Below are 72,089 nucleotides of genomic sequence, written 5' to 3'. Positions count from 1 at the left end.
GGAAACCCTCCGTGCGCGCTCGAATCGCTCTAATTTTACATTCGCGTTCTCCTCTGGAGGTATAAGTAGGGGGAAGCAATATATTCGATACCTCATCCAGAAACGCACCCTCTCGAAACCTGGACAGCAAGCTACACCGCGATGCAGAGCGCCTCTCTTACAAAGTCTGCCACTTGAGTTTGCTAAACATCTCCGTAACGCTATCACGCTTACCAAATAACCCTGTGACGAAACGCACCGCTCTTCTTTGGATCTTCTCTATCTCCTCTGTCAACCCGACCTGGTACGGATCCCACGCTAATGAGCAATACTCAAGTATAGGCCGAACGAGTGTTTTGTAAGCCACTTCCTTTGTTGTTGGACTACATTTTCTAAGGACTCTCCCAATGAATCTCAACCTGGCACCCGCCTTACCAACAATTAATTTTATATGATCATTCCACTTTATATCGTTCCGCACGCGTACTCCCAGATATTTTACAGAAGTAACTGCTAGCAGGGTTTGTTCCGCTATCATATAATCAAACAATAAAGGATCCTTGTTTCTATGTATTCGCAATACATTACATTTGTCTATGTTAAGGGTCAGTTGCCACTCCCTGCACCAAGAGACCACTGCATGTTGATTGCAAGGGTGAAGGCGTGGCGCAAGCGACTCAGGGAAGACGGATGTCGTTTTCCCGATGCTGCACATTCGCTAACACAACTGTCCATTACCGATGGCACTTCCCAGTAGGTGGAAACCGTCGTTACTCATGATGGTAGCAGCCACTGCCGCAGAGGTCAGATTGAGCGCAGGAAGTATTCACGCAGTCATTATGGTAAGGTCACATGGAAATATCGGAAATTGTGAGACTAATGGGTGCCTCTGGGTCTTCAGCCAGCACGAGATGCACGTCTAACGGTCTCTCTATGCCGAGGGAGCGGGAAAAAGTTCCTGTCACGAGTGGTCGCTTGGTACGAGACGTGCTGTCATCATTTCGAAACTGAGTCAAAACAGCAAAATCTCTAGCGGAAGCATGCAGTGTCGGTGCCACCCTAAAATATCCCAGACCGTCTACACAAATCAAGTGCGTCCTGTCGACCTCCAGCAGCATGGAACAACACGAATGCGCAGCGATACTCACAAACATTGATCACCTTTCCCAAAGCGATCAGATGAAGTCCACCGCAGCTCACCCGCAGGGTCATTCTGCTCCAAGACAGTTCCCCGCACAGCAAACACATTCAAAGAGCTCTTGTGGACATTCAAGTAGGAGGTCCTCAGTCACCATCCATACAATACGCACTCTTCCCCCTCTGATTCCCATTTTGTGAGCTAATGAGATCTCTGCTGTGTGAGAGCAGCAGTAACAGTGTGAAGTGTCGGCCAGGAGAGCTTAGTGACTTCTAACGTGGACTAGTCATTGGATGCCACTTGAGAAACGAACTCATCAGGGACGTTTCAACACTTCTAAGGTTGCATAAGTCGTCTGTTGGTGATTTGATTAAAACTCGAAGAACATTTACATGTAAACCAAGACCAGGCAGAGCTGTTGCACTGACGGATAGTGAGCGTCGAACATTGCGGAGTGTGGTTGTAAAAGCCGCATAAGATAAGCGGAGGGAATCAGCCGTGCGTTTCATTGTACTACTGGCAGTCCAAGCCACACGCTTCTGTAGTATTAAGTGAGGCCTGAGGTGGTGTACAGAGCGAACCCTCTGGACAGTAGATAACTGGAAACGAATAATTTGGAGTGCTGGATCACGCTATAGTCTGTGGCAATCTGATGTGAGGGTTTTGAGTTGGAGAATGCCGGGAGAACTTCACCTGACACGATGTGTAGCGTCAGCAGTTCAAAGTACGAAGGAGGTGCTTTTACGGTATGGGGATTTTTCTTTTGTAATCACTGTGCGATCCCCCTACTACGTTCAAGAAAACTCTAAATTCGGAATGATATGCACACAATTTTCGGTATTATTTACTGCGTACAGTACAGGAAGAGTTCGGAGTTTATATATCAGCAAGACCATATATCCTGTCATAAGCCATCGTCTGTGAGGCAATAGTTTCTGGACATTAGCACTCCTGAAATTGACTGGCGTGCCCAGAGACCCGACCTGAAGCCCGTGGAATACCTTTGGGACGAGTTAGAACGTCGACTTCACTGCAGACCCCAGCGTCCGCATCACTACCTTCTCTGGTTTCGGCTCTTGAGGAAGAATTGGTTGCCATTCCTCCACAGACACTTACGAAACATTTAAAGTGTCCTTAGCAGAGTTGCAACCGTCGTAAAGATTACGGGCGGACACTTTCGTTGTGATTTTGTGTAAAACAATTTTCTGCCGTTATATCAGAACTCTGTGACTTTTTCGACGCATAATTATAGGTGCTCCACAATTTGAGTGTTCTATTACAGATCCTCTTTCGGAAACGTTATCGTGAAGTGGAAGGGTCACGGAAGCAATGAACACAATCGTCGCTCTGCTAGTATGAAATAAACCGATAGTTCCTGTAAAATGTTGATTATCTTGTACCCAGGTCTACTTATCTACTCGATATGCTATCCAGTTTGTTGAGACAACTAAAATAAAAGCTACTTTAACTAGCCTGTTCTACAAAAATAAAATTTCAAATGTGTGTGAAATCTTATGGGACTTAACTGCTAATGTCATCAGTCGCTAAGCTTACACATTACTTAACCTAAATTATCCTAAGGACAAACACACACACCCATGCCCGAGGGAGGACTCGAACCTCCGCCGGGACCAGCGGCACAGTCCATGACCGCAGCGCCTCAGACCGCTCGGCTAATCCCGCGCGGCGCCTGTTCTTCGATAAGATGAATCGAATGGAACAGTATATTAGCAATTGTCAGAAACGGCGTTGTCACCCACTAAATAGAGTTTCTGCAAATATGCTGGATTCACTTCCAACCTGTCAGAGGTAATACTAACTTGCACGCACGCATATTCAACAGACACGATCTCAATCACATTACACAATGAGGTGTTCGAGTCTCACGCCACAGTTTTAAAGTCACAGGCCAACAGTAAGCAAGTAACATGAAATAGTGACGCTTGCTTATGCTTGTATAATGACTCGTAATAGCAGACAGCTGCGAGAGGTAATAGTGTCTGACATTCAGTGTCTGGCACATCAGAAATATCTGATAAACGTCATTTGTTTTATGTCGTGTTTAAACTCTTCGTGGAAAATAGCAGATGATATTGCAATGCTACAGTTTCAGTGGTTTATGGAATGCTATCGCCCAGTTGTCCATAAAATATTTCACTCTCCGCAGAAGTTGATTGTTTTGATTAAGTAACCATGTACAGCTGATAAGTTTTCTATGTTTAATTACAAGTGAGTGGTTTCTCTGAAGTGACAACATTTTTAGCGTATTAATTCTGACTCTGCTGTACTGCTTACGAAGTTCATAATCATGAATAAGTATTGTTGACAAGGTTCTCCATGTCTGGAAAGTCTTTTCTTGGGACCTCTCAGTTCCGTCAAAAATAAGAGTTACCTCGGAGTAAAAAAAACTTACCTTGGGATGACATAGTCTCGCTGATACTGCGATCTGCGACCGCCCTTACACGAAGACAAAATGGACAATGTTGGTAATATCAGATTAAATTTTAGGGTGTTGAAGTTCTGTGACATGCTTAAAGTCTCAACAGACACTCACGGGTGGTAGTACTGGAACTTCACCTCTAGCTAGTGCAAATCACGGTTAACACAGTCAACTGTACACGCCCGTTCCAAATTTGTCAGACAGTGCACATTTGTTTTATTCTGCACACACAACACTTAAAATTCACGAGTATCCTACACAATCGATAGCTTCTGTTTGTTTAAACTTCATTCTGTTGTACTAGTCGTACAAAGTCAGTTACCTAAAAACTTTCTCTCTCTTTAATACAGGCCTAAAGCAATTCTCAGTTCGATACACTTCACTGTCTAATTAACCAAGTTAACGTTTCTTATTAAACTTTCGTCTCCCACACAATTCAAATCCACATGCCGAATTTTTTAATAGTCTTTGGACTTAATTCAGCACAGCAGTAACCTCTGTTTTCTTGTTAATGCAGTGTGCAAAATTGCTATTCCACAACCCCCCCCCCCTTATCGTCTTTACTTAGCGAAATACAACAAAAGAGTCTCTGCGGCACCACTTGCGAAATTCCTCACAGCCCAATCTCAAATCCCTAATCAAAAGTCTCACAAACAAATTAAAATGTCCACACAGCGCCGCTGCTACACTTGCCGCGTTCACATCCCGACACAGCCACACATTCTCTTATTTCAAGAACAAAATCTCCTCAGTCTCGTTAGCAACATTCTACATAGAATATAAACGTAACTGGGTCATCGCATAATCATACACATACATACAATATTATTTTCAGATCATACTATAATAGCAGCCTATATTAAACATTTGAAAAGCAGAAAGTAATTGTACCTTTTGTCACGAGGCATTCGTTAACAACGAAATTGGAAAATTAAAAAAAATGAGAGTACGTACTGATCGATGCGTACGCGATAGTAAAATACAAATATTTGGTTTCATCTGCTGGGGCCTCCTTGTACAGAGTTAGAAATCCCTTTCTGCTGTCAAGGACTCCCGCCGCAGTTCAGATACACCCGTCAATCAGAAAATGATATAAGAAGAGGCACTAGGACACACTCTCCATGACCTTGCCGTTGTCGAGAAGCGTAATGGAAACACCTCAATGAAAAGAAAACAATGTCTGTAGCTTATATCAATCTTTATTTTCGCTGGTTTTTATCCCGCCTATTACATCGTGTGCTTTTTTCAGAATTTGGCAAACGTGATTAAATTTCGTTTCCGGATGCTCCTCCTAACGGACAATCCTCAAAGTAATCCAAGGGAGGGAAGTCTTGTGCTCCATCTATCTGTGAATCGCTTAAAATTTGTTCTTTGTGTTATCGTATTTTAACTGTCTGTGTATTCTCTGAGGTGAAATTTGAGAGCCAGCTATTCCTAAGCCGAGCGACCTACGACAAAATAGATGTAACTGCCATTCGTAAATATTCACAACCCTCTGAGGCCCACAGTAGATCTGCCGTCCTTCCGGATGTCCGACCACTGCAGGTAATCTTTAGATCGCCGGATGACTGTTGAACAACTTAAGTGTAACAACTTAAGTGTGATCCAGGAATCCTCATGCCCAGGGACCATCCTCTCACCAAGTTCTAGACGTTTGAGGTATTTTGAAAAAGTGTTTCACTGTTCGACTCTATTTCCTTCTCAATCCGCAGTGTATAAATCGGTTTCTGAACCTCAGTTAGTTGGTGAAATGTAATGCCCATCTGTTTTGTCGAGGACCAAACATTTCACCTCTCCGCACTTACACGTCGTATCTACGGCAAAGGAATGTCACTACAAGAAACATCTGTACCTTTCGGCCAGTATTAAGATTTTTGCTAACGGGACAGGCATATTTTATGTCCTCATAGCAGAGAGCTAGGAAAGCTTTTCTTGCTGTCGGAAGCTGCATACACTATCCTAATCCTTTCCGCATCCAAGCAAAGATTTGTCAAATTAAACCCGTGTCACAGTTGAAATCTCTGCGAAACCTGTGAGGAAAATGTTCTTGTTGAAGGAACATATCCCAGTATTCGCCTGACGAGATCAGTTCTTTTAAATAAATCTCTTCAGCGTCTAAATGTCAGACTACTCTTAAATGTGGTATTTTTAATAGACTCTGTTATTATTACTCTTTAGTGTAAAGACGTGTTCGCTGATACTGTGCAAAAATTGGTGCGCGCGTGGAATTAGATCGTGCGTCAATTACATTCATATTTCAGTATCTGCGAAGCTGTATTGTTTCCTGTTGACCGCAACATTCCTTATGAGTGTCGTGCTGTCCAAGATTATGACATAGTATGATATGCATTTTAATACCAAACCCAACCACAATTGATTCTCTCTTTTAATTAAACTACAAATATACTTACTTGCTTCAGTGAAGTAACTATTTTGATAGTTTTTTCCGTTCTTCTTTCTTCTTCACTTCCTATGCACCTTGATCTAGTCTTTTTAACGAGGAGACATATGGTTAAATTCAAGCAAATACGTTGTTTAAGCTTGTGGGATCCTAGTCGTAATCCTTTCCTTTCTAAATCTTAGCCTCATTGATTCCTTCTGACTTTATTAATGTCTTTTCATGATCGACATAAAGCTGACGTTTACCAACATCTTAAATTTTGTAGTGAAGTTTTTAGATAGAAACATACTACGAATACGTATTTAATGAAGCGTATTCGACCAGTGGTTTCCTTAAATCACTTAAAGCAAATGTCGGACTGGTTTCTTTGTAAAGGACACGGTCGATTTCTTTCCCCACATTTACACAATCTGGGCTTGTGCTCTGTCTCTAATTACTTCCTCTTTCGATCAGACCAGAGTCGGTAATGACATCATCGGTATATATTATTCATTGTCAGAAGGGAGCAAGCAATTCTTAGTAAAAAAAAAAAAAAAAGTTACCAATATGTAGTGATTGTTACAGAAGCGCTGGTTTCGACGTTTTAAGTTATGTAATAGTTTTGATAGATATGAGACCTGACTATCGGCCAGTAGGCCACTTACCTGAAGAGTATCATCTGGTTTCAGAATGATCGGAATAAAACTATACAAGGTATCTTCGAGTCAGTTTAACAATTGAATTCAGAGGTGTCAAAACTGACTACATTAATTGTACGTTGGAGAAAATCGGCACTGGTGATAGCTACATTGAGCATAGAGAATAAGGTAAGCAGGCACGAAACATAACAACCACTTAGAAGACACAGAGGCGCTCTAGTGTCACGCGCAAATCTGTCACACCTGTATTCCTCTGTAACCGTATAGTGGTGTCTCACGCCAGGCTTACTTAGGAACAATCTTACATTAACAACTGATAGTGTGTAAAATATCGTGAATTTGCTCTATAGTAAAATTCTTGGTGGAGGAAGATTCAGTTTCAGTATGCCATCAGGAATATGTGTCGTGATGAACGTGTATATCAGAACTTCTTTTTGAGCCGGAAATGTGCCTGAAACTATTTGCTCATTGAGTAACAATTGGTAGTAATTTCAACAACTTCTTAAAAGAGAGTAGATTATTTCGGCGCCCTTACTTCATACCAACGGCTCATCCAGAGAAAGTAGATCTGTCGCGGTACCGTTTGAACAGAATAACGCCGTGCATAACTCTTGGTTAAAGTAGTTTCGAAGAAATCATTACCAGACCCAAGTGATTACTGCAGCATTCGAGACGCTGGAAGAGGGTGGAGGTACGTTGCCCACTCTTGATTTCTCCGTTGAAGTACATATTTTTGTCTCGTGTAAGTAATCTGTAGTGAAATACACCAGCTATCGTTGGGCACTCACGTCGGCCTTATGGCGTAACAGCAGCAACTCCTGGAGCCTCACCAGTGCTCGCTCACAGCACTCTTGAACCCGTCGATCATCAATATCAAAGTATGTGTTGTCACACCAATCTGCCTGAGAGACTCTAATTTCCAACAGCTGGAGCTGGAAAAGAGATAGGTGTCAGTTAATGAGCAATCTTAACACTAAGAATAACTTATTTACAAAGATGATTTGCACTGTGCGAAGATTCCTGGTTACAGAATCTTTTTGGAAGGTTTAACGACTTTTTTACATTTCAGCAGTTGATTTACTACTGAGGGCTTCATACTTACTCTCCCTTCTATTGACCATTGATCGTTCTTTAAGCATCACTGAGTCTCTTGGGACTTACAAATCAGCTAAGGATACATCCACTTTTTCAGTAAGTTCGGTTTGTAATAAGCAGTTCAGTGCGATTTTTTTCTGCTTTGAAGTTCATTTGGCGCGGTTGCAGTGCTTCTTTACAGCTTGAGCTTCCACATTACTGTAATATTTTGTTTATTGACTCTCTCTCTCTCTCTCTCTCTCTCTCTCTCTCTGTGTGTGTGTGTGTGTGTGTGTGTGTGTGTGTGTGTGTGTGTGTGTGTGTGCGCGTGTGTGTGTTTTCTTACGCGTATTCCATACCCTATAAATTAAAGAAGAGAATTAATCGTCAAGTTTTAATTATTACCTCGAAAAATTCAAGCTGCGACCATAAAACTTAATGATGGTGTTAATCCTTCTCTATCTACTTACCCTCAACTGCGACACATTTTTCCCATCGGTGGATGACTTGGCGAAGACTGGTTGTCACAGTCATTATGGAAATGCCTGCCCTACGATGTTTTCTTCTTCATCCGATGAAAGCTGGGCGGCATGTCAAGAGAATACTGGTGAGAGGGGGGAGGGGGGCGGGGCAGAAGAGGCAAAACTTTAATTGGTATCGAAAAGAAGCTGCATGTCTGGCTGTGTCCTGTGGAGAATAAGCTAGGCCGCTGTCTTGTCTTGGCAGCCTCCAATAATTTCTTCAGTAGATTACGTTAGTAAACTCATATAAGGGTTTGCCCCCTTGACAGCGTAACCTATTAGCACCAATCTATGGCAGTTCCAAAAAACACTCAGCATCACTTTGCCTGACGATGACTGGGCGGCTATGAATCCACATGTTTCCACTTCTTTATGTGCTTCTTTGTCTCGTGTTCGCAGTGATACACCCAGCACTTGTTCCTGGTGTTCGTGGTTCCAAGATCAAGGACGCTAAAGAAGTCAACTGGACTGGCCTGACACAGTTTCAACATTCCCGCTGCTACTTCAGTTAGGCGGACTGAGCAGTCACTCAGCCCAGTGGGCTGTTCAAAACGTCGTGCAGTACAAAAACTGATTCATGAACGATTTCCATTTTTTCCATTATTGCCTCGATTGTGATATTCCTGTATTTGAGAGCCAGAGTTTCCACTTCAGCTGAGATACCCGGTTCTTCACACAGAGAGATGGTCTGTCACTTCGTTGTTTGTCACTCACTTTTCTGACCATCCTGGAAGCGTCTGGGCCACCTAGCCAGTGTGTAATATGATGGTGCATATTTTGCTGAACGTTTGCACCGACTCATGATGGACTGTTGCAGTGTTCTTCCCTTCAAACGAATTACCACACCGTCCTCCACCTTACCGTGATATCCACAACTGCTCATCGCGGCTGACTGCCATGCTGGTGAGCTGGGTTCGATTCACGGTATTGATAGGTTTTTTTTTCTTTTTTTTTTTAAGCTAAATGAATAGCGGTTCCAAGATCAAGAACCCCGACAACGACCGCGAGAGCGGTGTGTCGATCACACGCCTTCCACACCGCATCCGATGACTTACACGATTATGTGAGCGGCGTCTATTCTCTCGTACATGTCCAACGGAACACACATCGCTCATGTATATAGTTCTATAGGGACGGCGGTTTTTTGAAAAAGTTTCACTGCGCATGTACAACCAACGCCCGAACTCCTACGGGAATCAGAAATCTGTGGTTAATGGGCGGGGGTCATCGCGACCCTGCGAGCCGGAAGATGGGGATTAGAGTTTTTCAAGTTCCAAATTAAAACTATATGGCTACCCCTTGTAAGAATATTTGCTTTAGTGTTGGGAGTACTGAAATGCGGTTTTGCTTTTTGGATAGCACTTTTAAAAATACTGGTTTAATCTCTCTGCAAAACTAAAAACATGTGACAAGTTACGTACTCGTACATTCCACCCTCATATCAAACCTCATTCCAAAAGAGGAGCAGCGCGATAAGGTACCTTTTTAACCGGCAGCACGTTAGTTTCGTAGCAAAATACCTCGGATAAATTATGTGCAGTCCATACTTGGCCAAAGGGGCATTACTAAAGAATTAATGGAACCTTGATGGAGGGTCTAAATTAAATCTTATGTTTACACTACTTATTGGCGAAAAACACTAATGAGCAATCGTTTTGTTACATTAACCTGCAAGCGATGTTGTTTCAGTATATGTTACCAGATGTGAGTGGAGGTGTTGTAGTGTGCTTTCTATACGCTAATTCTGTGTAACGTTCAATTAAAGCGTTCTTGTTTCAGGAGATGTTATCTGATGTGACTTGTCATCGTTGAGAAATTCCAGAACCCTATACACGGTCCACACCTTTCTGCGTACGATTTCGAGATGTTTGGTGGTCGCTCATAAGCTTCCAATGAGGAGATATTAGAGCCTAGCACAGGAATCCTCATTTATCTGACACTACCAGACCAAGTATTAGCTAATAACCGCGATTGTGCTTTTCCGTGTGCTAAGTCTTCTTTTGTACCGGTAACCTATAAGAAAAAATATATTGTTTTATGGCCCAAATAAAAAACATATTGAGTCACTTTCTTCATTCTTGTGGTTCCACCTTGCATGAGAAATTCCATATTAATTACATTTTCAATATTCTGTGGGATGTTAATCCGTTTTTGTATATACAAATGTATCACTCATTGGCTTTCGTATTTACTATTACTGCATTAGTGACCAGTGTATGTGTGTTAGGGATAAAGATAACGAATAGTACAATGAATCGTACAATATGGAACAGAACAGCAGAGCAAAGTACGTGGAAGATCGAGTTAAGCATTTCACAAGGATATCGACTGCTGTTTCCATATGATGATTTTTCATTGATATTTTGTCTCCATCTTCATCACTGTTGCGCGGATCATATCGTGTAGGAGTTTCTAAATGAATGAACAAGCGAATCGTAGAGTGGTTTTTGAACTGCCGTCCAGTATTTTGCGGCATCCTTTGGATTGTGCACTGTTATATCACGACCTCATGAGGATGGAAACAACTCAGCCTGCCGAAATACTGCAAAATCTGAACGATGATGTGTGGCAGAATAAAACGTGAAAACCTAAATTCACCAAATAGCATGTGTTCTTAACATCAACTATGTTATGTGGAATGACTTTGCACATTTTAAAATCTCAACTTGGAGTAAATACAAAGAGAAGATTAAAATAAAAGCTTTGATTATGTTGATGATTTTCTCCTGCCAGCCATCTCCAAGCTGAGGACATTGATGGAATATACTAGGTCTATGTTATAACGTGAAGTGCGAAATGGCTAAGCAGACATGGCCAGAGGACAAATGTAAGGATGTAGAGGCTTATCTCACTAGGAGTAAGATAGATACTGCCTACAGGAAAATTAAAGAGACCTTTGGAGAAAAGAGAGCCACTTGCATGAATATCAAGAGCTCAGACGGAAACCCAGTTCTTAGCAAAGAAGGGAAAGCAGAAAGGTGGAAGGAGTATATAGAGAGTCTATACAGCGGCGATGTTCTAGAGGACAATATTACGGAAATGGAAGAGGAGGTAGATGAAGATGAAATGGGAGACATGATACTGCGTGAACAGTTTGACAGAGCACTGAAAGACCTAAGTCGAAACAAGGCCACGGGAGTAGACAACATTCCATTAGAACTACTGACAGCCTTGGGGGAGCCAGTCCTAACAAAACTCTACCATCTGGTGAGCAAGATGTATGAGACAGGCGAAATACCCTCAGGATTCAAGAAGAATATAACAATTCCAATCCCAAAGAAAGCAGGGGTTGACAGATGTGAAAATTACCGAACAATCAGTTTAATAAGTCACAGCTGCAAAATACTAACGCGAATTCTTTACAGACGAATGGAAAAACTGGTAGAAGCTGACCTCGGGGAAGATCAGTTTGGATTCCGTAGAAATGTTGGAACACGTGAGGCAATACTGACCCTACGACTTATCTTAGAAGAAAGATTAAGGAAAGGCAAACCTACATTTCTAGCATTTGTAGACTTAGAGAAAGCTTTTGACAATGTTGACTGGAATACTCTCTTTAAAATTCTAAACGTGGCAGGGGTAAAATACAGGGAGCGAAAAGCTATTTACAATTTGTACAGAAAGCAGATGGCAGTTATAAGAGTCGAGGGGTATGAAAGGGAAGCAGTGGTTGGGAAGGGAGTGAGACAGGGTTGTAGGCTCTCCCTGGTGTTATTCAATCTGTATATTGAGCAAGCAGTAAAAGGAACAAAAGAAAAATTCAGAGCAGGTATTACAACCCACGGAGAAGTAATAAAAACGTTGAGGTTCGCCGATGACATTGTAATTTTGTCAGAGACAGCAAAGGACTTGGAAGAGCAGTTGAACGGAATGGACAGTGTCTTGAAAGGAGGATATAAGATGAACATCAACAAAAGCAAAACGAGGATCAATGTAGTCTAATTAAGTCGGGTGATGCTGAGGGAATTAGATTAGGAAATGAGGCACTTAAAGTAGTAAAGGAGTTTTGCTATTTGGGGAGCAAAATAACTGATGATGGTCGAAGTAGAGAGGATATAAAATGTAGACTGGCAATGGCAAGGAAATCGTTTCTGAAGAAGAGAAATTTGTTGACATCGAGTATAGATTTAAGTGTCAGGAAGTCGTTTCTGAAAGTATTTGTATGGAGTGTAGCCATGTATGGAAGTGAAACATGGACAATAAATAGTTTAGACAAGAAGAGAATAGAAGCTTTTGAAATGTGGTGCTACAGAAGAATGTTGAAGATTAGGTGGGTAGATCACGTAACTAATGAGGAGGTATTGAATAGGATTGGGGAGAAGAGACGTTTGTGGCACAACTTGACTAGAAGAAGGGATCGGTTGGTAGGACATGTCCTGAGGCATCAAGGGATCACAAATTTAGCATTGGAGGACAGTGTGGAGGGTAAAGATCGTAGAGGGAGACCAAGAGATGAATACACTAAGCAGATTCAGAAGGATGTAGGTTGTAGTAGGTACTGGGAGATGAAGGAACTCGCACAGGATAGATTATCATGGAGAGCTGCATCAAACCAGTCTCAGGACTGAAGACCACGAGAACAACATGTTATAACGTACTGTCAGTCTGCAGTCTGTCACAGGATTGCGCAGATGCATTTTTCTGCCTATTAAACTCTGTACAGATAAATAAATTCTGAGAATCCAAAGATAGATTTCTCGATATCAAGAGCATTAACTGGGTACCTTTACAGTGTGAATTCTAGACCCTCCTGCATTGTTCAAAGAATTGGATAGACAACGTCAACTTTTGAGTGTACCTAATCCGTAATGATTTCCTTGTATGTGAATGATGTATCTCTCCACTTCACAAAAAGCCTAGGAATATACATGACCTGCATATAGAGCTTCACTTACTTGGTTTAAAAAGTTATGTTTAACATATTGTCAGCAATCATAATGTGTTTATCCACTAATAAACAGCAGTTCTATAGACTATTGTATATCAGTTCCACTGATGAATTTCTTACTAGAACTATTAACTGATGTGTATTAATTAATTGTAATATCACATAATGTTCATTGTATGTAACAGGAAATCATAAATGCATTAACTGGATAATTAAAATAAAACATACTAATTTTGTTTCATTTGAATACGCTTCAGCGTATTGCACTACTGAATATTATGTGTATTTCAGTGGGCATACACTTAAATGTTGGTGATAACTATTGTATTCATTTGCAAATGAAAATATTTTTTATTTTATTTTTCAATCAGGATCTGTATTTCTATATTTTCTATATCTGCATTCCATATTGTACCTGTTTGGCTTGTTACGTTTTTACAAGGTTGTCCTCACTGTTGGCCTGTGGAGAAAGAATGTCACTAATCTACTTTTAATGTCATGTAATCTGGAATATAGTATATTGGCAGGTAAAGGCTATTCTCTGTGCCACTTGTTTGAAAAAGAAACAAAATATTTTCTGTAACTAACTGGTCTCCATCCATGCTGTAAAGAACGTAAAATGTAATTAACTTATGTCCAAATACATGAGAAATTGAACATATAGAACGTTTCAGTGATAACAGAGAAGTATGAAAATTTATTCCAATTATATACAAAAATTATTTAAAATTGCTCTTTGCAGTTATTATTTCATGAACAATTTATCATCTTTTCCATGCTTTCCCTAACAATGCTTTTCTTACTGATGCAAGTTTCTGACATTCATGTCAACCACAAAAAGCATTATTCTAAATTCAGATGTCAGATACTGGTTTATTCAATGTAGTGTGTGTGTGTGTGTGTGTGTGTGTGTGTGTGTGTGTGTGTGTGTGTGTGTGTGTGTGTGTACAATTATTTGAAACAGGAGAAGGAGACAAGTTATTGGTATTAAAGCACTTGAAACTACTTCAGTGCAAAGAAACTGAATGTACAAAACATACATTGAGCTTAAATCCAAAAATTAGTACTCGTACTCAATTAGTCTATAGAAAACAGATTATGCTTTGCGAATCGTGGGTAGCTCTTATAAACCACAAGTTACTGATTTTTTAATTGCCTATCCTAAATCTTAAGCAACAAATACATTCCTTCCAGAATTTTTTCTAGGATATCACACAGCCTAGAGGGAAAGATGATATTACTGATGGTGGAGCAGCATTTAAAATGATCTTGGGATGATATGGTTTTGCAAGCACAATTCGCCTTTACACTGCACTCACATTTCAGGGAACATGCAGCCACTGTAGTTCCACATTAAAGAAAGAGCGTTTTCAGTCCATCACCACACAAAAATATTTAGTAAAAGAAACACACAATTTTACTGTTAAGCTATAAAGGAAAATAAAGTTCAGATGTTTTGTCGGCTGACAATTAGGTAACGGTCTGACACCACATACAGTGTCTGGCGTGTGCTTATCGACCTTTATGCTGACTCAACAGCTGCAGGATTGTTACTTCAAGCCCAGAAAGGCGTGCATGAGATCTGTGGAATGGGATCTTCAAGTACCGAGCGAATCTGGTGCTAGGAAAGCTTTTTCAACAACAACATTCTTTGTTAATCATTGCTTCCCGTCGGGAGGTCGACGACTGCATCTAGAACTTACCTTGGCTTAGCAGATGGCGAATGTGTGTGCTGGGTCAACAGAGTGCTGCCACACCAAAATAGCGCGCAAGGCCTTGGTAACACAAGATTGCAGTCAGCCTAGCAGCCAGTGAGCTTACGGCTGGGTACGGGCAGGGGCATGTAGATGCTTGTGAATTGGATCCAGGACTCTGGAGACTGGCTGGACTATGAGATGATGCCACCCACTGCCTGGACTCCCCTTGGCGGTAACAGTTTGAAGCATGGAACCATCCAAGCTAGCTGACGACTCATAGACCAGCGTCTTCGCCCAGTTGATGATTCTGCTAGACACGGCTGCTGCTGCGTAGCCAAACGACCAATCACTGGCGTGGAGGTCATGGTGTGGGTGGAAGTTGAAAGTCCACGTGCTGCTAATAGCTGAGGAGGTCGTATTTATACTTCCTCCTTTTGGGTTCATTGTGATGGAAAAATCTGCTTCTGTCATATATGCATCCGTGGAACTTCCATATTGTGCTAAAACATGTAATAATCGATCCCACCACTGATGGTAGATGCCACACTGCAGAGCGCTATGCCAGCAAAATTTTATTGCCCATCAGCAGAAATAAATTGTTTCCCCAGTCTACACACCCCTCAATTGGTTGTGATGGCTTGCCTGAGGCCAACGCCACAACATTTCTTCCCCTCGTGAGAGAAATCAGTCCTCTGAATTTCAGGCTGCTGCTGAAGATGTGAGCTAGTAAAACAACAAGGTACTACTGTATCTACATTTTTCCCTTGCACCTACAGTGCATTCCGTCTCGCACCATCATTTACACTCTCTACATCGTCCGTCCCCTCTTCCCTAAAAATTGCATCACATGGTGTATGGCGACTGGTACATTCACGATGTCCAGCCACTTCGATCAAACCTTGTGCCGATACATTGGGTTGATAGGAAATTGACTGGGAGTTAAGTTGGGAAGATGACTCTCTGCCGTTGATGAACATATCCCACAGAAGCGACAACTGGGATTAGAAAAGTTCCTGAGGACGAAATTCCCATTACCATGACCTGTTGCTGGTACATTCTGCGGTGTTGTTGAATATTCTGGAACATCTGCTCCGCCCTAACACGCCCATTCTGTGAAACTATTTGCTTGTCAAGGGTACTAAGTATGGTGATATCAGGAATATTATTCAGGTAGATTAGGTTCTCTGTTGACAGTGTTTCGAAAGATGTTTAAGGTAGATATAGCAGAGGATACGTTAGATTCAGAGCTATAGTGTTTGTTATTGCCGCTGGAAGCCGAAAATTCAATCCCGTTTGTGACAAGGAGTCCCGTTGATCAGTATCCAACTGTTTTGTAATTCCAGTCGTTGCTTCTAGCAGATGATCGCAGCTACGAGTAAGTCATATATGGAGTATACCAAGTGCACCCACTGACGACCTACTTTCAAATGGCTCTGAGCACTATGCGACTTAACTTCTGAGGTCATCAGTCGCCTAGAACTTAGAACTAATTAAACCTAACTAACCTAAGGACATCACACACATCCATGCCCGAGGCAGGATTCGAACCTGCGACCGTAGCTGTCCCGCGGTTCCGGACTGAGCGCCTAGAACCGCTAGACCACCGCGGCCGGCGACGACCTACTTTCCAAAAATATTAGTGGTTTCTAAGGATATCCCATGAGAAGTCTCTCGCCCCTGTTCCCTCAATAAATAGTTGGTCAAAAATGGCTCTGAGCACTATGGGACTTAACATCGATGGTCATCAGTCCCCTAGAACTTAGAACTACTTAAACCTAACTAACCGAAGGACATCACACAACACCCAGCCATCACGAGGCAGAGAAAATCCCTGACCCCGCCGGGAATCGAACCCGGGAACCAATAAATAGTTGTATCTCACATGTCCACATGATAGTCTGGACCATCAGGGGAGGGGAAGGTCCATGTTGTAGCGTTCTCCCTTGGCATCAGTGCCGCTCTTCAGCTGTCACTCCTTTCTTTCTCCACTACCGTGAAAGCAACATGTGCAAAAAAACATTGCACCCGAAAATCATTCAACTACCACAATCTTTACGGCGCTACACTAAAAGATAGCTGTGGGTTATTTTCTCTACCAATGTTCCATCTAGATCTACAGTCTGCATAATTACCCTTTAATACATCGCATGAGACATACATCAAAATTCTTCATCTGCATTTTGACCTACCTTTGATAGTGCTGTCTTGGAAAAGTTGGGGCAGGTTCTTTCAGAATTCGGTATCTTACTATACTTGCTAGCAGTGATAAGAAAGCTATACATCAATCACTTCGCAGCTGTGAAGACAATCGCTAGTACGTCTGATTTCTTCAGGGTATCAGACGTTGTCAAATAGAGTTGTGTCCTATCCCACCAGCTCTGTGCAATACCTATGTCGAACGTGTTTTTAGGAAAGCTGTTGATGGTTGGCCTAAAGGCATCTCTGTTTGTGGAAGAACTGTTAACAAACTCTGATTTGATTACTGGTTGGCTGGTTGATTTGGGGGAGAAGAATAAACAGCGAGGTCATCAGTCCCATCAAATGAGGGAAGAATGGCCGGCCGGTGTGGCCGTGCGGTTCTGGGCACTTCAGTCTGGAACCGCGAGACCGCTACGGTCGTAGGTTCGAATCCTGCCTCGGGCATGGATGTGTGTGATGTCCTTAGTTTAGTTAGGTTTAAGTAGTTCTAAGTTCTAGGGGACTGATGACCTCAGATGTTAAGTCCCATAGTGCTCAGAGCCATTTTTTTGAGGAAAGAATGGGGAAGCAAGACGGCCATACAGTGCCAAAGTAACCACCCTGTCATTTGCCTGAAGCGATTTAGGATACTCATGGGAAACCTAAATCAGGATGACCAGACGCGGGTTTAAATCGTCGTCCTCCCGAATGCGAGTCTAGTATGCTACCCAATGCCCCAACTCGCTCTGTGATTTGCTGATGACGCCTTGCTTTTATCTAGCAACGAAGATGAACTTGCTGTTAAGAAAAATAAAGGACCTTACTTCATAATGTGGATTAGACATCAATGTCAGTAACTCCGATTTCAATAATCGATATGCGAGAACAGGTCCAAGTTACAAATGTATTAAGGGAACTGGAAGATGTGCATTCTTTCAGCTATCTTGGGTCAACATCGCGATAAGGACGTTGGGAAGATGAGATAAGAAGTACGCTAGGAAGAGTGGTCATGAGGAAGCTCACCAAGATATGGCAGAAAAGGGCAATAATGAGCAGTACAATGATCGGGCTTGTTGAAATCCTCGTGTCTTATGTCCACTTTTACGGTTGTGAAACATACCTTTAAGGCCGGAGACAACCGGCGTATTAATGCAATAGAGCTTTAGAGTTAGCGCAGGATGCTGCATATAAAAATGACCGAAAAAAGACCTAAAGTGTCCATTAATGAGCAAATCAGTGCCTCCAGGCGCCTTTTTGCTTGTGTCTGCCAAACAATTCTCCAGTTCTTTTGTCATATGCGAGAAGAGAGGGAGAAAATCTAGAGAACATGGTGGCGGAAGCAAAGATCAAGGGGATGAAGCTGAGGAGGATTGCAACGAGCAGATGGATAGATCAAATAAGCTGATCTCCAGTCTGCGTCTTCAGTGGGCTCCAAGAGAAGCTACTAATCATCTCGAATGGAGATGACTGGTTTATGGGATCGGAACACTCAGCTTGTGGTGATGAAGATGGAACTCATATTCATTAAGTGCATCTATGTCACTCTTCTCAACAATGTGTGCTGCAATTTTCTAAGCATTAGTTACCTTGGCATACAGAACAGTTATAAAACACAGCTTACTCTTTCCTACACAGTAATTGATAACTAACATATGTTTTTCACATATTATACTATTAGGATACAGAACCTACTTTTAGTCAGTCAGCCTTCCTTTATCCTCTTAAATTATAATACTTCTCTTTTCTTTGTGTCAGCCTAAGTTAAATCTTAACGCTTAGGGCGAAGTATGCACAGATTTTGCATGAGTGCCTTGCTCACTTTTTTCATGCCCTTGTCTCCTTTCTCAGCCACTCATCTTTTTTTTTTTTTTTTTTTTTTTTACTGGCACAAGCAGCTTTAGTAAAGCCTCCAGCACCCCCTGGAAGTCTGAAAGACCATCATGGACGACTGCTGTTTGACTAGCAGTTATAACCACATATACTGGCATGGGCATTTCGACCACTTAGTAACGACATCAGTGATGAACATAATTTATTTTAGTTTTCCCCTTTGGGGTGTAAGGGCTCGTCAACATCACTCAATGCTCTGCATGATATGTATGCAACTTGGCATTCCATTATCGCATTCGCGCCTGTCGTTCTAGGGCAATGTATTTTTTTTTTTTTTTCTTTTGGTGCCATACCGTCGGTAAGATTTTCACAAAATTCCGCGCCGATGTACTGTTTACTCCCAGTCTGGGTTTCTCTGTTTCAGTCCATAATCAGCGTCTCTGGAATACCTAACTTTAACAACCAATTACTAACCATGTTTTGTGACACCATGTTAGCGTGTGGATTTGGAATGGCTGTCATTTCTGCGTAGCGCAAAAAATGATCTGTTGTCGTTAACACAGAGCTATTTCCTGCCAATGTCTGCTCAAAAGGGCCTTATATTTCCCGACCAATCACCTCAAGCTGGCCTCAAACTGGCTTCTGGTAATTTCTGCAGCTGAATGCACTAGTGACTTAATTCAGCTTATTCCATGCAGGGCACATAGTTCGTTACACACAGCTGTATATTCTGTTTCCTATTTGCCACCAATATTGCGAGGCATCAAGTTGTTATATTTGTTATGCTAAAACATGATCATGCAGCTGTTTGAATAGGTCATTTTGTACTGTAGCTGGTACCACAGTACAATGCTGGAGCTTTGTTTGCTTCCATAACATTTTGTCATGCACAGTAAATTGTAGCTACATTGCAAGTAATTTGGTATTTTTGTGAGCTGTGAACAAGTGTTCTCTGTGACTGGTGCCCCATGGTAGTTAGTCATTAAGTGTCAGTTGTCTGGTTGCTGGCTGTGCTCTAATTCTGTATCAAGTTTTGAAATGATGTACAGAACACAGCATCAGTAAATGTGATACTTTCTCACGTTTATTGTCAATCATACCATCACAATGATCAGTTTTTTCATAAGATTTCATACATAATATTTATCACAGGTTAGACTCCGAATAAAGTATAAAGTGCCCTGCCAGTGGTGAAATGAACCGAATCACACTTCATATTTATGTAATGTAGATATGACATGTGATTCGGCTCATTTGCTGTGTGTGCCCTGAGTTTATGGGTCGAAATACAAACCTGTACAGAAAGATACAAGTATTTTACTCACTCATTCCATGACATCATGAATGGTATTCGTGTATTACATAAAATGGAGAAGGGACACCAAATGGAGTTAAATGAAGAATTAGAAATTTTCACTCATGGCACAGTACTTGGTAACACATTACCAAATGATAAGCTAGAAAGTAACAGTATTAATTTCCTCAAAAATTTCTGCAAAGTTGAATGCTTGTTTTATTGAAAAATATTGTTTTTAATAATAAACAATAGTGTTATCTAACATGGGCCATGGCATAAATGCATCTACATGGCTTACTGTCTTAGCAATTAAAACTAGTTTATCTTAGCAATTACTACCCTTTTGATCAGTGTTAAACCTGTGAAAGTGTTAAGCTGGTTGTGTTTCTCACAGTGTTCTGCATGCCAGACAACTGAATTTCCAACAAGAACGTAAGTAAATGCACTACTGAAATGATATAAACGTGCAAATTGGTTAATACACACACAAAGGTATATGTATCTTTCTGTACAGGATTGTATTTCGAAACGTAACCTCATTTGCACACACAACCAAATCTCACTTAGGATTACTTCAATGCACATGTAACTGGAATGCTCCTGATGACGGCAGTGTGCCACCAAAATGCGTTGTGCTAATTAAATATTAGTAAAAATAGTTGAAAAGGTAGAAATTACTTCATAAATTTATAATACAGTCACAGTCATCAAAACATTCCACCTAATATGGATAACGTTCAGATTAATATGCCAAATGTGGCAAAGAGGCTAATATACAAAGACATTACAGTAAAGCTCCTCAAAATTGTAGCTAACTTACAGTTTGACAAGGAATGCAAACATCTGAACATCATTCCAAAATACATCGTGATAAATATTGGCAGAACACCTCAACATTAGGTGAAAAAATTAAACAAAAATCTGAGATGCATGGATTGGTATGTGCAATCAAACTTTTACACAAAAGAAAGACCTGGTTAAAACGAAACTTATGAAAATACTCTTAGAATCAGTTAATTATTTCAACAATTGTATCTTGCAAAAAATTCTAGATGAAATTGCTAATCCTGTAGTTAATGAATATATAAGGTAACTCAAATCCAGTGCCAAGAAATCAAATAATATCACCATACATAGATGTCAATTTTGCAACAAAGTTGTCAATCAGACAGACATCATATGCACCTTCAGAGAAAACAAACTATTAAACTAAGAGCTGAAATACAATGTACAATCTGAACTCAGCCCCAAAATTATACAAGATATTATTTCAGCAAACAATGCTGCAGATATATCACATTTAAGCAATAACAATAAGGTGGTTATAACTAAGAAGGTTACCCAAAGCCATAAACAAAGAACCAAAGAAACAAGAAGACAGAAAAACATTTAAAGATACAAACAAGAAGCTAAGAAAGCATGGAGCCACAATCACCAAAGTGTACAAAGGGAATTATTTGTGTATAATGAAAGAAGAGGAATACCTAAAAAAATCACTGGAATTTTTCATTGAATAATAACACTACTAAAATACAAAAGGACCCCTGAAAAAGTCTTTCAGCCAAGACTCAAATTACAGATACAAAATCACACATTTCATGCTAAGTGACAGTGAGAAGTAGTATAGCATGATAATAAATCCTGAGACCAAAGATTGCAAGAAAGGAAGGTTGCCTGATTTACCCCTATGTGAACTTGAAATAGTACAGGTTACAAAACTACAATCTTAATCAGATACTAGCCAAGCCATATTCATACACTGAAGACTACTCAGTAAAACAATTCAACAGCTACTAAAAGAAATTAAAAATATCAACATTCCCCATTTAGCACAACTACTATCATGTGACATTACAAGACTATATGCAGACATCTCCATCCTGGAAAAACTCAAAGACATCAGGTCAGATCTCATAATATATAAAAAAAACTACCATTGCCTGAAATTGTTGAATTCATAGACTTCTTGTAGTAATATTAAATTTTACCTATTTTACATTCAGTAATAAATTTTACATGTAAAATTAAGGTGTCACTATGGGTTCAAGTACAACAAGTCAATTGGCAATGTATATACAAGTATTAACCACATCCAGCAAATAACACTTGCAGAAAAAAAAACAACTCTATGAAGCAAATCATTTACTATAAATGATATGTTGATGCTACATTTCTCCTGGTAGATGGTAACACAATGATAGTAACAACAGACTCGGTACACTCAATAAACAGTATAGAAATTTAAAATTCACCCTGCTGAATATGAAAATAGTGGTCACATCAACGTCCTAGACCTAAAAATCAATAAAGAAAACGATTTACACACCTTCAAAGTCTACAGAAAAACAACAGCAGCAGACATGACAATACACACCTCATCTTACCACCCCACAACATATAAACATGCTGTGTAAAAGAGCCCTATTTAACACAGTCAGTAATATACCAATGGGTAAATATGCAAAGCTTGATGAACTCAGTACAGTGACACAAATAGCTGCAGCTTACTTATTGACAACTACCACACAGCAAATGAAAAAGATACCCACTGTGTGCGTACCATTCACAGGCAATCACTTCTATGAGGTAGGAAACATTTTCAGATTGCACAAGATTAAAAATGCCTTTGCAAAGCACATACTGAAACACAATATAAACACATAGACAGACACAATCAGGCATTTTTAAAATAGTGTATAACACACACAAAGCTGCATATTAAGGCCACAATGGGAGAGGCTTCGTTGGCCGGTGTGGCTGTGTGGTTCTAGGCGCTACAGCCCGGAGCCGAGCGACTGCTACGGTCGCAGGTTCAAATCCTGCCTTGGGCATGGATGTGTGTGATGTCCTTAGGTTAGTTAGGTTTAATTAGTTCTATGTTCTAGGTGGCTGATGACCTCAGAAGTTAAGTCGCGTAGTGCTCAGAGCCATTTGAACCATTTGGGAGAGGCTTCCAGGAAATATACAGTGCACATATGAATGCCTACTTCGCCAACATTTATTACAAATTATCAGTAGCTACCCACATAAAGGACTCTGCCTGACCATTTCATGATATCATGAATGATCTTTATGTATTATATAAAATGGACAAGGTACACTAAATGGACCTACACAAAGAATAAGATATTTTCAGTCGTGGCACAATACAAGGAAACATGCTAATAAATGATAATCTAGAAGGTAATAATATTAATTTCTTCAAGAACACATCCAGTGTTGTGTGCTTATTGTACTGAAAATATTGTCCTTAACAATAAAAATTTCTCTTAATCATATTATTAATATATGCCATGACATAAATGCATCTAGACAATCTAGACAGAAAAGGTTTCATCTTCATTGTATATTACTACCTAAGCAACTCAAATTAGTTTTTTCTTAGCTGTTAAGACTCTTTGGAATGATATAAACATCTGTAAGTGAAAGTGTTAAGCTGGCTGTGTTTGTCAGTGTGATTTGTTTGCCAGACAACTAAATTTTTTAAAAAAAAGTAGGTACATGCCTTACTGAAACGACCTAAACATGCAGAACACAACGCACAATACACTAAAATTTAATTATCTTTCTGGACAGTATGGTATTTCGACACACAATCCCACTGGCATACACAGCAAATGAACCTAATCATTCTTAAGATTACATATAACTGATATGCACCTGATAATGGCAGCATGCTGCTGAACTGCATTGTGCTAATTAAATATTAGTACAAATGTGACTGAAGCTGTAGAAATTATTTCACAAATTTATAATACAGTCTCAGTTCTCAAAACATCCCACATAAAGTGGATAAATTTAAGTATAAAACAGTCACTACAAGACTTTGTCAAAGTGAATGACTCCTGCAGACTCGAAGGACTTTTTGCAAAGTTAGAAGCTAAAACCTTAGCTGCCTGAAGTAATGATACTGAGCAAATGATTACCATATGTGGACTGACAGGCCTGTTGTCCAGTGGTTATGTGCACAGATAAGCATAAGGATAAGTTGTGAAAATAGTAAATACCATTTATTTTAAAATGATACAAAGGTCAAGAGTAATGGAAAATCTGTTTATTGGGATACACTATTTTACAAACAGTTAGGTATCTGCACATTGGATATCTTAATTCCACTTGTTCTATAGAGATAAAAATTCTAAATATTCCTTTACATAAACTGTTTGCGGACAAAGTAATCGTTACATTTAGAAATCATAAAGTTAATTAATGAACTATAGAATTTTATGCACAAGTGCCTGGTTAAAAAACTACTCATTTTACGTAACTATAGCTTATGTGCATAATGGAGAAAAGAAAAAAAATGTTTTTAAGGAGTAGAATTGTAGCTAGCAAATCCATACACCGTCTTTCTCTGTTCCAAACTACTTGTTTCTTCTGCTATTCTGCACAGGTGGAACCTATTAGTTTCTCTCCATAAAGTTTCCAACTCAGCCCCCTGTATTTCTGTGCGTCTGGCCTAATTGATGACTTACCTCAAAGTCAAATTCACGGAGCTTTAGCACCCAGTCCATGAACCTGCTCTTAGGATCTTTTAAACCTAACGAAAACTTCAAAGCTGCGCGATCTGTTATGACATTAAATTTCCTCCTATATAAATAACATCAAACGTACATTATGCTGCATATGTGATTCAATATCACTTTCTCCATCATAAAGTAGTTATCTCTGCTTTTTCAACAGATATGAATCATAGGCACCTGGATGTTCCATCCTGTTCACTTCCTGACAATCCACAGCTGACCACATGTTGCTCAAGTTGTATGTCAACGTAAATTCCCTTACATAATTTGGAAAACCAAAATCGGTCTAGTAGTTAGCAATTCCTTTAAGTCTGAATGCATCTTCATAGTCTGATGACCAGGGAAACTTCATTTCTTTCTTTAATAGCAGAGTGAGAAACTGTGCTATCTCTAAAGATATTGGTGCAGGATTCGGGTAATAGTTCGCTAGGCCTAAGAAAGTCTTCAATTTCTTCTCTTTGCATGATGCCAAAAAATTCTGTGTGGCTTTCACTATCCTAGGGCTCATCCGAACTCCCTCACGTCTAATTATTTGCTTTAAATACTGTGCTTTCTCTACTATAAAGTGACATTTTTCTGCACTAAGTGACAAGTTCACCACTTGCAACTGCTTAAACACTTCCCGCAGTCGTAATCAATGGTCTTCCATGTCATTCACAAAGACGATCACGTCATCTAAATACATCATTTATTGCGTGGGTTTCAGTTCCAACAAACTCTATCTAAGAGGCACTTAAATGCAGCAGGTACGTTTTTTATGCCAAACGGCATGCGCCACTACTGCTAATCTCGTGACGGGACCATAAGCGGTGTCTTTTGCTGATCATCTGGTGGTACTTTTAACTGACGACTACCAGTTCACATATCAATGGTAGAAAAATAACTGCATTGCCCCAGACAATCAAAAGTTTCCATTATATTTGGGACTGGATGTCAGTTTGCGGGATGGAATTCTGTGCCTCTTGTACTTGGTTAATCGATGCAGAAATGGTTAATGCTGTTTGTGGATGACACTGGAGTTGTTTGATGATGTCCCATATGTGCTCGATTGGAGACAGATCTGGTGCTCAAACAGGCCAAGGAAACATGTCAGCACTATGTAAATCATGTTGGGTTACAACAGCGGTATGAGGGTGAGTGTTAACCCTCTTGGAAAACAGTCCGTGGAATGTTGTACATCGGATTAGGAAGGGATGGGGAAGGAAGTCGGCTATGCGTTTTTGAAGGCACCATTTTCCTGAAGCGATTTAGGGAAATCGCGGAAAACCTAAATCAGGACGCCCGGACGCGGGTTTCAACCGTCGTCCTCCCGAATACCAGTCCAGTGTGCTAAGCACTGTGCCACCACGCTTGGTCTCGTCTCCTTGCCGGCCGAATATTCTAGCGAAAATTTTTTCTACCACTAGCATTCTAACCGGCTTACCCCCAGATCGAGCGCAACCACACAAGCGTAGGTTAGCGACCTGGGCCACGGTGGCGTGTACATAAAAAGACTGTGAAATCTTTCAGCCAGTTACTTAAGGAGTTTAAAAACTGTAGAGGAAGATCTAGGCTTCACTACAATAAGCATATTCAAATAGATGTAGGTTTAATTAGTTATGCTGATATGAAGAGGCTCTCCCGGTACAGAGTAGCGTGGAGAGCTGCATCAAACCAGTCTTTGTAGTGAAGACCATAGTAACAATGAAAAGTGTATTAGCTTGCTGCAAGCGACGGCATCCCGACGTGTAGCTGCAAGCCGCGGGCCAACTTCTCATAGTGCATAATTGATTATATTTACTCGTTGCACCCGGTAAACGTTTCACTCTATGTTCGAGGCTCGTTCCACTCCTCCGAGCACGCGAGCTTCCAGCACAGGACTGCAGCTAACACGGCGCTGACACAAGATCCATTGTGCTGGACACCTATTACTTGGCGAGGACGCTGAGTACGAGTTGTTTCAAAAATCCACAAAAGTGAGGTTGAATTTTCCTGCTGAGTTCATTTTAAAGATTGAGTTTCCACAAGAAAACATCTTATCATCTCTTTGTCTCTATTTTCTGTTGCTAGCCTAAACAGACTGTCTTATTAAAAAAAAGTCATTTTCGCAATCGACTTCTGAGGGAACTTCATAGATATGTTACTCTTACCTGGCTTACCCTAGTCGCCAATTTCTCCCCAGCATATTGGTATTCTTACGCTTGGGGGGGGGGGGGGGGGTGTCATACTTAACACAAATAGACCTGTCTAACGGTCACCGCCGTCGTAGTGAAAATTAATAATTGAAATTGAGGGAAGTTACTTAAAATTAACAACATCCAAAAAGGCTTCATTACCTAGTGAATAGCGTTTTCTAATTTGTGCATCTCCCTCGACTGAAGAAACAGCATGTACATTTTAACACATAAATTAATAACACACTTCGCAAAATATGGCACTTCAGTTTCATTAAGTATCCTTACATTTGGACCATATATTATGAAGAACAATGATTTTAAATTCTGAGTAGAATATGTTATTCCCCGAGAAGAAACAAAACTGTGTTCAAATGTGTGTGAAATCTTATGGGACTTTACTGCTAAGGTCGTCAGTCCCTAAGCTTACACACTATTTAACCTAAATTATCCTAAGGACAAACACACACCCCCGTGCCCGAGGGAGGACTCGAACCTCCGCCGGGACCAGCCGCACAGTCCATGACTGCAGCGCCAAGACCGCTTGGCTAATCCCGCGCGACGAGAAGAAACAGTCTCAGGTAATCACCCTACGCTGGAATGAGGTAAGGACACTTCAGTTTTTCTCTTAGTTCAGATCACAGTACCGTCGACTGTAAGTCGCCGATGGTAAAAGCCAAAGAATACATATTATTTCGGACTCACGCTGATGAACCTCCGTTCGTGTGAGCGAGAGCATTCGCTGATGTGAATTGGCTTCTTATCAGAGGTAAAAAGTTTATTGACGGCCTCTTGTTTCCCTTAGTAACGCAGTTTTCTGCCAGTATTGTCCCTTATATCAAAAAGCATATGATGATGTGAAACTTAATGGGAGATTTGTGTTGTGTTTCAGAGCTAGAGTTTATCATTGAATTCTTGACTTTTGCGAGAAATACTCTTACGACTGAGCTACTGGGGCACTACTCGCAGGCGATATTCACAGCATCATTCGACCAATACGAGTCTCCTTTCCAAATTCCAGAGGGACACCTCTGCATACTTTGCTTAACTGACACTCCTGGTAGAAATATCGCGGACAAATGGCTTGTCCACAGCTCGGGGCTGCTTCACGAGCCATCTTCACAAAGAAAGCATACGAAAGCAAGTACTCATGTCCGAGACCGTCTTGTTTACGCCAGCGAATGGAAAATTGGGGAATAATTGGCTTTAACTTTTCGTGACAAAGTGGTCATTAATGACAGAGAATTAGAGAGAGAGAACGACAGCATAAGCAGCAGCATTCTTATAAGTCGTATACTGTCATGAACAATACTAGCATTTACTCATATTCGAAGTCCATGTTTTGAATCCGTATATACAAGTTCGTGTACTGAATAAATAAACCACTAGAATTATTTACTCTACGCACTCGTAGTCGTGCAAAAATCATCATCAGATCTACAGTGTGTTTGAAAAAGGACTCCCTAGTTTTAATGTGCCCTAGAATTTGTTCTATGTGACATACACTATTCTACCTACATCAAAAAGTTTTGCATCACCTCGGTTCCGAGAGTTCCGGAACCTGTACAGAAACTTGGAATGGAGATCAACATAAACATCATTTCCGCCCTTTTTATTGCTCATGAAAACCACTCATTACATTTTGTGCCACTATACAGCGAGACTTTCAGAGGCGCTTGTCCAGACTGCAGTACACACCGGTACATCTAATATCCAGTAGCACGTCGTCTTGCATTGATGCATGCCTGTATTCGTCATAGCATACTATCCACAAGTTCATCAAAGCACTGTTGCTCCAGATTGTCCCACTCCTCAACGGCGATTCGGCATAGATCCATCAGAGTGGTTGGTGGGTCACGTCGTCCATAAACAGCTCTTTTCAGTCTATCCCAGGCATGTTCGATAGTGTTTATGTTTTGAGAACATGCTGGCCACTCTAGTCGAGCGATGTCGTTATCCTGAAGGATGTCATTCACAAGGTGTGCACGATGGGGGCGCGAATTGTCGTCCATGAAGACGAATGCCTCGCTAGTATGCTGCCAAAAAGTGGTTCAAATGGCTCTGAGCACTATGGGACTTGACATCTGAAGTCATCAGTCCCCTAGACTTATAACTACGCAAACCTAACTAACCTAACGACATCACACACATCCATGCCCGAGGCAGGATTCCAACCTGCGACCGTAGCAGCAGCGCGGTTCCGGACTGAAGCGCCTACAACCGCTCGGCCACACCAGCCGACAGTATGCTGCCAATATGGTTGCACTATCGGTCGGTGGATTGCATTCACGTATCGTACAGCCGTTACGGCACCTTCCATGACCTCCAGCGGCGTACGTCGGCCCCACACAATGCCACTCCAAACCAGCAGGAAACCTCCACCTTGCTGCACTCGCTGGACAGTGTGTCTAAGGCGTTCAGCCTGACCAGGTTGCCTCCAAACACGTCTCCGACGATTGTCTGGTTGCAGGCATATGCGACACTCATTGGTGAAGAGAACGTAATACCAAACCTGAGTGGTCCATTCGGCATGTTGTTGGGTCCATCTGTGCCACGTTGCATGGTGTCGTGGCTGCTAAGATGGACCTCGCCATGGAAGCCGGGAGTGAAGTTGAGCATCATGCAGCCTATTGCGCACAGTATGAGTCGGAACGCGACGTCCTGTGGCTGCACGAAAAGCATTGTTCAACTTGGTGGCGTTGCTGTCAGGGTCCCTCCGACCCATAATCCGTAGGTAGTGGTCATCTACTGAAGTAGTAGCCCTTGGGCGGCCTGAGCGAAGAATTTCATCGACAGTTCCTGTCTCTCTGTATATCCTCCATGTCCGAACAACATCGCTTTGGTTCACTCTGAGACGCATGGACACTTCCCTTGTTGAGAGCCCTTCCTGGCACACAGTAACATTGTGGACGCGATCGAACCGCGGTTTTGACTACAGACAACACGAGCCGTGTACCTCCTTCCTGGTGGAATGACTGGAACTGATCGGCTGTCAGACCCCCTCCGACTAATAGGCACTGATCATTCATGGTTGTTTACATCTTTGGGCAGGTTTAGTGGTATTCCTTATCAGTCGAAGGGACTGTGACTGTGATACAATATCCAGAGTCAACGTCTATCTTCAGGGATTCTTGGAACTGGGGAGATACAAAACTCTTTTTGATGTGTGTAGTTTGTGGTCTTTGATTCAACAACTCTCCAAGTTTGGCACCACTGCAGTTGGCAGGTCTGTTTGACCTTGAGACGGCACCAGTGCTGCTTTTTCCTCTGTTCCCTCATTTCAGTCCAGGCGTGGGTGCAGTGCAGTGCAAAGCAGAGGGACTCAGCAACAATGTGTACTCCGCAACAGAAAGCACAGTGTGTTATTTGTCTTGTGGAAACTGAGTCAGTTATAACAGTGCAACGTAATTTTAGACGTCAGTATGGTGTTGAATCACCTACAGCAAAAGCTATCCATCATTGGCTAAAGTCTTTCAATGAAAATTGTAGTGTTTTAAAAGCAATATCACCAGGTAGACCGAGAGCTTCTGAAGATGTTGAACAGATCCGTATTTCGTGTGTTAGGAGCAGGAAGAGGTCATTGGCCAGATGTAGTCTACAATTAGGAGCGCCTGATGTTGTGTATTATGTTGTGCGTATAAAAAGACTTAAGCCGCGCGCCTACAAATTGCAACTGTTACATTAAATAAAAACTACTGATAAAATCGAAAGGTATGAGTTTGCTGTTTACTTTCTACACATAGTTGATGATGACGTTACCCCACTACTTACGGTTTCGAGTCGGTTGGTTCCTTGACCTTTAGTTTCTTAATAAGGACCACTTTGGCTGTTTCCTAAAGAGAAGGGACCCTTCTGTGCTGTAAGGCGTCATTTAGCATGTCTGTAAGAAAGGAGTTGATCTGTGTGTCAGTATTTTTAAGAGTTTCGGAAAATATTCCATCTGTGTAGGGCGCCTTTCTATTTTTAAGTGTAGCTATCGTTATCGCTACCTCTTCTCGAGCGAAAGGTATAGTAACACCGCCATTTTCGTAAATATTGCTCATTTGGTCCGTATGACTGCATCTTGAGAACTATGGACATCAGGATGGTGAACTTTGCCGGGTCTTTGCCTGATGCGTCAGTATGGACACGATCGCCGACTGCGGGGCGCCCAACGACAACACTGTAAATAGGAGCAGTACCACGTTGTCTTTTCAGAGGAGTCGTAAGTTCTATGTATAGCATTACAATGAACGTACCTGTGTGTGGAAGCCACAACGAGAACGAATGTTGTTAGGTTGCATTCGTCATTGTTATATGGGCATGAGGTGATGGTGTGAGGTGCCATTGTGTGCACAACAATATTACTTCCGGTTCACTTAGTCGGTAATTTGGACAGCAGCCGTTACATTTGTGAAGTGTTTAGGCTAGTAACTGTGCGCTGTCTTTTGGGTCTTTCTTTAAACAAGACGACGCAAAGCCGCATGTTGTCTGTGTTTTGTTGACCTACTTCGATCCAGAGGGTGTACGAATGTTGCCCTGGCGAACAGGTTCTGCAGATCTCTCACGCACTGACTACCTCTGGTGATGACTTGCCGAGAAATTGGCTACCCATCATTCGCCACTCACTATAATTGATGAACTCTGGAACAGAGTTGGGGCAGGATCTAGCGACACACCCAGACAGGTTAAAATCGTTGTTGCTGGCAGAGGGGTCACATCTGTGTGACATTTTTCGCACCCTGCACATCAGTCCGCCGCTCGTGGTCACGCGGTCGTGTTCTCGCTTCCCAAGCACTGTGTCCCGAGTTCAGTTCACGGCGGGGTCAGGGATTTTCACCTGCCTCGACATGACTGGGTGTTTGTGTTGTCCTCATCATTTCATCATCATTAGTGCGCGTGGCGAGATTCGACTGAGTAAAGGTTGGGAATTTGTACGGGCGCTAATAACCGCGCAGTTGAGCGCCCCACAAACCAAAACATCATCATCGTCACCCTGTACATCCTAAAAATTATGCTAACAGCCTTGCTTCGTTGAATAGAACGGTTCCCGTCAGATGACCAACGTCCGTTGTTACCAGTACTTGGATGGGTTACCGCCTGGGTATCCCATGTGCCTTTGGAGGACTTATTGGTGGTATAAATCTCCTGGCCACCAGAATTTGCGCTATTTTCCTGGATTAAATTCCAAAAGTTTCCGGACTCTCTCATGAAGTGAGGGTCACTCTTGATGGTGACCCAGTCTTTGAATGGGGACGTTGAGGTCGGCGGCCATCTTGGTATATTACTCGAGAGGAGTCGGCTATGTACCGGTATCGGATTTCTCCCTCTCCCTCATCCTAATCCAACAGAAACATAACACCACACTACACACATTTCTTACCATCGTCTACATTTATGACATACACTAGAAAAGTCTCAGACTTCGCAAAGGAAAGGTGCCAGTGTGCGCAAAGGATAGGAAAAACTTACCAATTATGTCGCTGAATCTGTCCTTTGCAGTGTTTCAGACAACAATGTCATACGACTTTTTCACCAGTAAATTTAATTTGTACTCTTCCTACTGCACTATAGATGGACAGCACGTAAAATTTAGTAAGTTGCTATCAGTCCTGATGCAATTTTAATGATTGGCAGTGGCAAGTTTGTTCCCACTAAAGCCGGGTGTAGGGTCTTCCTCGTGGAATCGTACTAGAGGGTTCTACATATTCATCTACATGAGCCAGCGGCAATTCACACTTGTACTTGGCAGAGGGTTCATCGAACAAGTTTCACACTATTTTTCTACCGTTCCACTCTCGATCCGCTCCCAACTGAGGAGCTACTTAATTGAGAAGTAGCGGCTCCGGTCTCGAAAGCTGAAAACGATCGAAAGAGCGCTGTGCTGACCACTTGCCCGTCCATATCCGCATCCAGTGAGCGCGTCCATATCCGCATCCAGTGAGCGCTGTCGCCTGAGGATGACACGGCGATCGGTCGGTACCGATGGGTTTTTCGACATTTGCTCGGACGGAGTTCTTGTTATTTCTCATTATGTAGACGGCCATCAAGAAGATCTTGCCGTATTCGTAGGAGAAAACTGGATATTGACCTTTCGTGAAAAGATCCCGCCGCATCGGAAAATGCCTTTGTTTTAACGATTGCCACCCGAAACCGCGTATCATATCCGTGACACCCTCTCCCTCGTTTCGCGGTAGTACGAAACGAGCTACCCTTCTTTGAGCTTTTTCCATATTTTCCATCAATCCTATCCGGTAAGAATCGCGTACTGCGCAGCATTTGTCTAGCAGAAGACATATAGGCGTAATGCAGACTGTCTCTTTAGCGAATTTTTTGCATTTTCTAAATGTTTTGCCAGTAAACCGTAGTCGGTAGATTCCATGTTACTTGATCTAACTACTGTTGTACGAGTGTTGAAGTGGACCCAGCAGAGTGGGAGATGCAGCGCCGTCGCGAGACACGTGTGAGAAGGCGAGCACGGACCTCCGGCGCGGCGTGTCGGTGGCCGAGGCTCGGCCGTGAATGCTCCTCATTAATCAGATAGCGCGCGCTGCGGCCAGCCTCCACAATGGCGTCCGGGCTGGTGCCATCAAAGGCCCGTAAATAACGCGCCTCATAAATTATGACATTAGGGGAGACCAGTAACTCACCGCGCCGCCGCCGTGTTTTATTCGGCTGCTTGGTATGGCCGCGGGCGCCGCCCGGACAGCCGATCGCGCATTCCGGACACGCTCCGCGTCGTTCTCTGCCCGCCGCCGCCGCTGCCGTTGCCGCGATCGCTGCCGGCCGATCACCGCGTGGGAAGCCAGCTCCCACCGTCCCGGCGGCGGGCACGGATACTCGATTTTGAAGTCGCGGACCGACGCTGACAGTGGAGCAGAAGTACTCCACTCTAGGCCACATTCTGCTGTTGCACTGATCATCAACCTAAAGACTCGCTTCATCCTGTAGTCCTACCATCCATCTGCACTGTTTTCGGGTATCATGACACTCTTCTAGACGAGAAAATGAACTTTATACAATATGTGCATAATTATCCACATTCTAAGTAAAGGATTTTGCAAGATCGCACGTGCTGACACTGTGGACTGTACATTACCGCTACATGTTGTGTGGTCTTGTTAGGAAGTTATCTCCATCGATGTTGCGGGCTTCTCTGTTAGCGCCTGGGCGCATCGTCTTCGACTGGTGAACTACAGAACATTACTCAGACAAATACAGCGGAGCATAGTCCTAAGGCTCACCAGTGCCTTTTCCATTTCACTTATCGCTGGTTTACAGGTGACTGGGGATATGTCCGTTGGACGTCGTAATGTACTATACAGTGTGGTTGTAATTAAACTTTCACTACTTGCGCCAGTGTAGAAGGAACACTGTTTACCGTATGGGTAGCCAATTTTATAGGATTGGCGTTGTAAGTGTGTAAGATGGCAAGAACTATGCCCCTTACATGAAGTCATTAAAGATCACCTAACTCACGTTGAGCGAACAGTAGGGCTGAACAAAATGACCGACAAGGCACAATGCATCTTGTAGAGGGTATAGTATGGACGTATTGGAATAATTAATGTCGGGTGATGGTTTTAAAGTAATTCACATGACATGAAAACTTTGTGGAAACGAGTCGATTTACTGGACGCTAGTTTACCCCAGGCAAGCATTTAGAGTTGACCGTGGCTGGCTGGGGAATGGCGAAGGGAAGCGACAATAGGCAGCTTAGGGTGGCTCAAGCTCTGAGAAAGCGGTAACGCGGCGCGGACTCCAGCCGCCTTAAGATGAGTGACAGTGAGTGGGTGGTTGACCCCAACTGCATGCTGGTGTACCGGGAAACAGACGGAGAACTTGTACGCCTATTGATAAATGTCTGTCGTCCCGTCTTCTGTGAAACATGCGAGAAAGCCGTGCAAAGCTACGGTGGAGCGGTCAACAGAGGTCAAAATATGCGTGTTCGTGACTATAGCAACTTCGCGCTGAATTCACGGTCCGCAGAATCTGAAGCAAATCAGGTGAAGAGCGACAGAATGAAATACGCCGGCCTCTGATGGGAACGTAGGACCGAGGAATTTGAAGTACTCTCCTAGGAGTCAGAATTCCGGAAAAATTGGTGTTTGTGCAGACGCTAACCTTGATGGGTGGCCTGGGAGGAGCAAAATAGAAGAAGTTGAGAGGAAGGGAAATTTTGTGGGAATTTGTTCACTTCCCAGAGCAGGCATTGGTCAGCGCTGGGAAGCGACGCATAATTAACGCGACTTGCGCTGCAATTGGCGTAAGTGATTTTGCTGGAGGGGAAACCGAGGCGATGTTTTCAATGAAGTAGTTGAAATCCCAAGTCACTTTCTTAATTAATTTTATGTTCAACATTTGCATCTGTGTTCAATAGCTGAATATAACATCAATGTGCACCCCTTTTTAATTAAAAGTGATCAATTCTGAATAAGTTAATGTCAACACTGCCACCGCAGTTCAATCAGGGGTCACAGGGCCATATTACTTTTTTGCGTTATCCGATATTGCGGCAGTTTTGCACTCTCTGTTGATCTGTTAGCCAATTACCTGGGGTGAACACACACCAAAACCAGATAAGTGATGGATGGGGTTTTACGAGTGGTGTTAGTGCCATGACTAGCCGTGTGGCGCTGGTACTGGTTCGAAACTCAGACCCCAAGGATGAAGAATGTGTTTGTGATCTGCTTCGCTAACTTGTGAAATGGCTCTGAGCACTATGGGACTTAACATCTGAGGTCATCAGTCCCCTATAACTTAGAACTACTTAAACCTAACCAAGCTAAGGACATCACACACATCCATGCCCAAGGCAGGCGCTAACTTGTGATCCCTGCTCTACAAAAGAGAGGTGCTTTGGACTCAACTGTTTTGACGCACCCTGGAGTTCCACCTCACACTGCGCGTGAGATCATCGCTTACTCCGTAACACATTTGGAGAAAACCGAGTCAATGGCTGATCTTTCGAAACTGCGTTGTTCCCCTAGATCACAAGATTTGAACCCGCGTGATTTCTGGCTGTACAATTGTGTGAAGGACAGGGTTTATCAACGGGATACTGGCACGCTTTGGAGGTTGAGGATGAGCAGAGTGAGGGACTTAGCCAACAACCCACCTTAGATGTTTTGGGCAGCAGTAGAGCAGTCCATAGAGCCGTTTCAGGCTGTAGTGGATAGAGATGTTGCTCACACAGAGCAACGTTTATAACCTGGAACGTAAGCATGGCGCGTAAAAACAATCGTTACCCTCCCATGTGGAAATTAAAATGTGTTTCTCTCAATAGTTTATTCATTATTTCTCTTCCACATATCGTTACAAATATTCCCATGAGGTTTCATTGTCTTACGATCACTTGTTTTTCATGGGGGCCCTGTCATGTTCAATTACCACCACCCTCTGTAACAGGGCGGGTTGGGTTGGATTGTTTGGGGAAGGAGACCAGACAACGAGGTCATCGGTCTCATCCGATTAGGGAAGGATGGGGAAGGAAGTCGGCCGTGCCCTTTGCAAAGGAACCATCCCGGCATTTACCTGGAGCGATTTAGGGAAATCACGGAAAACCTAAATCAGGATGGCCGGACGCGAGATTGAACCGTCGTCCTCCCGAATGCGAGTCCAGTGTTTAAAACAGGACGGCTATGATGGCTTAGTGTGGTGTAGGAGTCTCTCCTGAGGATGTTTTGTAGCTGAAGTAGTACCGAATGATGATTTCGACGACTTCTTGATTGAGACATGTTTACAATCATTAGTCCGCGGTACGGACATCATCACCCATCTCCCCAGTGCCGACGGCCTCCAGCTGCTGACTGCACATTGCCGCCCAGTTTGAGGCGTCACGTTACGGACTGCGCAGCCCCTCCCGCCGGAGGTTCGAGTCCTCCCTCGGGCATGGGCGTGTGTGTGTGTGTGTGTGTGTGTGTGTGTGTGTGTGTGTGTGTTCTTAGCATAAGTTAGTTTAAGTAGTGTGTAATACAAGAGACCGATGAGCTCAGCAGTTTGGTCCCTTAGCAATTCACACACATTTGAGCATTTGACTGCGCATTCTGGTGCTGCTGCTTCTGCGGTCGTTGCTGAGTCGCCAGGTCCGAGTGACGGAGCGACCGTCGGCTGTGGCTGTGGCTGCGGCTGCGAGGACGAGACCATATGTCCAGGTCCAGGGTTCGGAGCGTAATGGTTTCTATTGAGCAGAGATGGCTAGATCCTCTCGTCGTACAGTCGGTACGGTGGCCTTGGCGCCGCGATGCTGAGGCGGTTCGTGTCCCGGCTGAGGCAGAAGCGCCCGTGTCATCGGCGCGGCGTGGAGTAACACACGCATGACGTCACATTAATGCCAGCTGCTTGATGATGAGAAGGTGGTTTAAATACTGCCTCTTCCGTGCTGATGTCGCAATAACGTCGGCCATAGTGGGTCGCGCAGAAGGTTCTGCACTGACGACTTACGAGGAGCATTCAGTGAGTAATGCGACATACTATTTTTATCGGCCAGTTTCAATTGAAAAAATGCGAAATTTGTTGTGAAACATAGTTGAATATTATCGCTTAATACCCTGCAGTTTCATGAAGTTTCCCAAGATGGCAGCGCTATACGTAGCCTTCAAAATGGCATCTGTAAAGGAGGTGCGTTCCAACCAGAGAGTTGTAATTGCGTTTCTTTTGGTTGATAACCAGAGCATCGAAGATATTCTTCGGAGCTTGCGGAATGTCTACGGGAACCTGGAAGTGAACAAAAGCACGGTTGGGCGAGGCGTTTGCCATCATCGCATGATCGTGCAAACCTGTCAGATCTCCCGTGTGCCAGCTGGCCGCCACTGCTGTGACTCCTGCAGTGTTGAAACGGTGGACACTTTCATCCGAGCTGATCGTTGGATCACGAGCAAACACCTCGCTGCTCAACTCGACGTCTCTGTTGGTGGTGCTGACACACTCGTCCACCAGTTGGGGGACCTCAAATGTGTGTGCCCGCCCGGTTGCTTGCTGCCTAACATGGGACCATGAAGAGCAACAAAAGACCATCTGTGAGGAATTGCTTGCATGTTACGAGGCTGCACGTGACAATTTTTCGTCGAACATCGCCACAGGCGACGTAATGTGGGCTCATCGTTTCAAACAGGAAACAAAACGGCACTCCATGGAGTGGCGCCACACCACCTCCAATACGAACCCGCCCGGCTAGCCGCGCCATTACGAAGGTGGTTTGAGAAGTTCTCAGAATCACCATGAGAGGTCAGCGCTAGCGCAACGAGTTGTTCACGTGATATTCATTGGGCTGTTGTCTGTAAACACGTGCCTTGTCAGTGTTCTTGGAAGAGAGCTGTGGCGGTGACGTGGCTCTGTTTTTGTTGCCGCATAGTGATTTGCGAAGATGGAAAAAATCGAGATTCGAGCAGTGATTAAGTACTTCGTAAAGAGAGGTATGAAAGCAAAGGACATTCATGGCGATTTCCAGAATACACTGGGGGACTCTGTTCCTTCATATTCAACTATTTCCGAGCGGACAAATGAATTTAAATTTGGTCGGGAGAGCTTAGATGATGATCCGCGCAGTGGTCGGCCAAGACTACTCCAGAAATCATTGCAAAAGTGCACAGAATGGTCATGGAGGATGTCCGACTGAAAGTGCGTGAAATCGCTCACGCTTGCCAGATGTCATCTGAAAGGGTATATCACATTTCAACTGAAGACTTAGAAATGAAAAAAAATATCTGCAAGATGGGTGCCGCGATTCTTGCGCTGGATCATAAACGCATGAGAATGGACATATCGGAACAATGTTTGGCCCGTTTTAGTAGAAACGAACGAGATTTTTTGCGCCGGTTTGTGACCACAGATAAAACTTGGGTGCACTACTACACCCAGAGACAAAACAACAGTCAGAGCAGTGGAAACATGCTGATTCTCCGCCACCAAAGAAAGCAAAGACAATTCCTTCGGCGGGAAAGGTCATGGCATCAGTGTTCTGTTTCTAGATTATCTCCCCACTTGGCAAACAATTACTGGAGGATACTACGCTAACCTCTTGGGCAAATTCTATCAAAAGATATTCGAAAATAGGTCAGGTGTCGCAAGGAAGAATGTCATCTTCCATCAAGACAATGCGCGCTCGCACACTTGTGCCGTCGCCATGGCAAAATTACACGAGCTAAGGTATGAATTGTTGCCACACACACCTTGTTCACGTGATATGGCTCCGTCAGACTTCCATCTCTTCCCATACTGAAAATTTTTCTTGGTGGGCGAAGATTTACTTCAAACGCCGGAGGTGATAGTCGGAGTTGACAACTGATTTGCAGGCCTGGAGCAAACTCGTTTTCGACATGGGATCAAGGCACTGGAACATCGTTGGACAAGTTTTTTAATCTACAAGGAGACTACATTGAAAAATAAAAAAAGTTTGTTACATAAGTACTTTTTTTCTATTCCGTTCCGAGAACTTTCAAACCAGCCTCGTAACGCGCTGCTTCCCGAACGGGAAGGGGTGCCGGTCCCCTGCACGAATCCTCCTGGCAGATTAGTGTCGAGGTACAGTGTGCTGGCCAGCCTGTGGACGGTTTTCATGGCGGTTTTCCATGTACTTCGGCGAATGCGGGCTGGTTCCCTTTTTTCCACCTCAGTTACACTATGTCGGCGATTGCTGCGCAAACACTTTCTCCGCGTACGCGTACACCATAATTACTCTACCACGTAAACATTTGGGGTTACACTCGTCTGGTATGAGACGTTCCCCGGGGGGGCCGCACAATAACCTGGATTCGGTGTGGGGCGGTGGTGGGGTGGGTGGACTGCTGTGGACTTGTGGACTTTTGTGGGGTTGTGAACCGCTGAGGGTTATGGTGGGACGAAGCCTCTCCATCGTTTCTAGGTCCCCGGTTTAACACACACACACACACACACACACACACACACACACAAACACACACACACAAAACAAAAATACACAATACACAATACACAGACCTCCAATACGAATAAAAGTTCGAAGATGCACCCCAGATGGTAAACCTATGGCGACCGTCTTCTGGGACTCTGAAAGGGCTACTCTGTTTGATGTGCTTCCGCTTGGTGGAATGATCAGTTGTGAAGTATATTGTCTGCCCTCAGAAAATAGAAGAAACGAGCTCATCGTGTTCGTCGCCACAAAAATACAAACGAACTTCTCCTTCTCCATGACAATGCAAGCCCTCAGATCTCATAAAACGTCATTGGACTGTTCTTCCACATCCTCCTTGCAGATATTCCGGCCGGAGTGGCCGTGCGGTTCTAGGCGCTACAGTCTGGAGCCGCGTGACCGCTACGGTCGCAGGTTCGAATCCTGCCTTGGGCATGGATGTGTGTGATGTCCTTAGGTTAGTTAGGTTTAAGTATATCTAAGTTCTAGGGGACTGATGACCACAGCAGTTAAGTTCCATAGTGCTCAGAGCCATTTTCAACCTCCCTGCAGCCAGGACTTCGCGCCTCGCGACTTCCATCTGTTTGGCCGAATGAAGGATGCAGTCCGCGGAGAGCAGTACGTGGAATGAAGGGGAGGTTACTGATGCAGCAAGACGTTGGCGCCGACGTCGTCCAACCGTGCGATGCCATGCGGGTATACAGCTCCTCCAAATAAAGTGGCGTAAGGCCGTCAACTTGAGCGGAGATTATGTTGAAAAACAGAGCTCCATAGCCAAGAGCGTGCGGAGTAATGTGCTGTAATGGAATCCTCGATAAAACCAACCTGCTTTCAGGAAAAAATTGTTGCAGTAATTATTTAATGCCCCTCGCAGCTATCGAATCGAGCTGCAATTACGTCCTGAAGACTCGCGGTGCGTCTGGGCTGTGAAACAGAAGTGGATGAGAAGCTGCTAAACAGGCAGCTTATTGGCCGGCACCGATTGCTTTGGCGGCGTCTGGATTTCGTACTGGCGCTCCTTTGCTGATTCTAAATTCCGACCGAGTGAGGTGGCGCAGTGGTTAGACAATGGACTCGCATTCGGGAGGACGACGGTTCAATCCCGCGTCCGGCCATCCTGATTTAGGTTTTCCGTGATTTCCCTAAATCGCTCTAGACAAATGCAGGGATGGTTCCTTTCAAAGGGCACGGCCGACTTCCTTCGCTGTCCTTCCCTCATCCGGTGAGACCGATGACCTCGCTGTCTGGTCTCCTTCCCCAAACAACCAACAACCAACCAACCATTTAAATTCCGTTTAACCCCATCCTTTACAGTGATACGGTAATGTTGTATTAGTTGAGGCGTGATAAATACGATCGACTGTATGAGATCATAGGAGCTCATGTTGTTAATAAAAGATACTTACGGGCCTGGAGGTTAGGGTAATGGCAGTCTCATTTGGACGCTAGAAGCGCTGCAAAGCTGGTGTACCACATACTTCCAAGCACTGAGAACAGGTATGGTGCACCTATTAACAGGGCATAGTCCATGCGGCAATCATCATCATCGAGTGGGACGTACGAACACACAAATCTGTGAACGTGGATACTAAGATTACACTGATAACATCTTTTGTACTTGTCCTCGTTTCCAGATAGAGAGGGGATGCAGACAATTAGAGTACGACTTGCAAACACTTGGCCAGCGACCGGAATTTAGGAGTTCACTTATTTTAACTGCACAATGTGTATTAAAAAAAAGCAATTTCTCAACTTTCAGGGTAAGGTAAGAAGAGTAAGGTAAATCACTAACAAGAAGTGTTACTTCCTTAATAGAGAATTATAGGCCTGACAGAATTATAATTAATAGAAACTATCAATAAAATAAAAAATAAAAATAGACATTGTGTGGCCGAGCGGTTCTAGGCGCTACAGTCTGGATCCGCGAGACCCCTACGGTCGCAGGTTCGAATGCTGCCTCGGGCATGGATGTGTGTGATGTCCTTAGGTCGGTTAGGTTTAAGTAGTTCTAAGTTCTAGGGGAATGATGACCTCAGAAGTCAAGTCCCGTAGTGCTCAGAGCCATTTTGAAAAATAGACATTGGCCCCCCACGTGGGTATATATACCCGAGTATTGCCGAAGCACCCTCTTACCAGTGGGGGCAATACAGAATAAAGTAGCAAAATTTGATTTAGGTGTAAGTAGATTTGTGGTTAGTCGACGAACCTCGATGTCTTACGACGCTGCCAGTAACAGATTTAGTCGTATAACCTGGAAGTCATTCGCTTACAGCTATAATTGAATTCCTTTTATATTATGTTGTTTTATTTCACTATATTTTTAGCGTTATGTTTTATTTCTAGAATATATGTTAACTATGGTTCCTGTTAATGCACTTATGTGTATAATACAATCGCTTTCTGTTTTCGTGGTTACTGAATGCAATAAACTGAATTGAAAAGTCGAGTCCTCTCGTTTCCCGTCCACCTCCCAGCAGTGGAAAAACTTTCGTCATCAGATTAATAAAAATATATAAGAAAGTTAAGACTATAGTTCAATGCTTCATGTGCTCTACCTACTCTCCTCCCAGTTGAGTACAATGAACAGAATGTCCAAACATACATGTGAAACTGTCAGAAAAGCCCTTCTTTTGTGTGTTTATCTATCAACTCACTGGTAACAATGACTTGAATGTCAGTTATGCCGTCAAAGCGTTCACCCTTCATGCGAATTTCTGCATTTCGTCGATCTGTGGTAGATTCGTATTAATAACCCCAAGTCTGATCATCCATGATGATTATTTCCACCAAACAATTGTCCACGCTTTGCTTTTCAGTCAAGTCGCGGCAGGAGTGCACGCATTGATGTTTTTGTTCGGGAGACAAGGCATATGGCACAAGCTTTGCATACACTTTTTTCGTCCTCGGAACATTGTAGAAAATATCTTCAACAGTGACTTATTTCGTTGCGCCATTCCGTTTTTGTCACAGCAATGTAAATACACTACGGCCGCTCTTTCGCTACTTAACACTGCCTGCTCACAACTGATGCACATTCGTTGTTGTCAGTTCTTAATTCAAGCTGCTGCCTTTGTTGCCTCGCTGACGTCGCTTATACGTCAGGAATAAAATTTTTTGGATGGACGATGTATTTCAGGGTGGCAACTTGGAAAATCTGAAAGATCGAGAATTCTCTGGGAAATACAATGTACAGGCAAAGTGAGGGAACTCCAAGAAATTTTAAGAGACTCGGGGAATTCCGAGTGACCCTGGTGGACGCTAAACTGCACGTTGGCGGAAATAAATGTTCTGATTCACTTCCTTAAAAATTACTCTGAGTTTATGCTTCGGAAACAACCTCTTAAGTGAGAGGAAAGGAGAAGAAGGGCATTGAACTGTTGTAATGTTTGTTGCTCCGGCACGCTCTTCGAGCTGGGGAATCTTCGTTATTGCTCGTTGGGATGACTGAGAGCGTCAGATGCTTGTCAAGTCCACCCGCCCAAGAACGTAGCACAACTACTCACCTCAGTTCAGGAAGAAAAGTTCAACAAATTCTGCTTTCAGTCTTTTAGACCCAGTGGAGGAGATACCTACACCGATTTTATCAAAAGTAGATAACCCACGTTAATACTTGCTTGACAATTTTCTGAAAATGGCGTCCAGAGTTTTTTTGTCACGTTGTTGTTGTGGTCGTCAATCCGAGAACCGATTTAATGCCGTTCCCCACGCTAGTCTGTGCTGTGCAAGCCTCTCCATCTCCGCATACCAGCATAAGTTACATCCATTTGAACCTTCTTGCTGCAGTGAAGTCCTGATCTCCCTCTACACTTCCCTCCACTATCAAAATGGTGATCACTTGACGCCTCAGGATGTGTCCTATCAAACTACCCCTTCTTTTAGTCAAATTGTGCCACAAATTTCTTTTCTTCCCAATCCGATTATCTGCCTCCTCATTAATTATTCAATCTGCCCATCTAATCCTCAACTCTCTCCTGTGGCACCACACATTGTCATAGCGTGTACATATTCTGTGGGATTAAATGGGAACTCTGGGAGAGTGTCCACAGATCTGAATGATGAATTGAATTTATCACTACTCATTCAGTCACGTCAGAAGGTTGAGCAATCCTTTGTTTGCTCGTTCACATTACTTTACCCGACTTAGCTTTCCGCATTCTGCAATGTCTACCGCAAAAAAAGCAAAACAAACAAAGGACACACAACGAGAATTGACGATAGCACACACTCAGCAAGTCACGTACAAATAGGATTCACCAAATATTGTAAGTAGGCTGTTTAGGTTTTTATGTTGGTAACACCACGTAGCGCTCTGTATGAAAATCACTGACTGTGCTGTGTGCAGTCTGTGGCTGGTGTGCATTGTTGTAATATTTGCTATTGTAGTGTTGGGCAGTTGGATGTGAACAGCGCGTAGCGTTGTGCAGTTGGAGGTGAGCCGCCAGCAGTGGTGGATGTGGGGAGAGAGATGGCGGAGTTTTGAGAGCGGATGATATGGACGTGTGTCCATCAGAGAGAGTAAATTTGTAAGACTGTATGTCATGAACTGATATATATATATATATATATATATATATATATATATATATATATATATATATAATGACTTTTGAACCCTATTAAGGTAAATACATTGTTTGTTTTCTATCAAAATCTTTCGTTTGCTAACTATGCCTATCAGTAGTTAGTGACTTCAATAGTTAGAATCTTTTATTTAGCTGGCAGTATTGGCGCTCGCTGCATTGCAGTAATTAGAGTAACGAAGGTTTTTGTGAGGTAAGTGATTCATGAAAGGTATGGGTTATTGTTAGTCAGGGCCATTCTTATGTAGGGATTATTGAAAGTCAGATTGCGTTGCGCTAAAAATATTGTGTGTCAGTTTAGTGATGAGCAGAATAAGTAAAGAGAGAAATGTCTGAGTGCGTTCACTTTCGCTCAGCTGTTTGAAAATCAAATAACGTAAGGGGTTCATCAGCACAGTAATTCATTAATTTTTCTAAGTGGACGTTTCAATATCCTTCTGCTATACAAGTGAATTATTAAGTATAACGAAGATGTAAATTACTAATTAAGACATTTTGATAATAGACTACGGGAAGATAAAAGCTACAAATATCTTTGAAGCGTATTTGTCTCCTCATCACTTGAATATTATCGTAATGTAACTGTCATTCACTCCACTATAATAAAACATGCAAGCTACAAGGATATTGTAGATCAAATACCAGTAGCTGACATGATTAATATATTTCAATTATAGGTTAGGACGGTCATATGTCTTATATGATTATATCAGTAGAAACAGTTCCATCTGTAACTGAACTGTCATTTCAATTAAAAACGTTCGCGAAACATTGATGTTTGCGTCAAGTGAGAGCTTTATTCTAAATAGATAAACAAATGTGGAATCAGAAGTGGTAGAATGGTCAATCGTGGTAAAAGTCTGAGATGTCCGAAGTGCAGCAGTAACATCATAGTTACTTGCATTTCTTTGGTACACATGCGATAACAGTTCATAGACGGTGACTGTTGTGTTACTGTCTTCTCAAAGACTCAGTTTTGAGAGAAGCAGTTTTATAATTACATGTGTACAACAACGACCGTGGAGTAATTTCATAGAACGTTAGAATATGGGCTATTACAAACCACTGCTGTTTATTATTGTTGTTATTATTATTTGTACAGCTGCTGCTATTACTGTCCTTATTTTTATTATTATAAACCCATCATAAAAGTGAGAAACTGTCGATATTCACCGTTTTTGTAACGTCTCACTTTATGCCTTACTTTGTAGGTAGTGGTGAAATGCACGTGGACTGTTCACCACTTAAAAACAGATCCGTAAGTTAAAAAGAGAAGGAGATGTTCCCTACACTCATAAACCATATTTCTTTTCTTACTAGGTGGTTACGAAAAATTATCTGTATAGTATCTTCGAGATAAGCATGAGGCAGAGTTTATGCACTAAGTAGATAACTTTTATCTGATCGGTTTCATACTTTTCCACGAGTCAGCCGTTAAATTTACCACACAGTGTTTCCAGCGACTTCTTAAATGTCTTGAATAAATCGCCAGTTTATAATCGGGCATTCGTTACACCGATTACCTGGAAGTAATGTTTTTTCCTGATTTAAATCAGCTGTCGTTTTTGCATATAAAAGATGGCCGAGTTTACGTCACGGGTATTGCAGAGACGTATGGCAGTCACGGGTTGTCTATCACGAATGTTTCCTCCCACCGACCGACGAAAGTAATTATGTCGCTAGGCTGCCACTGCTCTTGATTTCGGCGTAGTATCAAATTAAAGCAGCTATTTTCGAGACCGACAGCAGGGATAAAAAGGGAAGACAAACAGAATAAGCAATACCAAGTGAAATATCGCTACTACCTTCACTCATAAGAAAGGCAGAGGAGTTCCTGCTCCTGTTGCTACCGCAAGAGTGATTGCACCTTATTATGCGGCCTAATCTTCAAAAGTATCGTATGTTCACATTTACTCTCCATGCGATTATCTTCTCATTCCACTCGGGGCAACGCTCTGAATAGTAATTTGGTTCTTTTTAATTAGGTCCTGTCTTCTTTGTCTTCCGTCGCCGGAAGAGCAATCAATTATGGCTGTTACGCGCGGCAGGCTTGGATGAGAGGTGTAAGTGGTAGGGAGAGAGAGAGAGAGAGAGAGAGAGAGAGAGAGAGAGAGAGAGAGAGAGCACTAACAACACAACAACACGCCGTCTCCGTCGTCACCAACTTACCTCTATCTAAAGTAATTATAGAGACCTTCGCCCACAGGATGGCTGTTGACATAGTTAATTCTAATGACACGGGAGTGCAATCGAAATCCGTTCCTTTCTGAAGCTGTGCGGAAACTGCTGGATGATTTAGAGTATTGCTTGCAATACCTCAAACATTTCTTCCTAACCTGTCCTGAGAATAAATTACATTCTTCTAAGAACAATTTTCGTTTACATTTTCATACTTATGATGCATCAGTCAGAGCTGTTTGAATCTGTTCCGATTCTGCAAGGTAGATAGCCTCTTGATTTTTAATGAATCATGTTACTAGTGTTTAATACTGTTAGTCTCTGCAGAAATATGTCACTAGAGTTTCTCACGTCCATATGTAGTGTCTTTTATAGTTTCCTTTTTAGGCCCTTGACATACTCCATCAATGGGCTTGGTGATAACCAAAATTTCTTTGACTCCAGAAACACATGAACAGAGTTTAAATAAGTTCACTTAATAAATATAAAATTCATGCAATTATTCGAAATGCTTTTATAAATGGCAATCAAGAAACTGTCTTTCTAGAGACACAAAAGTACACAAATTAGTGAAATTAATTACTTACTGGTGGTATTTATGAATGTAGATACTAAGATGTACTTTTTATCTTTTAATCAATAATAATTGCTCTAGCAGTGACTTATGTCTAATACAAGGAAATTAGCAACAATACATTTAAAAATTTAGCTGGTAAAAATAAGCTATAGCCTCCACATTAAAATGCCCTTAACTGATAGTTGCACGTAACTACTGAAAGTGTAGCTGGCAGCAGTCTTCATCCATGAAGAAATAGTCATTAGCAGAATTTCTATCGAAATTATGGCCGACTACACCAACGTCGAATAAAAGTTAACTGCAGTCAAGCTGGTACTTAACCCTGATTAACGCAGAATTCGCCTGCACCAACCTTGATTAAAGTTAATCGAGGCAGTTAATAGCAGTTAATGTTAGCCAAGGTTGAAGAGTCAGTTATCTTGATTTAATCACGGTTAAAATAGACAAGTAACGCGGTGGCACTTTTGGATGTTTCGGATGTCATAGAGGACGAAGAATTGTTATACATTAACCATGTAAATCGCTGCCGTGTTGTTGTGCTTCTGGAAGGGGGAAATCCTTTCGAAGACTCTGGAGACAGGAATTTTGAAGATAGTTTTCGTGTTTCAAAAGAGACAGTGCGGTGGTGGTGGTTATTAAGCCGTATCTATGAATGGTTAGAATTTCCTTTTTATCAAAATAAGCCCGTCCCACCCATGAACAGACTTATAATGACATTAAGGGCACTTGCAACTGGTGCATTTAATATAGTAACTGGTGACAGTGCTAATGTACATAGTACAAGATGTCAAAGAATTAAGTGAAGTATCGGCGATCATTGCAGCAATGTCTCCTCAGTACATAAGTTTCCATCTCGTGCTGAATTACACTCCATGACGGGTGGTTTTAGCATACTGGCTGGATTTCCTGGAGTCATAGGTACAGTGTATTCACATAAGTATTCAGTCCCTGGGGGACGTAGAGTGGAGCTTTCCCCTAATAGAAAATTCTATCTTTCATTTAACTGCCAAATCATTAGTGACCACAGTTTATTAATACGGTATATTGTGGCTCGGTGGCTTGGTTCTGCTCACGACGCCGGCCAGAGTGGCCGAGCGGTTCTAGGCGCTTCAGTCTGGAACCGCGCTACCGCTACGGTCGCGGGTTGGAATCCTGCCTCGGGCATGGATGTGTGTGATGTCCTTAGGTTAGTTAGGTTTAAGTAGTTATAAGTCTAGGGGACTAATGACCTCAGATGTTGAGTCCCATAGTGCTCAGATCCATTTTTTTTTTCTGCTCACGACGGTATAAACCGCGCTCGCACAGCCCAGTTTGAAAGTGGGGAAATATCAACAGGTCACTCACTAGGAGATAGTGGATATTTATGCAGACCATACCTATTGGCGCCACTTTCAAATCCGCAAAGTAAAGCAGGACGCCAATACAACAGTTCTTACGTTGCAACAAGGAACGCTGTAGAGAGACAGTATGGTTTGTGGAAGAGGAGATTCCCCATTTTATCCATGGGTATGAAGTGTAATCCACAAAGAATAATGGAAATTATAGTGAGTACAGCTGTATTGCGTAATATTGCAAGGAGCACGACTGAGGAAGAGCCATCGGGTGATCCGGAAATTATTCAGCTGCTGAGGCTGTTACGTAGTGAGAGAGGATGATGTATTGGAGATAACAAACCAATGGCTTCCGATCAACAAATGTATCGTGATTACACCTTGTAAGGTCGTACTATAATTAATGAACATTTTCGCTGAGGTAACTGTTACACAATAAATGTAACATATGTAACTAATTTTTTATTATATTATTATTGTGTACAAGTAACAAAATGTTGAAGTAGTCGCTGATCACAAACGTAAATTTATTTATGATGACATAGGATTTATAATACAATTAAATTATTAACTTAAAATGAAAATGATGAGGAAGTGACAAAATATAAAAAAATTAAATATTTGCATTTTTCTTTACACTCTTATGTTGCTGCATGGGATCCAACCAACTGCAGAAGGATGTCAAGTTCAAATTTTGAAAAATTCGGCGTCCCTTTTTTGGCGTCCAAGGCACAGTCACAATATCCACTTTACATAAACAACCTGAAAAGTGTGCGTAAGTAACACAGACCAAGGATGTCACAATATTGTTACCTACTTGCCACAGACAGATAGCGATTGTCATTATCTTTGCATGTAATAAGGGCCCTTTCCTTTGTAACACATGGAAGTAACTGTGGTCAAACTCCCGTTTAGCTAAACGCGTTTTGTTAACCAGCGTTTAACGTTGGTGCAGCACAGAGACAATTTAATCACGATTAAGCTTTAAGCATGATTACAGGTCCCTTGGTTATCTTGCATTTTAATCGGCTCTAATGTAGTCGACCCTTACACATCATCAGAAATGCTTGTAAAGGAGCCCACCTTGAACAAATTAGTGGTCCATATTTGGCTGTAGCAGCCATTTTAACTAGCGCCAGTCAATGGACTGATCCAGCTTGTGGCCAAATGCACAACACTCGATTAAGTCGGCATTTATCCGGTTCAACGCAAAAGTCTAGTGCACCGATCTCGATCAGAGTTAAACGAAGGAGTTGACGGTGGTTGAATATGGCCGTGCCTCATGCCTGGTTTTCTTGAGATGACCAGGGTTCTGTGAGATACAGGATTGAGATGGCGATGCGTTCCGATGTTATGGGTGTTATTGAGGAAGTACTGTTATACCTTGACCATTTAAATCGGAGCCGAAACCGTATCGGAGTGACTTTGGAAAGGGAGGCCTTTTTGAAGATCATGGTGACAAAGTCTGAGACAGACTTCGTATGTAATAAATAAGTATGGTGGTTGTTAAACCAAATTAATATTAGTTTAGTATTTCCTACTAATCGGAATAATCCCATTTCGCTGATGGACAGATTTTTGATTACTTTAATGGCGTACGCAAATGGTGGATCTAACACTGTTGCTGGGGACAATAGTAATATACATTGTGCAGCAAGACAACTAATCATTAATGACGTAATAGGTGGAATAACATCGCAGTCTCCTCGCTTATAATGTTTCCTCCAAGAGAAGAAACGCGCTCCGTGATGTATGGTTTTAGCCTACTGGAAAAACAAATTTCAGTGGTACGCCAGTAACACTTCCCAATTTTAAACTAAAAAGCGGTGTGTGATGGAACAGATTCAAGGCATCGTATACCGTCCCGTGTACTTGATATGAACCCAAAAAGGAATAGAATTAAATTATGCCTCCACATCTGATCACAGCCGTCAGTGACGCAATTCGCACCGACCAAATCGAGAAGTATATAGATGTCATATTTCGAAAAAAACTGTTTTTTTTTTTTGTTTTGCATTTCGTCAAACATATGTGAACAGACTAGCAGCAAGGTATAAACACACTTGTGTTTGTTGACGAAAGTGAGAGGGTGTGTCAATGACTTAACTAACCGCGTTTTTCTAGAAAACTTGACGTCGGCAAATTCATATCTTTATTAACATCTTGCGTCTACAGAGTACTTCCATTGCAATACACAGAGTTAACCGTGGTCAAATTCATGGTTAGCTGAAGACGTTTTGCTAAACGATGATTAACAAAGGTGCACCGCAGAGACATTTTAAACGTGATTTACTTTTAACCGTGATCAAGGGACCTTTGCTATCTTGGTTTTTGACCGAGGTGGGTGCAATCGGCCACAAAATATTGTCACTAGTCTGTGCTGGCACTGCTCTCAGGAACCAATTTCTTACATTGATTTTCACAAATCTTATGCGGTTACTGACTACTTGCTACAGATTGCCTATACCGTTGTGCAAGTTTTATAATCGTATGGTTGTACTCCTGACCAATAATTACTAACCATAGCACTTGAACGTGGTGCAATAATTTTATGTGATATGGTATGCTCCAGTCCGCATCTCATGGTCGTGCGTTAGCGTTCTAGCTTCCCACGCCCGGGTTCCCGGGTTCGATTCCCGGCGGGGTCAGGGATTTTCTCTGCCTCGTGATGGCTGGGGGTTGTGTGATGTCCTTAGGTTAGTTAGGTTTAAGTAGTTCTAAGTTATAGGGGACTGATGACCATAGATGTTAAGTCCCATAGCGCTCAGAGCCATTTGAACCATTTTGTTATGCTCCATGGAACAATCATAGTCTGGAATCCGTCACATCGTTTAGTTAACAGTGAGGCACTCCGTATGGGCTTGGCTGGTATAATTCTGAAACACAATTAAACGCCTGTTTGATTGATTGATGCCTTGAGCTAAAGAGCTTATCGCTAATCTGAGCGGCTGCAAAACACGTTGATTTCATAAGACTTGTTTAGTCTAAAACTTAAATCGATTAATTGCTTTGTACTAGTGTTTTATGGCACAGCATTAGTGGTTTCCTGACAGTTTCTTTATTGTCTTACTGAAGTACTAAAACATAATTATTCAGTATGTCCAAGATGAAAGCACGGACGCAAAGTTCTCGGTGAACCGGCCGCGTCAAATTCCCGGGATTTTATTCGAATTTGACGTGGCATGTTTACCGAGAACGTTTTACCCAGTGACTCTGTCGTGGAAGACATCATAGCTAAGATGAAAGCAGCCTCGTTTGGTAAGCACTGCGTTGTGATTTTAGTGTTTTCCGCTTGCGCTATCTCCCGAGCACGTGACAGACATGACTGATAATCACTGCCTGTATTATCTGTTGTTCCTTGAAAGTTCTGAGTGCCTTCTTCGTCGTTCTCTGAGCTATTCATTTACAATATTCTGTGAATGAAAAGGTGCGTGTTGCTGAAGCTAACTCTGTACTGGTTCATTTAAGAAAACTCGTGACATCAACAATTTCCAAAACACAGTATTCCAACAGTAGTTTTCAGAAACTGATAACAAAATAACAGTTCTAGGACTCTGTCTCTAATTCTAATCGTGATCGTAAGCTTTCAGTTAGAACTCCGAAAGTGGTTGCAACCATTTTCCAGGAAGTTTCTTCTATCCCAAAAAAATCTGCCAGGTGGCTTTCGCAATAGGTGGGTGTTGAACGTACTTATTGTAATTCTGTCTTCAGTCCTTATTCGTGAACTTCAGATGTTCAGGAATTACTTCCACCTGATACAGAAGGTAGGGTAAAGTTAATGCAGATGGTTGCCTAAAAAAGATCTGGATAGAGAACTTGACCCGTGGTTGTATTTTTGTAACTGATGAAGGAATTGTTTCTCTTTACTGGCCCTGTGAATACCCAGACTATTCGTTACTGGTCCACTGAAGTCATACTGTGAATCAGATTCCTCTTTCTGGTTTTTGGTAATCAAGTTATTTGCCCGTGTTCTTTGAAACCACTGTCAATACAAACATTTATCTCGAAATTATCGATTACTTCTACTCTCAGTTAAAGGAAACATGAAAAGCAGTTCTGGTTTTTCTAGCAACATGGAGCTACGTGCCACATGTGTTGTCAATATCTGGCTCTTATTCACCAAGTCTTCACATAAGAACAAATAAGGATTGTGGCCACCTCTTTCGCCATAATTGTCTGCTTGTGGGAATATCTGAAAGGAAAACTGCACGAAAATAACCGTAAAACAGTAGAGAATATACGACGATGCACTGAAACAATAAATGTTACTGTTCTGCGTGAAGTAGGCTTGAAAGCGATTCCATAAGCACAAAAACGCATAGCGGCGTGGGGCAATCATTTTCAGTATCTATTGGAATTTTTAAATTCTGGTAAATTTTTAAAATTATTTTCAAATTTTAAATGAATCTGCTCTTTTTTTTTTTTTTACGTAGGAACGTGCGTGTTATTGACACGGGCCCGCTTTTATTTTGGACAAACTGTATTATTAGTTACTATTTTATTACACAGATGATATCGATTGAAAGAACAAGTTTACTGTTACTATTTATTGTTCATTTAATCCAAGAAGCATTTCAAACGTTTAAACCGCCGTCATGAGGTGGATTTACAAGTGTTACTATGACGTGTGTGTGTGTGTGTGTGTGTTGTGTTGTGTTGCGATTTTGGGGTAATTTGTGACACTGCCTGCAGTAGTCATAGGTTCCTTACTGTGACGTACAGATGATACTAGTGTACAGGCGAAGACGTCCCTACAATTCTGCGGGGAGACTCTCCCAGTTAATTTTCCTTCTGTAAAATTTTGATGCCCATACCATGGTATGAAGCTAATCGTTTGCCTTGTACATGGCGGAGGGGGGAGGTAAAGGTGTCATCAGCTCTGATATTTTTCGTCTCTCAATATTGGACACGTTAGACTTATCAATGTTGTTTCGGAATCGTCAAGTTATTAGTCAAACATTCCGCACGTCCGCGCTCGCAGACATTTCTAATTGTTATGCTAATGACGTCCTCCACTCGAGGGTTAACTTTGTTGTCTGGACTCTTCTAGCGGATATAGCAGTCCTAGAAGGATGCAACCAAAATGGAAACCCATCGAGGACAATTGAACGTGGTACAGCCGAAGAGCTGTCTCCGAAAGGTGAGAAAGTCTCCATGACGGGGTGGATCACAAAACAAGAATGAATCGTTACTCACACTCATATATAAGTTTGTAGGCCGAATCAGAAATATACCTTTGCCTTGCTCTACTGAAGATGGTTCTGCAATGAACAACTATATTGCTGCGATCTTGAAATGCAATTCTCAGAATCTCTCATTTTTTCAGATTATTATTATTATTATTATTATTATTATTATTGTTATTTTGTTTCACAGAACTTTCCTTTCGTAAGACTTGGATTTCGGGTTGCAAGCCCATTTTCCCGTACATAACTAGAAAATGAGCTTACAACTCGAAACCTAGGCCGTACGAAAATAAAATTTTGTAAAATAATACAAACAAGTATTCGTTTAGTTGATGAAACGTTCATCGTTTGGCCAAGAGCCTACAGAGGAATCAGTAAAAATTATTCTTGATTTAGGTGTAGTAATGGAATCTGGAAAAATACAATCATTGATATTCTAGACGCGTCAAAGGATTGGGAATGAGATAATAATCCGGCACAGTGTTGTGTTTCATTAAAGCTATCAGCATGGTTTAACGGAATATGAGAGAGGTCGATAGGCCGTCATATCTGCTGTATGTTGACAGGGATGTGTACCATAGACGTTGCTCAAAGGCAGTTAGTTCTTATGGTAGTCACAGCGTGCAGCTAGCCAGAACTCAGCCTTTCTCCAGCACAGAAATATCGTGGAAAGAGTCAGTTGGCATTTGAATTCGAACATGTCGGAAGAGAATCGCACTACATCTGTGGCGTAGAAGCTGCACTTTATTACGACCAGCTTCCTTATGGCATGTTGCGTACCTTTGCAATTATTCTCTGTGACAGAAATAAAGTGTGCAATACTACTTACAAAACAGGAATTTCTGTGGTTAATGCTCCTTCAGATCTAAAATTTTGTTCAAATATAACGTTTCCCAAATATTATCTAGCTGATATAAGTAGTATCATCAAAGATCTCTCATAAAGTTAATAGAGTTGTCAATGGCAGTTAGACCAACATTATATATTCGAGTTGTAGTTTTCTGCTGCTCTTTATACAACCAGGATTCGTCAGTTATAATTCACTATTAACAAAAAGAAAGAGTGTATGCATCACTGTGGTTCCTCCTGTCAGTAAATTATTTGTTCAAAAATGTTCTAATGTGTGTGAAATCTTATGGGACTTAACTGCTATGGTCATAGCACACTACTTAACCTAAATTATCCTAAGGACAAACACACACACACACACACACACACACACACACACACACACACACACACACACACACACACCCATGCCCGAGGGAGGACCTGAACCTCCGCCGGGACCAGCCGCACAGTCCATGACTGCAACTCCTCAGACCGCTCGGCTAATCCCGCGCGGCAATTATTTGTAGCTGCAGTTGTGGAGAATATTTTAAACTAATTAAACTCCTCAAGGGAAGAAAGTGCTATGAAATTGTTTGAATTTCCGAGTATCATTTCTGATCATGACTGCAGTACTGGTCTGTAGACATCAGGCATCAAGGCACAGAATATCGGTAAGTTTTGTGGGAAGAGAGATACAGCAATCCTTGTAAATTTATGTCTGATTAGTCGTTAGAGTCTCAGTTGTTATGTAATACATTTGATTACAGGTCTCGATCGTTAAGGACCATCTTTAGATCTTTTCAGTCTGGTTACAGCGTAACACACCAGCTACATCCACATGTATGGCTGCCTGAACACTTTTATTTCATAATAATTTTTGAACTCATAATTGGGGTCCAGATAGCGAATGCTGTTTATTTTCAGGGTATGGTAGCCGGATTTCAGTCGTACATAGACCATCTTCAGACCCCTAATGTCACTGGCATTAATGTAGTATAGTAGGAATGCTATAGCTATTCACCTTAAATAACAGTGGGTAAACATACAGTTACAAAATAAATAAAAATACATGGAGTGTATACTCATTGGTAACGGGTGCCTTCTACGTGCCGTCGATGCGCGGAGCCGTTGTAAATGCACAAGGCACAAGCCGGCAACTGCTGGCTAGCAAAGGGATTTTGCCGGTTGTAAAGAGGAAGTTCCGCCCATAGATCTGCGCGTGTTCAGTTGAACAGCCAGTAACATTAAGGCACACCAAATACTGAGTGTATAATTATAAAAACTTCATGCAGCATATATGTAAGGTTACAAGCTTCTTGTACTTAAAGTGGGTCCGCGCATCGACGCCACGCGTTACCAGTGAGTATACACTCGATGCATTTTTATTTATTTTGTAACTGTGTGCTTACCTAATGTTATTTAAGGTGAATAGCTGTAGTATTCTTGGCCTACGTTATTAATTTCAGAGACATTATTGGTCTGAAAATGGTCTATGTTCGAGTGAAACCGGGTACCATACCCTAAAAATAAACAGAATTTTGGATCTGGACAGACTGTTTTTTTCTTATATTTTATTATCATGTTAAAGCATTCATGAGCAGTGAAGAAGTGAATGCGGTGCCCTCCAACAGAACTGAAAATATCTGAAGATGCCCTTAATGGCGGAAACCTGCAATTTCCTATATTATAAGGAACACTCAAATGTAAATCAGGCAGACCTAAAAAAAATTAAGTAAACGGTTTATTATTTCAAATGTTATTGCCATAACTGTTGATATATTTATCCCAGTGCGAGACAAGGCGGTCAGTGCCTTCATGAAAAAATGTTTTCGGCTGCCTACGGAACATGATTGCAAGCAGGCGTGCACCTCTTAGTCCGAAGCAAAACGGTCGCCACGAATGTTTTTCTGTAGGCCTCCAAAAGTATGGAAATCGCAAGAGGAGAAATCGGGACTTTATGGAGAATATGTTCGATTCCCAGCACAACTACCAAAGCGCCGTCGAAATGACAGGCTCGCCAGCTCCGGGAAGGTCACGATGACCTTTTTGTTTGATGCAAGGGCCCGGTGCTCATTGACTTTCTACAACACGGTGCCACAATTAACGCATAGCTGTACGCGAACACCTTGCAAAAACTGAACCCCGCCATCAAGTCCAAACGCCCAGGAATGTTGACGGACGACATCATTCTGTTGAAGGATAAAGCCCGTCCACATGTTTCCAGAGTTGTTTCGACTACATTAACGAGAATTCGCTAGGAAGTCATTCCTCGTCCTGCATGTAGTCTCGATCTCTATCCATGCTATTTCTATATTATGGAGTCTCGATAAAAGACATTATGGCGAATACTTCTGAAGTAATAAACAAGTTCGCTTACTTTTCTCTTGGTCTCTCTTTCATTTAACTGCCCCTTATTAATCGCAACATTAACCGTAATAAATGGTCCGCCCCTGGTAGCTGAGTGGTCAGCGCGACGGACTGTCATGTCTAACGGCCCGGGTTCGATTCCCGGCTGTGTCTGAGATTTTCTCCGCTCAGGCACTGGGTGTTGTGTTGTCCTTGTCATCATCATTTCATCCCCATCGACACGCAAGTCGCTGAAGTGCACCAGGCGTACGGTCTACCCGACGGGAGGCCCTAGCCACACGGCATTTCCATTTACTGTAATAAATAGTTAATTATTAATCCTTAAGTGACTGTTATGGGAAACAGACAGAGCAAGTCTGTTTCAGTTCAACAATACATTTGTGTGACCACAGGTATATTACAGATGCACAGGAATAAATCAGCGAAGCCAGCTCACAGTGCACAATATACACTGCATAGGGATTAGGTTCTGCCACAGTGCGGTTAAGAACAGTCTCATATCCAGATTGTATTTTGAGGCAGTTAAGCAGTCAGTCGCATCCGGGACTGCTCACGGCATGACCCGCTCGCAGCTTATCGCCCACCCCACAAATGTGAATGCATTCTTACTTAATTACTGACTTCTGGCAACGAAGCCGCTCTGGAATTTCACAAAGCAGATCCTCACCTCTGAAGTCGCTAAGGAGGCTCAAAATTATTTTATACTACGGACGTTCAGTAATTAATGGAACACATTTTTCCTGATAGCAGAGTAGTTTATTTAGGATTCCAATACAGCATGGTATTCCCCACTCTTTTGGCCACAAAACTATTTTTAATCTCCGTTCAATGCGACATTTCGCCGCCTTACAGACAGAGCTTATATGACAGCATGAGCTGCTCTCATGTGCGGGTACTTGTGTGAGGCCTGCGTCCTGTTGAGGAGTGAAGTGTTTGATTGTGATACGTTGAACACCTCGAATGAGAGTGTCCGAACGTTCCAACATAGCAGGAGTCACAGTTGTGTGCTTCCGGCACGCGGGAAGGAGAAGAGATTTGCTCGACCTTGTTGTGATGGTGACAGACGCTTTGCCCGACGCCTCACCGTGCTTCTGTTCGCTGCCAGATCTCCGTAGACGTTCTGTAAGCGCCTATGAGTATGTGCAATACTATGGTTTCCCGTCAAAATAAACTCAAAGACAGCTCTCCGCTTGGAACGCACTCCCATTAAGAACGCCATTTTGAAAGCTACATATAGCGGCGCCACCAATCAGAACTTCATGAAACTACAGAGGCTGAGCGGGAATATGCCACGATGTCCCACAATAAATTCCACGGGTTTTCTTCCCAACCGACACTGACTGAGAAAAGGATGTGTTGCATTACTTATTGACACTCCCCCCCCCCCCCCATATTTGTGGGCAAACAACAGAAATAAACTGTACAAAAGTGCATGGAAACCGAGAAATACTGGTGTGGCCCAATTTGGTGCTGTTGCCTTGTGAAAGGTAAGTGCCCCGTTCGTGTTTTAGTCTGGGACTGGGTTTTTCAAAGAACTGACCGAACTGTTAGAGATGTAGACTGTTAAAGATCAACGATTCTTTTCAGCCAAATATCGCTGTAGGCTCCGAGATTGGCAGAGGGAATCCCACTATGGACTGTTTGGGAGAAACTTGCAGTTCGAGCCAACAGAAACGTGCCAAAAATCTTGATCATATTGAGGAGATTGGAACAGTTTCAATTTATTTCTGAGAGAATGTTATCCATCGTCCCAGACTAAAATTAAAACTTCATGTGTATACGCACGAGAGGCGTTAATAAGTAATGCAACATATATTTTCTAAGCCAGTTTCTGTTGAAAAATGCAGAATTTGTTTGGGACAATGTGGTGTATTCCTGCTTCACCCCTATAATTCAATGATGTTCCGATACTTGGTGGCCCTATACGTAGCCTTCAAAATGGCATCTGTTAACGGAGGTGCGTTCCATGCAGAGAGCTGTCATTGAGTCTCTTTTGGCGGAAAAACAGAGCATCGCAGATATCCATAGGCGTCTGCAGATTGTATGTGGAGACGTGGCAGTGAAAAAAGCACGGTGAGTCGTTGGGCGAAGCGCCTGTCATCACCGCAACAAGGTCACACAAACCTGTCCGATCCCCCGTGTGCCGGCCGGCCGCACACAGCTATGACTCCTGCAGTGTTGGAGGGTACGGACACTGGCATTCGAGGTGATCCGGACGTCTCTGTTAGTAGTGCTGACTGACTCGTCCACCAGCTCGGGATGAGTGCCAATTGGGTTCCTCGTGGCCTAACAAAGACCGTAAAGAGCAACGAAGGACCATTTGTGCGGAACTGGCACTCATGAGTAAGTGGATGTGGCGAGGTTCTTGATGCAGCAAGACCTTGGCTCCGACGTCGGCCAGTGGGGTGGTATCATGCGGGCATGTAGAGCCTCCCAGTAAGGTGTCATAATACCGCTGCATTGAACGGAGTCGTTCAAAGATAGGTTTATGTAGCCAAAAGAGTGGAAATATACAGGGTGCGTCAAAAAAATGTATACACACTTTGAAGCATCATAGAAAATTTATTTCCCGTTCTACAATGTTAAGTTTCTGGAAATGGAAAGCTTAAAGTCCAATTGGAAAAATAAACGTACTTTGCAAATGTGATTAATGTTCAAACTGGTGGCCTTAAGCATCAATACATTTCTGAGTACGAGTCACCACCGATTCCGTACCAAAGTGTCCAATGAGATTTCTGCGCACACCGCTTGAATCTCATCCCAAAGTGTGTCCAGGTTACGTGGTTTACGTTTGTACACCTCATCTTTTACTGTGCCCCATAAGAAGAAACCCAGCGGCGTGAGGTCTGGAGAGCGTGCAGGAAACTCGATTGGTCCCCTGCATCCTATCAACTGGCCTGGCACACTGTGATCCAGGTATGCTCGTACGTACATCCCTATGATAGTACAGTGGGGCGCCATTTTGTTGGAAATAAAATTCATCATTACCGTATAATACACGAATGGCAGGGAATATGGAGTCAGCAAGCACTGTTAGGTACGTTTCTCCAGCAACAGTACCTTCAAAGCGGAAAGGCCCAATGAGTCCCCTTGCAGACAAACCACACCACACATTTACACCAGGAAATTCACAGCCTTTTCAACTGTAATGTGAGGATAATCTTCAGCCCAGTACACACAATTGTGCCTATTGACAGTTCCATTGAGTTTAAATTGGGCTTCATCCGACCAAATTATGCTACCCATAAATCCCGGTTCACGTCTCACCATCTCCTGAACCCATTCACAAAATTCTAACCTTCTATCTGGATCGTCGTCACTTAGCTGTTGCACCAGCCTTGGAATGTACACACGAAACTTGCCTTTCTTCAGAATGCGTAGCACACTACTAGCACTTACAATACTCTCACGTGCCGCTTGCCTTGAAGATTTTTGAGGCTAACGCTGAAACAGTTCCAAGACCGCAGTTGTGGAATCATCACTTGAAGCTGTACGAAGTCGCCCTGATCGACCTTTATGCACATCACACACTGTTCCATGAATTTCGAATTTGTCTCGTAGACGCGTAATTGTTAACCTTGAAGTTGGTCGTGTACCATACTCACTTCTCCACACTGTCTTCGAACCGCAGCTACATTCTCAAACTTCCAGTACCACTTAATTATCTGCTTCCGCGCTTCAAAGCTCAAACGCACGCCCGCCATGTTGCAGTTACTTCCTTGCCACTGCTGCCACCTGTTGACGAAACGTAACATTACTTTCTCACAGATATTTAACGTTGTAGAACGGGAAACAAATTGTCTATGACAGTTCAACGTGTGTATATATTTTTTTGACGCATCCTGTATAGTGCACTGGAATCCTAAATAGAAACAACCCGCTTCAGAAAAATATATATACAGGGTGTTACAAAAAGGTACGGCCAAACTTTCAGGAAACATCCTCACACACAAATAAAGAAAAGGTTTTATGTGGACATGTGTCCGGAAACGCTTAATTTCCATGTTAGAACTCATTTTAGTTTCGTCAGTATTTACTGTACTACCTCGATTCACCGCCAGTTAGCCCAATTGAAGGAAGGTAAGCCCGCATCTCGTGGTCGTGCGGTAGCGTTCTCGCTTCCGACGCCCGGGTTCCCGGGTTCGATTCCCGGCGGGGTCAGGGATTTTCTCTGCCTCGTGATGGCTGGGTGTTGTGTGATGTCCTTAGGTTAGTTAGGTTTAAGTAGTTCTAAGTTCTAGGGGACTGATGATCATAGATGTTAAGTCCCATAGTGCTCAGAGCAATTTGAACCATTTTGAAGGAAGGTAATGTTGACTTCGGTGCTTGGGTTGACATGTGACTCATTGCTCTACAGTACTAGCATCAAGCACATCAGTACGTAGCATCAACAGATTAGTGTTCATCACGAACGCGGTTTTGCAGTCAGTGCAATGTTTACAAATGCAGAGTTGGCAGATGCCCATTTGATGTATGGATTAGCACGGGGCAATAGCCGTGGCGCGGTACGTTTGTATCGAGACAGATTTCCAGAACGAAGTTGTCCCGACAGGAAGACGTTCGAAGCAATTGATCGGCGTCTTAGGGAGCACGGAACATTCCAGCCTATGACTCGCGACTGGGAAAGACCTAGAACGACGAGGACACCTGCAACGGAGGAGGCAATTCTTCGTGCAGTTGACGATATCCCTAATGTCAGCGTCAGAGAAGTTGCTGCTGTACGAGGTAACGTTGACCACGTCACTGTATGGAGAGTGCTACGGGAGAATCAGTTGTTTCCGTACCATGTACAGCGTGTGCAGGCACTATCAGCAGCTGATTGGCCTCCACGGGTACACTTCTGCGAATGGTTCATCCAACAATGTGTCAATCCTCATTTCAGTGCAAATGTTCTCTTTACGGATGAGGGAGGCTTCATTCCAACGTGATCAAATTGTAAATTTTCACAATCAACATGTGTGGGGTGACGAGAATCCGCACGCAATTGTGCAATCACGTCATCAACACAGATTTTCTGTGAACGTTTGGGCAGGCACTGTTGGTGATGTCTTGATTGGGCCCCATGTTCTTCCACCTACGCTCAATGGAGCACGTTATCATGATTTCATACGGGATACTCTACCTGTGCTGCTAGAACATGTACCTTCACAAGTACGATTCAACATGGAGCTCCTGCACATTTCAGTCAACAACAGATTCAGTGACCGATGGATTGGTAGAGGCGGACCAATTCCATGGCCTCCACGCTCTCCTGACCTCAACCCTCTTGACTTTCCTATATGGGGACATTTGAAAGCTCTTGTCTACGCAATCCCTGTACCAAATGTAGAGACTCTTTAAAGGCGCTTGGAGCCAGTGGTGTTGGTCACGGCAAAGGCGGTTGCAGGCGCCGCGGCGACGGCAGGGTCCCGGTGTCGAGCTCGGAGCGGGCACCTGCTCATTTGCAAGCCGGTCTGTGCCCCCTCCTCCCGTCTCGAGCTGTCCGTCACGCCAGCTGCAGAGGAGAAAGCGGAGCGTCCGCACCTGTCTGGTGCAGCGCCTCCCAGGAGCCAGCGCGCCCACTTACCTCATCAGCAGGTGACACACGCACCGCTGCGCGCACAGGTGGCGCGCTTTTTGCCGGCCGACATACTAGTACGAAGAGAATACACATTAATTTCCCTACAGGACAGAAAGTTATTTATACTGAACACATTTCTGTCACTACAGCGCCAGACGGGTTAAGCACACAGGACAAAAAAAAAATGACAACCCCCCTCCGCCCCGCCCCCCCCCCCCCCCCCCCCCCAGGCTGCCTACAAGACGTCACGCTAATACCGTGTAAATATCACGTCTAGACTTCGGCAAGAAAAGGAATCCACAAGAGTTCCTTTGAGTATGCCACAGCGATCTGAAACCATGCGCTGATGATTTGATCCAGAGGAGATACCAAAATTGCGGGGAACTTTTGGCTATGTTTCATCCGCTCTTCCATATAGTCCAGACATTTTCTGTGAGATTAAGGTCAGGGTGCGATGGGATAATTCATCTACTTCTACATCTACATTTATACTCCGCAAGCCACCCAACGGTGTGTGGCGGAGTGCACTTCACGGGCCATTGTCGTTACCTCTCTTTCCTGTTCCAGTCGCGTATGGTTCGCGGGAAGAACGACTGCCGGAAAGCCTCCGTGCGCGCTCGAATCTCTCTAATTTTACATTCGTGATCTCATCGGGAGGTATAAGTAGGGGGAAGCAATATATTCGATACCTCATCCAGAAACGCACCATCTCGAAACCTGGACAGCAAGCTACACCGCGATGCACGGTGCCTTTCTTGCAGAGTGTGCCACTTGAGTTTGCTAAACATCTCCGTAACGCTATCACGCTTACCAAATAACCCTGTGAAGAAACGCGCCGCTCTTCTTTGGATCTTCTCTATCTCCTCCGTCAACCCGACCTGGTACGGATCCCACACTGATGAGCAATACTCAAGTATAGGTCGAACGAGTGTTTTGTAAGCCACCTACTTCGTTGACGAACTATATTTTCTAAGGACTCTCCCAATTAATCTCAACCTGGCACCCGCCTTACCAACAATTAATTTTATATGATCATTACACTTCAAATCATTCAGCACGCATACTCCCAGATATTTTACAGAAGTAACTGCTACCAGTGTTTGTTCCGCTATCATATAATCATACAATAAAGGATCCTTCTTTCTATGTACTCGCAATACATTACATTTGTCTGTGTTAAGGGTCAGTTGCCACTCCCTTCACCAAGTGCCTATCCGCTGCAGATCTTCCTGCATTTCGCTGCAATTTTCTAATGCTGCAACTTCTCTGTATACTACAGCATCATCCGCGAAAAGCTGCATGGAACTTCCGACACTATCTACTAGGTCATTTATATATATTGTGAAAAGCAATGGTCCCATAACACTCTCCTGTGGCACGCCAGAGGTTACTTTAACGTCTGCAGACGTCTCTCCATTGAGAACAACATACTGTGTTCTGTTTGCTAAAAACTCTTCAATCCAGACACACAGCTGGTCTGATATTCCGTAGGCTCTTACTTTGTTTATCAGGCGACAGTGCGGAACTGTATCGAACGCCTTCCGGAAGTCAAGGAAAATAGCACCTACCTGGGAGCCTGTATCTAATATTTTCTGGGTCTCATGAACAAATAAAGCGACTTGGGTCTCACACGATCGCTGTTTCCGGAATCAATGTTGATTCCTAGAGAGTAGATTCTGGGTTTCCAGAAACGACATGATACGCGAGCAAAAAACATGTTCTAATATTCTACAACAGATCGACGTCAGAGATATAGATAGGTCTATAGTTTTGCGCTTCTGCTCGACGACCCTTCTTGAAGGCTGGGACTACCTGTGCTCTTTTCCAATCATTTGGAACCTTCCGTTCCTCTAGAGACTTGCGGTACACGGCTGTTAGAAGGGGGGCAAGTTCTTTCACATACTCTGTGTAGAATCGAATGGGTATCCCGTCAGGTCCAGTGGACTTTCGTCTGTTGAGTGATTCCAGTTGCTTTTCTATTCCTTGGACACTTATTTCGATGTCAGCCATTTTTTCGTTCGTGCGAGGATTTAGAGAAGGAACTGCAGTGCGGTCTTCCTCTGTGAAACAACTTTGGAAAAAGTGTTTGAGAGACCAATAACGTATTCCTAAGGCTCTGTGAACACGGCTATTATCTCCGAAGCTGGGCGCATCCACATCATACTCATAATGAAGATAAATAACAGACGGGGAACACCTGGTCACTAAGAATGTTGAAATAAAAACCTGAGTAAGTGAGCCCATCTAATACGAAAAACACTCCCAAAACATTGAAGGAACACCTCCGGCCTGAATTATACCCTACGCTCACAGCGATTTAAACACATTATTGGGACGTCGGTGCTGTGAACGCATTGCATAACTCGAGACAAGGCAAAGTCGTGACTTCCCCTCTTCGGCCCACATTACACCCTTCCAGTCAGCTACTGTTCAATTTCTGGTTTTCGCCAAACCAGCTTTATGTTCTGCAGTGAACGAAGGGTTTTTTCGAGGACCCGGCTCCTAAAATACATAGCTTTCTTCGCTGGAAACTGGTTGAAATGGATCTGGATTCGCTAATTCCTCCAGTTCTAAAACCTGTTGTCGTTGACAAGACAAAGATTCGTCTCTAGTACCTGTCGATTAGGGTCTTTTGCGACCTATGCTACATGACTGCGGTTGTGCACCATTGCTTGTTGGATAGCCCGCGTTGATACACCAACAAATTAGACAACCTCAGACACGGTGTGGTTATGGGAACGTTCGGATATGACAGTCATAAAACGAGTAGAGGTTTAACGCATTGTCGGCATCTGAGACGTGGTGAAGCAATAGCATCAGTATTCTCAGCAGCAAATATGGTTCAAATGGCTCCGAGCACTATGGGGCTTAACATCTGAGGTCATCAGTCCCCTGGAACTTAGAACTACTTAAACCTAACTACCCTAAGGACTTCACACACATCCATGCCCGAGGCAGGATTCGAACCTGCGACCGCAGCAGACGCGCGGTTCGGGACTGTAGCGCCTAGAACCGCTCTGCCATTTCTCAACAGCACACAACGCACCTCTTCCAGCACCAGCAGCTTCAGCAACATCTCCAGCAACAGCAGAAGCTTTAAAGGACCTTCATACTCACGGGCAACAATTGCCGGTAAGTCCTTCAGTTGACACTAACACCCATCCGCCCACGCACTAACATCCGATCAAGTTCTGAAACTCCGTAAAAAATAATAAATATGTAATTAAAACCATCACAATAAAATTACATTTTCTACCCCCGAATATAAAATCACACAAAAATAAAACGACACCACATCTGAGATCAGCAATCTGCTTCTTCAGACACTGACTACATTTTTTTTGTCATCCCGACACCTACTTTGAAAATCCCAAAAACTGAAAGTTACTAATTAATACCATACGACAAGTCTACATGAAGGAAACATATTCCGTTTCTTCCTTCCGCACTGGCTCTGCATCGCGACTTCAGAAACAATACAGATCTCAGCGCCGCTTTACTGTTTAACATTCCAAATACATTTACTGATACGTTCCACATCATAACTTATATCGTAAAGACTGTCTGTGGGATTCACAAATACAAACATCAAAAAAAGTTTGCATCACCTCGGTTCCAAGAATTCCGGAACCTGTACAGAAAATTGGTATAGAGATCAACATAAACATCATTTCCTCCCTTTTATTGCTCATGAAAACCACACATTGCATGTTGTACCACCATACAGCGAGACCTTCAGAGGTGGTGGTCCAGATTGCTGTACACACCGGTACCTCTATTGCTGAGTAGCACGTCCTCTTGCATTGATGCATGCCTGTATTCCTCGTGGCGTACTATACCCAAGTTCATCAAGGCAATGTTGGTCCAGATCATCCCACTCCTCAACGACGATTCGGCGTAGATCCCTCAGAGTGGTTGGTGGGTGATGTCATCCCTTTTCAGTCTATCCCAGGAATGTTCGATAGGGTTCCTGTCTGAAGAACATGCTGGCCATTCTAGTCCAACGATATCGTTACTCTGAAGGAAGTCACTCACAAGATGTGCACGATGGTGGCGCGAATTGTCGTCCATGAAGACGAATGCCTCGCCAATATGCTGCCGATATAGTTGCACTTTCGGTCGGAGGATGACATTCACGTCTCGTACAGCCGTTACATCGGCGCCACATAATGCCACCCCAAAACATCAGGAAACCCCCACCTTGCTGCATTCGCTGGAGAGTGTGTCTGAGGCGTTCAGCCTACCGGGTTGCCTCCAAACACGTTATAATGGATTAAACTGTAAATCATGAAAGTATGTGAATGCAGCTTGCCGCTAACTTGGTGTAATGTTTTGTCTGTAAAGACGTGTATTTGTTGCCTTTATGATTACTTCACTCTCACACATAAATCTGCGCAATAAAGTAAGGGCCTCCTGTTTTGTCTTTAGGCTGATCCGTGATAAGACAGGCAAACAATTATACTAATGTAGGATTCTGAGTATTTTCTCTAATTTCATTCACTCTCTCTCTCTCTCTCTCCTTTATCTATGTACAATTTTAAATATAATATTTCATTACGTGAAATCAGCCCAATAGAATCTCTGGTGGAGCCTTTCGTCTTAACATTCAGCGGCTGGCTTGCTGTAAAAGATCTTTATATCTACTATTATTGTTAAGCGCTGCATTCAGTTGGGAAAATCGATCGTTTGAACAATTCGTTCATTTTACGACAGATTTAGAATTTCAGATGTGTCCGAACCCTTTTTGGACGATTTTATAAAATCTCGGTGATTGCAGGCTCTCTTCGTCACAACTGAAACTTCCCCACTAATTACAGGGCCAAGACAATCATCAATGATTCAGACAGAGAACTCATTCGTCATTCACTCTAGAATAAAAGGGTCACAAACCTTATTTCTGAGGGAAATTGTATATTCAATCCATCTCCATTACATGTTCCGTTTTCTGTTGATTCCAAGTCTTACTTAATTTGCGTTTACAGTTTTTCTCTCTCTTCAAATAACCCGCTAGTGGCACAAACGTTAATAGCTCGCTTTAGCGAGAAGAAGAGCAAATATGTCTCTTTTAGCAACCCGACAATCTTCCAACAGATACTTCCGAAGCTGTCCCTGTTATCCGTCCCTAACAACCATGGAGAATACATATATGTATCTCTGTTATTCCAAAGAATAAACGTACTAGAAAAATACCTTGGCGTCGACGAGCTGTCGGCGCATATATTACTAGAAAATCCGATCAGATACTTTTCAAAAGTGAATAAGTGTGGATGATTTGATTGACCATTATTAATTATTGCGTGGTAGAGTGTAATTTTCCGTGGGGAGATTACAACGTCTCCGACGATTGTCTGGTTGAATGCATATGCGACACTCATCGGTGAAGAGAACGTGATGCCAAACCTGAGCAGTCCATTCGGCATGTTGTTGGGTCCATCTGTGCCTCGCTGCATCGTGTCGTTGTTGCAAAGATGGACCTCGCCATGGAAATTGGGAGTGCAGTTGCGCATCATGCAGCCTATTGCGCACAGTTTGAGTCATAACACGACGTCCTGTGGCTGCACGAAAAGACAACATGGTGGCGTTGCTGTCGGGGTTCCTCCGAGATATAATCCGTAGGTAGCGGTCATCCACTGCAGTAGTAGCCCTTGGGCGGCCTGAGCGAAGTATGTCATCGACTGTTCTTGTCTCTCTGTATCTCCTCCACGTCCGTAAAACATCGCTTTGGTTCATTCCGAGACGCCTGGATACTTCCTTTATTGAGAGCCCTTCCTGGTACAAGGTAACAATGCTGACGCGATCGAACCGCGGTATTGACCGTCTAGGCATGGTTGAACTACAGACAACACGAGCCGTGTACCTCCTTCCTGGTTGAATGACGAACCGATCGGCTGTCGGACTATCTGCGTCTAATAGGCGCTGCTCATGCATGGTTTTTTACGTCGTTGGACGGGTTTAGTGACATGTCTGAACAGTCAAAGGGACTGTGTCTGTGATACAATATCCACAGTTAACGTCCGTTTTCAGGAGTTCTGGGAACCGGGGTGCATAACGCGCAGTTCCGACATCCGGTCACCCGCCAGACCTAACTGCCGTGTGGAGATAGTAGATCTCGAGATCTTGGCAAAGTAAATTGAACGAGAACTGAGTCTGGACTCAGATTTCATCCTGTTGCCACGTGGTACACCAAATCACTGTACGAAACGTCCTCCCACGATTTCATGGCCAACTGATGTTCGTCAGTATGTAGTTTGTGTTCATTTTCAACTGTCCGGCATTGAAATCGGCCACTAGACTCCCGTACGAGCAGTCACGGCGCTGTCAATCGATACTGATATAGCGCTGAGTTCTTTTATATCCACATAACAAGGTACGAGTAAGTACCGCAGCTCGAACGACTAAACCGTCATAAAATGATTCGAAAATACAGACATGTATGTGTTCTACCACCCAACAACGCTGTTTATGGAGGTTCTAATTAAGTGACTGCAACACAACGTAATACAAGAAGTATCGGCAAAGATCTGCTTAATTTGATTGCTGTGACGTTTGATACTGGACTACTGCAGTCGGATTCTCCGAAAAGGACTTAGCATTTTCATTTAAGCTCCACAAGCTCACTTCCATGAGAATAACGAAAGAACATAGGGCAACACAACAACTTCTATTTTAGGAAATGTGTCTGTAAGTACTGCATGTGTTAACATATGTTGCTTCAAGCAAACAGTATCCTTTTTGTCAAATAATCTCATTTATGACTCCCGTAAATCTCTTTGTTACCATTATATGCTACACGGCATTGATTTCTCTGCTGCTTGAGCTCCTGGAGATTTTGGATTCGTTAACCTTCAAACGCCGATCGTAAAGAAACGCAAACTTTTGCCCATTTACAGTATTTGCATATCACAGTATTTTGAAATCATTTTTATTCGGTTTTAACGGTTCGAACTGGAGAACTTTACTTGTAAGATATTGAATTTTATAACATTCGAGGCCTGTGGTCTAAGTACGATCTACTGGACTTATAGTTCGAGATTTCATTATAGGTGTTTCAACAAAGACATGATCGATTTCCTCTCTCACTGTTGTTTACCAAAGTAATGCTTCGTGTCTCGTAATGTCGATGTATGTTAGGCGTTATCTGTAACCTTTATTTATTTCTTCTTGTTCGTTTCCTTTTTCATCTTGTTCCGTCAAACAATAAGTCGAAGAATCTGTTGCAGCTTCAACTCCACGCGTATTTAATTCACTTTCGGTCCTTCCTTCTGGTTCTTAATAGACACTTCTTTAGTGATTCTTCGTTCGACATAATATTAGTGTGATTACTTAATTTTTGTTTATAAAACCACGTCTAAACTGTCTCACCCAGTTGTTATCCCGGTAGCATCCTACGACCTGACGCGATTCGAGTAACACAATAGAACAACCCTTTTCGGTCTGGTACGCAGTCTTGCGACAGTCGACATCTACAGACTCTTCCATGCAGTAAATAACGGCACATCATCATCTGCACTTTTCATGTGATGTCTGTAAAAACTTTTAATGATTGAGTATGTATACGAAGTTTGCATGACTTGAGGTGAAACTCATATACCCAACCAAAGAAATCAGGAGTGTAATTAACTTCCTCAAATCTAAAACTCTCCCTTAGTTAACAATATCTCACATAAAACACTAAAATCCTGTTGTCCCCTACATACATGCAATGGTTTCAATCAAATACGGTGTGTCCCAAGACGAACGGCCAGTATTCAGGAATATGAAAGGAACAATCATTTAAAGAAAAAAAGGCTTCATTAGGAAATATGCTCTATTCCAAATGGATTCCGAGAAAGAAAACTTTTAATGTAGGCCTAGTTTGTTGTTTAATTTCTGTATTATTCAATACATTTTAAGTTTGGCACATGTACAGCAGTTAGTAAGAATTACGACATGCGCTTTACAAAGAGTCACTTGAAAGATACGTATTTTTAACACACATCTAAGCTTTATCGTACACATCACATTACAACTGTTGTACAGTTAACAATAAATGTTCGAAAATCCCACCGTCAAATTCAATGCATTAATGCATTCTTTGGAGAACATGTGTTGCCTCTGCACGCTCCATAACGGGGGCAGCAGCGTCCATGATACGACCAAACAGATCATCTAGCGTACTCACCTTCGGTTTGTACTCCTCAGACTTCATACAGCCCCATACACAAAAATATCTGTCGACCTTGGTGGCCAGTTAATTCTACTATCATGGCCAAACCAGCGGTTAGTGGTAAGCACGGCTGAGATGTTTCCTCACATGTTTGGTGAAATGTCGAGGGACTCCATCATATTGAAAGTACGTTTCACTCGGCTTCACGACATGAATTTTGCAAATAATGCAAGTAATTCTGTCCCACCTTTCGCACTTTTGAATTCAATGGACCTATCATTATATTTTATAAAATGTGCTTTATCTTGGAAACCAATCGGAATAGAGCGTATGCCCATATGAAGTTCTTGCTTCAACGATCGTTCATGTTATATCGCTTAATAGCAGCCATTTCTTCTGTGACACCCTTTGTGGAACCGTAACACAAATTTATCAAAGTAAGGCACTTAGCCTCAGTTTGAATTTTGAAAGTCTCTCCGCATAACATGCTATTTTTTAATTTACGAATGAGATTATACGAAATCTGAAGGAGAAAATAATGCCCACTGGTATTTTCAGTAATTGTTAAAAAGAAACTATTTGACTGTGCAGTTCGCTGTATTCTCGTAGGAAAAACTCAAATATTACGGTATCAAATGTCTTGCTGGTAACTGATTTCATCCTGTTTAACTAAAAGGATGCAGAGTGTTAAAATTAAGAAACTTCGTGAGTGTAGGCAATGAAACAACGTCTTCACAACTGGGACTAACTACAACAAATGTGCCAGGCCCTGCAAGAATCACTGCAACAAATGCGCGAGGTACTTGGGACAATCTATCGCAGGATGTCATTCGGCAAGGTTTGCATGCGAGAATTCACACAATGTGTATTGATGCGACTGTTTGAGCACGCTTTACTGTGGTATGTATGTTTCATTTCATTTGAATTTGTTATCATATACTCCTAGAATGATGATCTACCTTCACTTCACTTGCCAAGAAGATGACCTCGTCCTTGAGGTTGTTCCATTTTTTTCCCCTGTAGTATACAAGAATCGGAATAGCTCTCTTTGCTGATGTTACTTGAGTTAAACACACGAAAATGTAAACAATATTTTCTTGAAAATAAATAACTTTTTTCTGCAAATGAACTGTCATTGAATTTAGGTGAAACAGATTACATGCAATTCAGTACTACACAAGGCATGGACACTTAATTAGAAATAACACATGAGGTTAAATATAAAAATGAAACAAGATTTTCTGAATTCGTAGGTGTTTAAATTATTAAGCACCTGAACTGGAAATCACGTGTTAATAGATCTTCTTAAATGTCTAAGCTCTGCAGTTTTTGCGTTACCGATAATGTCTGATTTTGGAGATGAAAATTTCAAAAGTTCCTATTCTCTCTGTGTTGTTTTATGGTATCATACGTTGGTGTAACTTACCACTGAGCAAAACGTGTTAGTTGCACAGGAGCTTTTGATAACGATAAAGTGTTGTGTCAATTTTAGACCTTTTTATAAAAAGCTGTGAAAAGTATAGTGACGGCAACCACACAGTACATTCACTCCCTTACGAAGTTCGTTGTCAACATTCAATCACATTTTGAAAATAACAGAAACATCTATAACTATAACTCTATAAAGAGAAATGGTTTATACTATCCATCACTGCATTCGGCAGGACGACGCTTCAAATCCGCGGGCGGCCATCCTGATTTATGTTTC

This window comes from Schistocerca americana, chromosome 3 (genome assembly GCF_021461395.2).
Source record: "Schistocerca americana isolate TAMUIC-IGC-003095 chromosome 3, iqSchAmer2.1, whole genome shotgun sequence".
Lineage (NCBI taxonomy): Eukaryota > Metazoa > Arthropoda > Insecta > Orthoptera > Acrididae > Schistocerca > Schistocerca americana.
The sequence above is the reverse complement of the archived record's forward strand: the minus strand, read 5'-3'. Positions refer to the sequence as shown.